At 43.3% G+C, this 72,089-nt stretch overlaps 1 protein-coding gene across 1 annotated transcript; it reads left to right on the forward strand.

Annotated features, from left to right (window-relative positions):
* The first annotated feature begins 12,687 nt into the window (after positions 1–12,687).
* Positions 12,688–42,462, forward strand: SH3GL2 (SH3 domain containing GRB2 like 2, endophilin A1). The gene is made up of 8 exons (XM_054987037.1): positions 12,688–12,711; positions 19,960–20,032; positions 26,721–26,864; positions 27,594–27,727; positions 27,916–28,074; positions 30,482–30,585; positions 34,391–34,521; positions 42,263–42,462. The coding sequence occupies exons 1-8, from the start codon at positions 12,703–12,705 to the stop codon at positions 42,460–42,462; spliced, it is 954 nt and encodes a 317-aa protein (XP_054843012.1). The 5' UTR covers positions 12,688–12,702.
* The last annotated feature ends 29,627 nt before the right edge of the window (positions 42,463–72,089 follow it).

Here is a 72,089-nt window from a genome sequence, read left to right on the forward strand (position 1 = left end):
GGGGCCGGGGCTGCACCAGACCAGGCCTGCACCAAGGCGGGGCGAGGGCATCACAGGCAGGGCGGGAAACAGGGAAGGGGAGGCCCAGGGCACCCTTCTGTGTGCTGGGCTTTCTCAGTCATGTGCTGGCATGGTAAAATTCGTGCGCCATTGCGCACAAGTGCACGTTCCCGGGAACGCTGCCCACCACCCAGAGAAAGGGCGTTTGGGCAGCTGCGACTGCAGGTGATGGGCAAGCTTGCAAGTGGGCAAAGGAAGTATGCATTGGCAGGTGGGGGCATGTGGATGGGTAAGAAGGGAAGCCTAGTAGTGGGCATAGAGGGTCTCTCTGCCCAGGGCCTCCCAGAACTTGGAACTGGCTAGTTACACTTTCTGGTTAAACAGAAACATAGACATGGGAAATTTAGGCCATGTGGCTTTGATGTTGTATGTTCTTCACCTTCTGGGATTTCTGTTAGAGTATGAGAAGCTGATCTGGCAATAGAATTCTATTGATTGATTATCTTGATGCTTCTTTTGGTGCTCTGCCTTTAAGGGCAGCCACAGGTCAAGTACAAAGGAAAATGCTGATGCGCCTTCCTGCTGGCAACCTCAAAATAGCTTATAGGGGCATTCATAATAATGTAATTATTAAGAGTGGGCATTAGGATCTCCCAACAAAGAAGAATGGGGAAGAGCTCATGATTGACATGAGGATAAAGATGTCATTCAGCTAAAGAGAGAAGGGGACCAGAGCACAAATATGTAATCAACTACATCATAAAAATCTTGTGGCATGTTGAAGAAGACTAACAAATCTGTTGTGACATACTCTTTTGGCTACAGGCCATTTTGTCTGATGGAAGCTCCCATAGTTCAGCAATCACTAAAGGCTGAGTGCCTGCCTTGCATACAGCAGGTCACAGGTTTAGTTTCAGGCACCTCTGGTTAAAATGATCTCAGGTGGTCATGCTGAGAAAGCTTGTGCCTGAGATTCCAGAAAACCGCTGCCTGCCATTATTAACCAGTGTTTCCTAGCCTTTTTTGGACTGGGGACCCACCTCTAGTCTCTGCTGTCTCCATGCCATAAAGTTTGAAAATATAAATATCATTGGCCTATATTTCAAACTAACAAAAATATTTGGCCATTTTCTTGAACTGTGTGCTAGCAGGGCAATTTCATACCCAAAATGTGCTGTGTCTTTATTTTATGCATACTGGTAATTAAATTATTGCGAAGATTACTGTAACAGCTGTATAAACAGAATTCCCCTCAGCTACTCCTTCATTTCTGCATTTATCCATTCTTTGGAAGTTTGGTAAAAGAATAGTTCCCTTGCCAGAGGAATCCAGACCATGGCCTGTGCTGCAACTTAACCTACTACTAAGGTTAGCAACAAACAGTTGCTAACTGATTAGTTGTGGCTAAACTATCTAAACTCCCCTCTCTAAGATGCAAGGTCCATGACGCTGGGTGATCTCTGATCAGATCAGCCACGCAGAGCCCCATTTTAGATTAATATAACCACCCTTAGTCCTGGATGATGGTGCAGCAGTGAGCTGCTCAGCAGGGGGGAGCTGCTACTGCTGCCACCATCAGTACTACCTGTTTGGTAGCAAAATACCTTGAGTTATTTGTCACTGAGCAAGTTCCATCAGCTCTGTTCTATAACCACTCTTGTGCCCCTTTCAATTTTTCACGTTTGTTTACCCTCTTTTTTTTAGTGATAAGTCCGTGGGACCAGTGGGGAAACTCTGAACAATATTAAGACTACAAATTGGAGAGCCAGTTTGGTGTGGTGGTTAAGAGTGGCAGGACTCTAATCTGGAGAACCGAGTTTGATTCCCCATTCCTCCACTTGAAGCCAGCTGGGTGACCTTGGGTCAGTCACACTTCTCAGAGCTCTCTTAGCTCCACCCACCTGACAAGGTGTTTGTTGTGAAGATGATAATAACACATTTTGTAAACCGCTCTGTGTGTTAAGTTGTCCTGAAAGGTAGTATATAAATCAAGTGTTATTATTATGTTATTATTTGTTTGGAATGTTAAATTTGTCACCAAAGTCATGATGAGGGGCAGGAGAGGTAGGGCCTATTCTCACTCAGCCTGATTTTGTTTTTCATTAAGTGCCAGCCACTTTCCTGCAAGTTGACTTTGTGAAAGAACTGGTGCCTTTGACCATGCGTTTGACTCACCAGTGAAAAGTCTCTGCCAAGTTCCCATCTTCACCTTCACTGAAACTTAGGCCGAATCCACACTTCCCTACCTTCCGGTTTTCCTGCTCATTTATTGCGCTGGATTCTATCCCGCAATGTCCCAGGCTGTGTTCACATTCCCTTTCTTACTGAGTCAGCGTCGCACTATGCTTCATTCACATCCCTGGGAGAAAAGCGGGATAAGGGGCGGGTCTAGATCCGCCGTTGCTGATGACGACATGACGGGTTTTTTTTAATTTAATGAGAGATTTCCGCTATATCAGTTTTCCACTGTATTGCAAATACATTTGATTCATAGACATCCGAGACCGAAGTAGCATTTTCTGTTGGTCAGAGAGCCCCAGGAGAGCACAATGGGTCACTGAAAGAGATTATGGACATTGGTGGGACACAGGTGTTTGCATGGCCAATTACCACTGACTACCGCTCAACTATATTTATAGGATAGCAATTTTTCGCTATACTGATAATTTTAAATTTAAAAAAAAACCTGGAAAGAGTCAACCTTTTCAGCCACAGTCCACTTATCCGAAATTACCTAGGCTGTCCTTCAGCAGTAAAACATTATTCACTGTAATAAAAATGACAGCCCCCCCCCCCCTTGATGCTTCCATGGGCTTTTTACAACGCCACTTCCCAAACTGCTTGGGAATTGAAATGGGATTGCACAATAGCACTAGGAAAGCACCCCTTTTAAAAATAAATAAATAAACTGGACGGGGGTGCAGGCATGCCTCAGACAGAGTTGGGACCATAAGAATTGCTTGGCAAACAGGGACGGTGTTCCGGAAAGGCAAGAAACAAGGAAGTGGGTGTGGTCTCTTTGTAAACCGCTTCTGTTTGTTCACATCCATGGTGAGAACTGCGCAAGAGAAGCGTTGGAAAGCATGACAAACTCGTCTGAGGCGCAGCGCAACGGATGCGAAAGAATTGCAGGATTGAGGTGAGAGTATGTGAACAGCTCTCTGAGAAGCGCATAAATGGCGGGAAAATAGCAGCAAACTTGAGACGTGTGGATTCGGCCCTAGGCTTAGAGCTAAAGGAACTGAGGACACTCAATGCTCAGGCCTCAGAAGTGAGTCCAGAAAACAGAAACATATGGGCGGGGGGTTCGAAGGACCTTTTTTCAATTTTTCCAGTGGAAAGCACTGAGGGGAAAAAATGCATAAGCTACCTAAGTTATATGCATTTTATGTTGTTAAATCCATAAAATGTTTAGGTTTGATAGGAAAGTCAATATTGCATTTCTTTCAATCTTCCCTGCCCCATGGCTCCATTTGTGAAGGACGTTGGGAGGACGACACATTTCTACTTTTATATCATCGTTATTCATCTAACGGTTTCCAGGCTTCGGATACCTACCACCTTGCTAGATGAAATATTATTACTGCCACTAATGAGGTTGTGGCTCTACGTTTGCAAAGTGCAGACATTATTTTGTCAGATAATGCTATCTTGGGCCGATGTAACTGTTCTTCTATGAATATAGTATCATTCAGTGGTTACCCTAGACTGTTGGGCCTTCTTGACTACCTGGCAGTTAATTCAAATTGATTTGGATTTTAATTAACTGCAAGCTTATTGGAATTACATTTAGAGGTTTTCTGTTGACCAATGATACTCTGCCTCCTGTTGGACCATTATGGTCCCTTGCCATAAAATATCTGGTTCAATTGTTGTCACTGCTGCCTGAAATCCCTTTCTGGAAAGCTTGGGGGTTCAGCTGAGTAGTAGGAGAGCAACGTTCTTCTCCAGTTGCTGGACTGTATTGATATGCGGGTGATCAGAGGGAGGCTGCTCTTTTTTTCGTTTCATTCAGTCCAGATTTGTGCATGTTTTGGATGACACGGAGGCATGGGCATCTCAGAACGGTAAGTTGAGCTTTTGAGCCTTTGCAGTGTCTTACTTTTAATACAAACTGAAACCTCGGTTTGCAAAACAAATTAATGAAATGGAAAATGACCAGCTGGTGAACACTTCTTCAGTTTTATGTGACATCAAGAAGTGAAATGTTAGTAAGAGCCAGTGTCTCATTAAAAATAATCAGAGAATAATGTCTAAACTGATTACGCTTTTGTGAGGGGTGGGGGGTGGCGATTGAATGGATGGAGTAGTGGCCCCAAACCTTTGTACTTTTAGGTCGTTGGAACCTGCACGCTAGTAAACAGTCTCCAGAGTAACAGCCGCTGACTTTTCTTTCTATAAACAGAAAAATATCTTGGGCCAAAAACATCATCAGAATTGTGCTGATTTTTTTCTGTTGTGAAAAATTCCATCCCAGGTTGCATGTTTTGGGCAATGCATAGAGAAATGGCTCTATAGTTTTGTTCTTTTAGGACATTGTTATCTGCACATTACTTTTAAACAATGTCATACGTTAGAGGTCCACAATCTTTTTAAGCTTGCAGGCAAATTTGAAATTCTGACATGGGTGGGCACAGCAACAAAATGGCTGCCACAAAATGGCTGCTGCAGGAGGTGGAGCCAGCCGCAAAAGAGCTGCTACATTTTACCTTCAGTCACACAGTGAAGATCTTTGTACCATGAAAGCAGTTTCTGTAGGGGTGCCATCCCCTGCTCCCACCCTTCCCCCCGTACCCACTTACTTGGCCAGTGGGGGTGCTCCCTGGGGTGCCCCTAGGTGGTGCAGCATGCCCCTGGGTGGCATGGTGCACTCTCATGCCCACAGCGGCATGATTTGTGCCAAAACACCCCCTGCAGTGGGCCTATGTCTGGCCGAATCATGCCCAATCCAACCCACAGTAGCCCTCCTAGCCACCCTTTGACCCCACGCAATGATGTCACTTCCTGGAGGTGACATCATCATGCAAGCCAGGAATGTGTGTGCACTGTGCACGCGTGTGAAAACCAGGAACCAGGGGCACAGCAAGGTAGGTGCCAGGCTCCCAATCTCCCGCTGGGGAAGTAAAAGGACCTGGCAACCTTAAATTTCTGCCAAAGCAATGTTTTTAAAAAGCTGTACAGCCAATCAAAGACGAATCTGAAGCCACAATTTGCAAAAGCCCCACCTGGCCTCACCCATTCTCTAAAAGCAGTTGGTGGGCACAATTGTGCCAGTGGGCACCGTCTTGGGAACCCTGGTCCTAAATACTAGCACCACTTGAAATTATCTTCCTGTAAACCCACAAACAAAAAAGAACCCAGGGAACAAAACACCCCATAATACATTAGTTTTATGTTTTTTCACTGAGCTTCCAAAGGGATTTAAACTCTAAAAAGTGAATTTTTTGTTTCACTGTGAAATGTAGTTATAATTTTTGTTTCTCTATAAAAATATTTTGGTCTGATATGCAAATATTTTTCTTCTTAATTCTTTTAAACCTATCCCATGCCCCCCAAGGAGTTCAGAACCTACTGAGGTAATCACTAATCTGACTCATGAACAGGAAGCTTGTTAAATTCTCACTAAGGTGAAGGGTAGGGTTGCCAGTACCCTGGTGGGGGCGGGGGACCCAAAGAGATCTGTTGAGACGGGAAGAACAGTGGATTCATTCCTTAGGCAGTTTCCAACCTAGAGGACTTAACTTGGAATGTAATCTCTCTTGTTTTTTATAATTTTCTGTAGTTGTCTCACTCAATGTTACTGAGGTTGCTGTTTCTTTAAATGTGACAGTGGCTAGCAGCGCATCTGTATTTATTACCTCAGTGAGGGTGGGGTTAGTTATCTTGACCGACCTCACAGTGCTGAGAATGAACTCCATGTAAGAGTTTGTTTGCTGTAAAAGGCTGGTGAGTGTATATTTTAGTTTACTGCATTGGAAATTATAATGGGGGGATATTAAAAACAGGTATTTTCTATGATATAAATTTTTACTTCTAGAAAGTTATTTGGTGGAGTCTTCTTTGGCCCCTGAGGAAGTTCTGGCAGGATGAAACAAGCTAAAAAATATTGCCGGCTGCTTGTAGGGCCAGTTTGGGGGATCCTTTGGGGTCCCTGGTTCCATCTGCTTCCATCCACCTGCAAAAGAACAAACAGAGAAGATTAAATTTGCATCATCTTTACTTACCTTCTTCAATACCCACTTATCCAATGAACTGACGGTTATGCGGGAGTCTTGGACGACTGGATTATATGAAAAGCAGAGAATAAATGAACACTTGTAGAAGAGACTACATCCAGCGCCGAGAGACCTTTTGGAGGTTCTGGTCTTATGATAGTGTTATACATTGTTCCCTGTATTCACTTTTTATGATGGACATATAAATGGTTGTATATAGTTGCTTATTTTTGTATTTAGAAAATCTATAACACTGAGCACTTTAGATATAAAAATATAATTTGATAATTTGGAACCTGGATACGTGTATTTACCCCTAAGTATTTTGTGTATGAAGTACCCTGGTGGAGGCAGGGGATCCCCCTGCTCCCACCTTCAGCCCCCCACCTGGGCAGTGGAGGGGGGAAGGCAGGGGGGATGGGCCTCCTGGGGCACCTTCCCAATGCAGCACAACAACATTTCCAAGAGTGATGTCCCTGTGCAGGCTCCCATGCTTTGCGCCAGGCTGGTTTGGGCTCCAAAGGGGCTGATTCTTTAAGATTCTCACAGCCTGCATGACGACGTCACTCCTGAAAGTGACTTCATCATGTAGGTGCAGGGAGGACTCTCTAAGGGTGAGTGCTGGGTCACTCCCCTCCCACTGAGAGGGTAGAGAGACTTGGCTACCCTAGTGAAGGGCCATAGCTCAGTTGTAGAGAAACAGGTTGGTACGCAGAAGTTCCTGGTATCTCAAGCAGGTAGCAGAGCTGCTAGCAACAGTAAGGTACTATGGCTAGATGGCTCCAAATATAGCTGCGCGATGTGGGCGGAAAGCCCTAGTTATCTAAACCAATGCAATATGGCTTGTTCTAAGGCATTCCCTTGATTTTGCCATACGATAGAAAACTTGGTTATCATGAGCCTTGGTTATGAAGCTGTACTAGCAGATATTTGTTATCTCACAGTGGGTTTTAGGACACTGTTGTAAGACCTGTCAGAGGAAAAAGCTACACTTTAAAAGGCTGATCTTGTTCAACTGGGAAATAATAGCAGAGGGAATAAAAGAATACTAGCACAGCTGCTTTATTGTCTTTATAGTCTAAATAAGAGTTTTAATGTGGGTGATAAAATAGATAAACGTACTGTTTTTAAAGGTCTTTCTTAGAAGAAGGTTTATTCTTTTTTTAATCTGTGTAGTGCATAAAACAAGGCAGATTTGGTCACACGATTAATGACACAGATCCTGCGTAAGCCTTAAATAGTGTCCAGCATCTTTGCCTTGTTACTTTTTCAACACCTTGTTCCCAGTGATTATTTGGAACCCCAGCACAGACCATGTGCCTGAGTGCATGTCTTCTTCAGAAGTGTAAGCTGAGGAGGGAGTAAGCAAGTAGGTGGCAAAACCTTAAAGGGCCAGGCCATTGTTGCTGCATCTCAAAAAGTTGGTGATTTTGCTCTCTCCTTAAATTGCTGTCAGGTGGGACCATGAGGGTCTTCCCTCCCACCACCCAAGACAAGAAGATAATGATAGAGGTAGAAACATCAAGTGGTGATCTCTTGGAAGGGAGGGAGCAAAGTACAAGAAGGGAGACTCCTTCCTACCCTCTGCCACACTTCTCAAGGGAGGAAGTCCACTGAAAGTATGGATGGGATAAGGGGAAAAATCATAGCCTTTCTCTTTTTGTTCCCCTTTCCTACGGGCATGTGTAGGGATTAGGTTAGCAAACTGTTGTATTCATATATATTTTTGTCCATCTGATGCTTTGGGAATGTGAGCTCCTCCACGTTGGGCTTCTTCCTCCATCAAAGCAGACTTCATCGTTCATGGAGAAGAGAGGGACTCCAGGAAGATTCCCGTTATTTTGGGGGTAATTTATTTGCTAAATATTCTTTAGAAATCTAGCTCTTAATTTAAGAATGCTTCAGTGTCTGCTCCTCCTTACTGTTAACTGGTAACATTTCCCTTCCACAATTACAGAATGTACTAAAGCAGGATAGAGGGAATTGCAACTTCATGTTCTATTCCCCCATTGAGTAGTGGTTTGAAAGGATCACTCCCCTGCACAATTGGTAAACTGTGGCTGGAGAACAAAGGCAGACTACAACAAGGCACAAAGCATAGGGGGAAATTTCTGGACCAAATTCAGAAATATTCTTAGATATATAGCTAAGATAATAAGAAAGGACTTCTTTAGTCCAAGGCAAGCCTCTGGCTTGGTGACACGTGCCTTGTGTAAGATAGTACATAATAAATGTTTTTGAGAATCTGTCTTAAGTCAACTCTCATCAGCACTGTCACTAAATCTTTGCATAATGAACTGTCCTTGTAAATAATGTTGTATGTATATGTATACACAGAAATGATCTTTGAAAACTGGGCTTAATTGGGACGAATAATGAGTCATATGAAGCTAAGCCGTGCAGTTCACAAAATTCTCTAACACATGCAAATCCATTGAGTTAAAAAAATGTCAGATAGGATACAACTTAGCCTTGCAGAAAAATGCTAAAGGGGACAGGTTCTGGTCTTCTAATGGATTGTCCCATGCATTCTTCTGAAGCATCACCTTTGAAGCAGAAGAAAGCCAGGGTTGGTTCTTTGCTTTGGAGAAGAAGCAGGTGGGTGCCAGGAAACACATCTGTGGACATCGTAGTGCTCATGGGCACCATATTAGGGACCACTGTGATAGAGACAAGGGCAAGGGATTGCAAATGGGAAGGGTAAAGTCAAATTGGGAACCGTTGCTAAAGCTGATTCTCCAACAAAAATACCTGTCTAATGATTGTGAATGGTTGACTTATTCAAACTTTAGGTACGTACGTGAAAACGTCTTAGGTGTACTATAAAAATTCATAACATTTGAATTGGTTGGGGAGGGGGCTTAAGAATCCTACCTTGATCATAATTCATAACAGCAAGCTTGCAGTCCAGATCTTTACAACACTTAGGCCGAAGTTCTGATAAATGAAACACAAATGTCCAATTAATTACTGTCCCAAAAACACTCTTAAAAGATGTGGAACAACCTTCTGAGCAGTATTATTACTAGGGTGCAATGCAATACTACAGTACTGGTCCATTTAATCTCCTCTTCTGTCATATGAGTAGTGATAGATTAATTACAGAGTCACCTTCATGTGTTAAGGACTCCTCTTTGGACACTTGTTTCCTTGATCAGTGTCCTAGGAAGTAATTGAAGTTCTATGCATGTTCTCTTATACAGCTTGATTAAACTATCTGGAATATACAACAGGAAGCAATAGCTGTACAATAAACCACACAGAGTGGTGTTTTTAGAGTATATTGACATTAATGTTATTTCAGAGTTTTTTCCATAGCTGCACCAATCTGAGCTGTCTAAAGGTTTTCTGGGTCCCAGAATATACACTTGGGTATCATTTCTTTCTTTTTCATCAAACCACATCTAAAGACCCACCCTTTTCGCTTTACCATTTAATCTTAATTCCTGTCTGAAATGAAGGACAGGTATATGCATGCATTAATGTTGCCATCCCCTTTTAAATGAAGCTTCTTTGTATACTTACTCCCTGGACCCAAAAGAGTTGAGAAAGAAGCTGCTAGCATTGAATTACCTTCCGTACTTGACTCAGATCTTAGTTGCATAGTTGTGCCACTAATTTGTATTGTCTTTATAGTATAGTAAATTTAGATTCCATTTTTTTTTCTTTCTACCCTGTAACAGGTAACAGTAACAAATAACCTCCGTCTCATCAGGATTTGATTTCAATTTGTTCATTCTTAGCCATTCAGTTTGTTCCATCTTGGTCTCTCTCAGGTTGTGTTGACTTTCACTCATAAAGGTAGCCACACACTAGATTTAATCCTTCATACAGGGTTAATCTGGAGTCATTTGTGAACCATTGCCATGGTCAAATTATTTCTTCATTAGGGTCAGATTGAAGATAACTGCTACCTCCCACTTGGGCAGCAAGCTGATTTACAGCAACCTGCGAAGATTTATGGATCCAATGGGATTCCCGAATGCTCTGTGGGATAGCTCTTGGCCTGCGGGCAGTTCCTTCAATCGGCTCATGCATCACCAGGAGCTGGGAATCATCAGTATATTGATGACAACCAACCATGAAACTATGAATGATTTGTTCTAAGGGCTGTACATAGAGATTGAAAAGCATGGGCGATAGGATTGTACCCTGTGGAACCACACAGGATACGTCCTACACTGAAGAGAACTGGTTTCAAACAGTAACCCTGTTAGTCTGATCCAAGAGGAATAATTTGGATGAATGCTTGTCAGAGATGCTTTAGGCTGATCCTGCACTGGGCAGGGGGTTGGACTAGATGGTCTGTATGGCCCCTTCCAACTCTATGATTCTATGAATTTGAACCAATTCTAATGCAGATCACCTGATACATACTTCTGTCTACAAATGTCTCAACAAGATGGCATGGTCCACGGTATGAAAATCTGGAGATAAATCCAATAGGATTAACAAAGAGGCATAGCTTTTGTCTACATTCAGATGGATGCTTTTTAAGCAGTCGATAGAGAACCACCTCTTTGAGTGGCTGAGAGAAGGTCTCCTGAATTAGTGATTTATGAAAGACACTAAATACTCATTGAAATTGGCCTTACCTGATTTTAGCAGCCAGAATGAGCAAGGATCAAGAATACAAATAGTAGCCATCACAGTTCCTAGGATCCTGTCAATATCCATCATGGCAGCTCTGTCAAAATGACCATACAACCTGGTGTTGTATTAGGCATTTTTTCTGATTGATTTACGCTATAACTGGTTTCAACATCACGCTATTTTATTAGCAAAAACCTTGGCAGAAGTATCACAACTAACTATCTGTTCCTCAGACAACAAAGACTCAGATTTAGAAGTCAGCAGATGCTGACCTAATGTAAACAATTGGGATGATCATGTACTAGCTAATGTGTGGTAGAGAAGTAACATTTCTTTGCTGTTGTCACCACCCCTTCATAGGTCTTCCAATTGCTCTATAGCACAATCTGTTAGATTCATTCTTCAAGTCACCCAGTTCTAGGGTTGCCAGGCCCCCTCAACCTCCCGGCGGGGGACAGGGGCCTGGCACTTACCTTTGGGGGGAGGGGAGACCGTGCGCAGAGCATGCGCACGCGCCCCCAGAGGCGCAATGACGTCACTTCAGGAGTGACGTCATTGCGTGGCCCCTGGGCAGGCCCGTTTTTGGGAGCTGTGGAGCACTCCTGCACTCCACAGCACTGGAAATGGGCCATTCTGCCACAGATTGGGCCCATTTTTGAGGCGCTGTGGAGTGCAGGAGCATTCCTGCACTCCGCAGCAGCTCAAAAACGGGCCAAATCTGTGCCCAAATGGGCCCATTTTGGGTGCTGCAGAGTGAAGGAGTGTTCCTACGCTCTGCAGCACCTCAAAATGAGCCCAATCCACAGCAGAATGGGCCCATTTTGGGGCACTGTGGAGCACAGGAGCATTCCTGCACTCTGCAGTGCCTCAAAATGGGCCCAAACCATGCCAAAACAGGCCCTGCGCTCTGCAGCTGCTGCACTTCTGCACTCTGCAGGAGTGCAACAGGCCAAAACGGGCCCTGCGCTCTGCAGCTGCTGCACTCCTGCGCTCTGCAGGAGTGCAACAGGCCAAAACGGGCCCTGCGCTCTGCAGCTGCTGCGCTCCTGCACTCTGCAGGTGCTGAAAACGGGCCCGGTTTGCCATGGATCGGGCCCGTTTTGAGCACTGCAGAGCACAGGAGCGCTCCCGCACTCCACAGCGGCCCCGATCTGGGCCAAAACGGGCCCAGTCCCAGTGGCTGTGGTGCACAGGAGCGCGCCACACCGTGGGGGAGCTCACAAGGAGAAGGCACGTCCCCCGCTGCTCATGTAAGTGGGGGTGGGGAGTGGGGGCAGGGATCCCCTGCCCCCACTGGGGGTCTGGGATCCCTACTCAGTTCCATGTTGAACCACATGGTAAAATTTTGTCATATTGATTTCAATGGAAGGTGTTATACCCTGCCTTTCTTTCCAGTGGAGAGGGAGACAATGCCACTGGAGGGCGGGGGGGGGGAGATGCACTAATGCACATTGCACACATTCTCTCTTCCTGCCAATGGAGTAAATTAGGTGGTGTAACATAACATAAGGGCTCTCTCCTCTTTGGATCAAATTGGTGAATGCTGTTAAGGAAATCAAGATGCTGCAGTGCTGGCCCACTGCTTGCTTGCCTACTGCTGCCACTTCACAGTAAGAACCAAAATAAAACACACAAACTTTTCAGTAGGATGGATCCATTATAACATCGTTCCCTGGATTTGGCTCACTGTTTCGGAAGCCTCTTTAATTTCCATGTGTGTTTTTGGCTCATTTGTTTCATTTTGCACACTCCTACTGGAAAACAAAAAGCTCGTAATTAAGCTGCTGATGGCTTATCACAATCAGCTGGATCTCTCTTTGTTTTTGTCTTGCAGAAAGTGAGTGAGAAGGTTGGTGGAGCAGAAGGAACCAAACTAGATGAGGACTTCAAAGAAATGGAAAGGGTGAGTCTAAAAACAATTAGTGTTTTATCTTAACAATAACCGTCCCTGACAATGTTATTTTTAATTAAGAAATCTGAATCCCAGGTAGCCCTGACATTAAGCCAATATAAAGCTCTTTATGTAACAAAGGGCTACATGATGGCTGAAAGTCTTAGCCTGACTGCAGCCACCACTCTTTAAAGGTCCAGCACAGAGCAAAGAGGAGCAGTCTTCTTTTCGCTTCCCCTTCCATGCCATACAGCAGTCAAAAGGGGGTGAGGCCATGGGACCTGTGCCCAAGAGCTGACCCAGGGCATGAACATTCAAAGTTCTGCCCCTTCCCAGCTCCACTTGAGGCAGAACAGGTGCTCCAGCTTATGGCAGGGAGTTGGATTTAATGGATTTAAGAGAGGAATGGCTGCATGGTCAAGAGAGTTGGTTTTCTATACAGATTTGGGCATCCTGCCTTATTTATTTATTGTAAACATTTATATCCCACATCTATTATGTGTGAGACGAATAGTCAAGATATATAAAATGCAATGATTAGACAGAACATTTTAACTATAGCCAAGTCGACAGTCCACACTCTGCACCCTATGGTTTGGATCTGAAATCCTGCCTCCATTTGCTATTGCGGAGGCAGTATTCCACTCTGTAGTACTTTCCTCTAATTTTGAGTACTTTTTCAGTTCATTGAAAGATCTGTTCTTATGTGAGCAGAAACTTTTAGCACAACACCACACAGCGAAAAGGGTGCAACACAAGTGGAAGCAAGGCTTAGGATCCAGGACAATGCTATAATCAAAAATGTAACAGACCAACTAAGCTTGCTGTGTGCAATGGATTCAGTCATTATTTGCATCAACAAAAAAAGTGCCACCCCAAGCCAAGTTACCTCCTAAATCCATTAAGTTTAGTAGTGATTCTGTTTAGGAAACTGGTCCCCAAAGAGAGCCAAATGCTCATATGTATAAACATAGTTGTTATGCCTAACTAGTCGCTTGGGTCAACAGTATAAACTTATTCATGAAAATCACATGATCTGTTTTTCTGCTACCACTAGAATTATGGAAACTTATAGCAATAGAGGTCAAAATGTAATCATTAACTTAATTTATTTTATTTTATTTTATTTATACCCCGCCCTCCCCACAGATGGGCTCAAGGCGGCTAACAACATTAAAAATACATTAAAAGTCACAAAACCATAAAATCAATAATAATTTTTAAAACGTCATTAAAATAGTCCAGGAGCAGGCTGTTTAAACAAATATTGGGAGTCTGTATATGAGCATAGCAGATGGCCAAGGGCAGCCCCAGAAAAACTGGTGGTCTTAGATGGAAGAAGGAGGACACCCGCTGGCACTCAGCCAAAGGCCTGGTGGAACATCTCCATTTTACAGGCCGTACGGAACTGTAACAGGTCCCGCAGGTCCCGGATCTCCAGCGGGAGAGCGTTCCACCAGGCCAGGGCCAGGGCAGAAAAAGCCCTGGCCCTGGTTGAGGCCAGTCGGATGGGGCCTCAACTTAAAGGTTGAAGACATTATAAAAAGAATACCCTGAACAAAGGAATATTTTGCTTCTGCCTTTTCCTCTTTGTTTGGCTATCTACATCTATTTTAATTGGTGGGTTGTCAAGTATTCCTACACTGAAATGTCATGATTACTAGGTATAAGTAGACATGGGCACAAACAGCATTACGAATGGAAACAAGCCGTTCATGAGGCTCCATTCTAAACGAACAAGTGGTCATTGCAAGCCTTGTTCATTGCCTTCGTCAGCCATTCGTCAAGCCAGACAGTCTGGGGCCTTTCAATCAATTCCCCTGGCAACAGCAGGGACTGAACTCTGTCTGAACTCTTTCTGGCTTTCCTTCTGGATTTAACCCTTCAAAGTACTTCAAGCAGAGTCCCATTTTTGCCACTGTGAAGAGAAAATGTCAACAAAGGGGGAGACCCATGCATCATGCCTTTCCCAGCATGCAATCTCTCTGAAACTTGGGAGGTCTTCGGAGGACAATGAGGACTATGTCCCCTGCAAATTTGGTGTGTATTGGACATTGGGAAGGTCAGTTTGTAACCCCTCAAAGTAGCTTCCAGCAGAGAGTCCCGTTTTTGCCACTGTGAAGAGAAAATGACAACAAAGGGGGAGATCCATGCATCATGCCTTTCCCAGCATGTAATCTCTCTGAAACCTGGGGGGGTCTTCGGAGGACAATGAGGACTATGTCCCCTGCAAATTTGGTACATATTGGACATTGGGAAGGTCAGTTTGTAACCCCTCAAAGTGGCTGCCTTCCAACAGGCAGTTCCGTTTTTGCCACTGTAAAGAGAAAATGACAGCAAAGGGGGGGACCCATGGATCATACTTTTCCGGGGGTGCAATCTCTCTGAAACTTGGGGGGTCTTTGAAGAACAGTGAGGACTATGTCCCCTGCAAATTTGGTGGGTATTGGACATTGGGAAGGTCAGTTTGTGGGGTGTTTAAAGGGCCCTGCCCCTTGCATGTGGCAGGAAAGGACCCTTTAAACTATCAGCTGGCAGGCGGCAGGGGGGAATCCCCCATGCCACCTGCCAGCTGATAGTTTAAAGGGATCTTTAAAGGGCCACGAACAATGAACATGTTTGTGAACAGGGTCATGTTAGTTACTGTTCGTTGTTCGTTGTTCGTGGATGGCAGTGGACAATGAACAGCTTGTTTGGGTTTTTTTTCCGTTCGTGCCCATGTCTAGGTATAAGTTTGCTTGTGCTGATGTACAGATGTGCCAGGAGGGCAATGACAAGGAGGCTTAAACCTTCTCTCTGCCAGAGGCACAAAAAGGCCAAGTGTACATTAGGCTGTATAATGTGGCCTTTCTCCCAGTCTAGTGTACGCTCATGAACTGATCCTAATAAAAAGGTTGTTCATTTTCAGTGATCATTCAGCAGTGGCCAGTTGGCCACCATATTTTACAGTGATCTGAGGCTTGTTACTCTTCTTTGGACATCTTTGTTTGTGCTCTTCTGGAAACACTGATTACATGTTGCACCTTATTCCAAACTCCTAGCAAAAGCATTATACCTGATTTAACTGTTACACTTCCCACCTGAAAAGACAGCTCCAACCAGTAAATGGTGGAGTGTAAAAGCACTTCCAGATTGCTGTTTTTATTTGCCTGACCTTATGAAGTCCATCAAAGCTTTCTGGTGTTCTATAATCCCACATGTTGTTCTTGCACAGCCTTTTTCAGACAGAAGCCTATCAACTGTGTGTATAGGGATTGAACACGACCTGCAATCTTCCTGATACATGTGGTTGCTATGATGTGTGAACTGGGCAATGTATTTATCATGCATGTACAGCCTCATTATGTATGAACATGATCCCTGATAAATTCAGTGGTTCATTTGTGAGTCCAGAGCAGTACTGTTACCCAAACAGGTCTCCTTAATTAATTGGGGTAATTAGCATTACAGGAGATAAGTGAGAGGAAGTAACTAGGAATCTCCACCGATGTTTACAAAGATTATTCCCTTGGAGAACTCTCAAATAAATCAGGCAGATGTTCAACAGGAAAGGTTTTTATTAAAGAAAAGTAAAAGGCAAATGAACAGAAAATCACATGCAGCGAGTATATAAGGCTAACTATGAAAGTCAGGGAGGAAAGTGGGAGAAAGAAGTTTCAGGGAGGGCAATAATTACCAGTCTCAAAAAGAAGAATTCCTCAGAGGCAGCAAAATGACCAGCATTTCACAGAAAAGATAAGAGTCTCAAGCAAGCTTGAGGGTGGGTATATGAATCCAGAACAACTGGGGAGCCCAATTATAGAGCAAAATGTTCCCTGGGGCAAGGTTGACATCTTGCTCTCAAAACAATGGCTTGATGGTTTGTCCGGAGGTAGAACAATACATTGGGAGAGGCATCAAGTGACTATCTGGGATAGGCTATGGGTGAAAATATTACTTGATGACCTGTTAAGTATCGGATGGGAAAAGTTCTCAGGTTTGCTGAATAGCTTTGATTAGGATATGTGGGTGGAGGGGAAGTATAGCAGGGCATTGATGGGATTAGACATGGGTTTTCTTAGGAACCCTCTATCTTTGTGTCTCTCCAGGGCATGGAGGGGCCATCAGTCAGCCAACTGCTTCTGACTCATGTTCTGGTAGTTTTGCAGGCTCCTGCCCAGATGGCATCTGCTATGGGCCAGGCGGTACCTTGGACTTATGAGAGGCATTTATGATGTTCCATCCATAAACTGCCCTCTTAGGGCCAAACTACAAGTGACGAATGACACAGGTTGGACACTTGTCAGCTTCCCTCAAGTTTTGATGGGAAATGTAGGCAGCTTGGTGGAATGTTGGACAAGTGACAGTTGAAAGGTCCATTGGACAGCAGTCAGAGAGCCAAGCTGCAAGACCAGGATGCCTACATTTCCCATCAAAACTTGAGGGAAGCTGACAAGTGTCCAACCTGTGTCATTCGTCACTTGTAGCTTGGCCGTTAGAGTGAGGAAGGAGTCTGACTGCTGACAGTATGTGCATGGTAAATACGTGTGCTGCCTTTGTTCACACAGTTTAGTAACAATGCATATCAGGATGATCTATGCACAACTAGTAGACTCCTGATAATGTGCAAAGGTATGAAAAGGACTCCTATAAAAATCAGTTCAAGTGGCAAAGGGGCCTTGCAAATTTTAAGTCCTCCCAGCAAACAAGCTGTATTGATGTACTATAGATCACTCCCTCTTTATGGCTATTCTCAGAGGGGAGAGAAATCCTTAATCCAATTTAAAGTTCAAAATATCCCCAAGCTGTTTCTCTGAGAGAGAAGAATCTTTTAAAAATGCATTGCCTTACTTTATTCTCATTTCTCATTTCTTCAGATTAATCTTGAATTGAAAATCTGCCACCTTTATAAAGCCTTTCTTACAACCAAGTACTGTCTGGATGGGGGAGCGCCTCCCTCAGGCAATGATTGGCAAGGCAAGGAGAAAGTTCAAACTGAGAAACCACAGGAAAGCCCATATCCATTTAAAAGAGCCAACTCTCGACAAGATTAGATGAGGAATGAAGACATGATGGGTATATGAGGAATGAGAATAATTGCCACGTATAAAAATGCAAGTTTAAATTGCCCTTGTTGCAAGCATATACTTGACAAGGTTGATCTGTGAGGCTGAGCTGAATGGAAATGGTTGGTTATGTGCCAAAAATTGGCAAAAAAGCTACTTTTTTACAAGTCACTTAGACCTAGAAAATCTAAACAAGCTTCCTGATAAACAATGCAGATCCAATTATACACCTAGATAGATACACGACAAGTTTATAAAACTTTGGGACTGACCAATTGCCATGGTTCATATAGATAAAAAAGACATGCAAAGCAATACATAATTTTGAAAAAAAATGTATTTGGTCTAAACATTACTGGAATTGAAAACTTTCCATTATTAATGGAACTTCCTTTGCTGTAGTATGAAGAATTGTTCTGATGAGTTGTGAAGTGCTCCAGTTCTTTTATAATTAATCTGACATTTGTGTACACTGTTTGAACTTTTTATATTTTTATTGATAGTAATTTAAAGCAGAGGCTTCTCTGAAAGTCATGCTGCAGTTTTATGGTGACTTATTTTAATAAAGTGTATAAATTTTGGAAGCACAGTTTAATAAACTGTGTAAAGGAAGCATCTTCATCTACTTCAATGGGGCAGGTCATGTATGAGTGATATTTCATAGTCCAAGCCTTGTGCCTCTTAAATGAGGGATAGTTCTTGCCAGGGCTTTTTGTCTGGGAAAAGAGGTGGTGGAACTCAGTGGTGGAACTCAAGACCGCACAATGACATCACTTTGGGTCAGCTGGAACAAGGGAGGAGTTTTTTAAAGTTTAAATTGCCCTCAGCGGAAACGGTCACATGGCCGGGGGCCCCGCCCCCTGATCTCTAGACAGAGTTTAGATTGCCCTCCGCGCCACTTGGTGATGCAGAGGGCGATCTAAACTCCCCTCTGTCTGGAGATCAGGGGGCAGCCCCCCTGGCCATGTGACCATTTTTAAGAGGTGCTGGAACTCTGTTCCACCACGTTCCCGCTGAAAAAAAGCCCTGGTTCTTGCTTTGATTTAACATTTCCTTCTCCTGATTTAACTAGATGAGCACCTATGCTACCAATGCACAGCAACCCTACTATTTTCTTTAAGGGAGTATTTGTCTGCATTTGAAGAACGAGCAAAAACTGATGAATCTACAGTTTGGAATTATATTAACTTCTACAGCACATTCTTACCTTAAAATTTTATGTTGATACTTAAAAGACTTCACTCAGGGCACTGCTTTGCTAAGCCCTTGCTAAGCATTGTAATGACTCATAATAAACACTAATTATTCCCAAGTCCCTGAAGAGCTTACTGTTGTCAGGCCTTAAAGCAGGTGGGCAAGCATTATAAAAAGAGGACATGGAGAGGAGATTATTAAGACCCAGGCATATAAGAAAATGTGTATGCATACAGAACAGTGCAGGCATGCATGGATAAAAGCAAGTAGACAACAGTGTTACCTAAGCAAGTGCTTTAGCATTATTGTCAGGTTTCTGTACAAGCGATTAGCAAGTTGGCCCTGTTCTTGTTGCTTTTGCACTAGTACAGTCGGACAAAGGATCTGAAGTGGCTGCGGCGTGAATTTTGTATGAGCATGTGTGGGTTGTTGCACAAAAGGCAGAAGCTCAACAAGATGCTGGGGGGGGGCATACGCTGTTGCTAGAAGAGAAAAGATCAGAATGCAGGTCTGATATTGATCCTTATAGAATTTTATTTATTTAGTGATTTGTTATTTCTACTCTCTTCTAAGGAGCTCAGAGCTCAGAGCAATGTACTTGGTTCTCCCCTCTTCTACTTTATCATCAAAACTACCCTGTGAGGTAGGTTATGCTGACAGCAAATGACTCTCCCAAGGTCACCTAGTAAATTTTTTATAGCAAGCTGAGATTTGAACTCATATTTTCCTGATTCTACTCCATCCAGTGGCTACTATAGGGTCTTGGATGCTTCTGTGCATTAAAAGACTAACGTGTGAAGCTACAGCATTATAAATCTTCCATTGCAGCACAGGATTCTGCCAGATAACTCATTAGTGACATGCAGCAAGTAATTAGTTGTGTTCATTGTAATTATTGACATTGTCATTGTTTTTGTGTCACATATCATATCAGGCAGAGAATAATGGAAGAACAAGCACGAAAAGAATGGGAGAGTATTGAATTGGTTTCTCTTTTTTATATTTCATGTTGTAATTGCAGAAAGTTGATGTCACCAGTAGAGCTGTGATGGAAATAATGGCCAAGACAATAGAATATCTTCAACCAAATCCAGGTAAGGATGCTTCTCTATGAATCAGAGGACATTTGCATCTAGAGCTTACCCTATCTGAAGGCCACTTCAGATAGGTTTTTTTAAAGAGAAGAGAAATATATTTATCTCTGCCTTACAAACAAAACATAAATCATTGCTCATATTTTTTTTGCAGAAGACTCCTCTCTGTTATTTTCTTTGTCTGTGTTTGCCTGTTTATGATGATTCAGTTTCATAATGAAATTCTAAAGCAGAGGAAGATGTTCCTCCTTGAAGTATATCGTACTCTGTAAAGTTTTCTGGAGCATTACCACTATTTTGTTCCACGATAAGACATGGGAAGCTAGGCTATAAAACAAAACTGGGAAATCTACTTGGGTAGACCTAATCTTGTTAGCATACACCTGAAATGTTCTTTATCCTAAGAGACATCTTTTAATTGTTTTTAATACTCTTTCTGAACTACCTTTCCTTAAAAACTTCACTTTATATTACGTTTTGTATTATCTAGTACATTTTTTCTCCTACTTCTAACAAGCTCGGGGTGGCAGAATAATTCTCCTCTCCTCCAGTTTTTCCTCACAGGAATTCCATGAGGTAGGTTAGGATGAGAGAGGGATACAGAGAATGGTCATCCACTGAGTTTTATAGGTGAATGGAAATTTGGACCAAGATTTCTTCAGTCCTAGTCCACACACTAACCACTATACCACACTGTCTCCCATAAGTGGCTTGGCCTCAGATCTCAGTTTTAGGCCAGCATTCTAACCACCATACCAAACTGCCTCCTTAGTTATATTATCAGTACCTGTCAGGACTACTTTGAACTTTACACAACAACAACAAAAGAACATGTTTGGAACGTATTACGTTGTTTTATGTTGTTAGGTTGGTTAGTCTTGTCCAGTATTTTGTACTCTGACTGGCAACTATTTTCCATGTCCAGAAACTAGACATCAAATCTGGGAGCATGTGTATGCTGAGCATGTACTGAGCTGTGGGCCCTCCCATGCTTATCACCACATTCTTATCACTGCATGCAAATTGGGCCTGGAATCGTTGCTGGTTCTGGCTCCTCGTATGTTTACTTATATGACACATATTGTGAAAAGTGCATAATGTGTATTTGATTCACAAATGCATAATAATTTTACATGTGCATATACACTGTGGCTCTCAGATAACAGGTGGTAGTACAGGATGTTCTTCATAGCAGAAGCTTGAAAAAGTATGATCAGTGGCTGCTGGGTGGTTCCCAGGCCCTTAAGGATCCTCAATACACCAGCTTATGTTTCCATCAGTGCCCTTGATTTGTACTTCATTTGTCTTCAAGGTGCTTGCTGCTGAATTAGGCTAGCAATTGTGACATTAGCTGAATTTACTTAGAATTTAGGGGGGGGGAGGAGGAGTAAACTTCAGGTTGAAAATGTAAATAATATAGGCTGCTCACAATCCAGTATTGACTCAGTCTCTCTTGTGAGTAGAGTCAAAACACTGTTTATTTGTAAGGTGCTGACTCATGAGTTGCGTCTATCTTTGAACAAAAAGAAATGGGGCCTCACAATGTTTCTTGGATGTTGAAATGCTGTTGTTTCCCCTTTAGGGTGTACCTGGGCATTCACAGACTTTTTTTAATAATGGAGGTCACCTATAGGACAAGCCACAACTGAGTTCTGCAAGGGAACTCTATAATAGCTCTTGCCTAGATCTAGTGTTTGCTGTTACAGGAAGGTTTGAGGATTATATGAGAACTGGTGTTCCTAGACAGGATTTACAGTGGCATAAACAGGCTGCTTGATGCTTGGGGATTTCGTAGAAAATAATTCTTATTATTGTGCATTGTGTTGGGGTGGATCCATTGGATACTATGCAGTCATCTCTTCCACAGAGGCCAAGTCAAGAGCCTACTGATGTAATCAGAGCTGTTGTTTATTAAATGTTTTGCATTCAGGTATCTGTACCCAGTTACAATAGTAATAAAGGATGCTTTTGTATTTAAATTGCCTCTTTTCACTTTGAAATATGTAAGAGTACTGGTTCTCCTTGCACTGCCTTTTTGTATACTTATGCAGAGTGGAGGGGGAAAGAGTTTGGTGTATCCTCTGAGTTCATGCTGGGTTCTAAAATAACAAAGAGGTGCTATTGGTGGGGGGAAGGTTGACTCATGAAATGAGATATCTCCTGTTCTGGCATTGCATTTCCTCTGAAGGAGCAAGTTCATAGCTTGGGGGTGCTCCTGTACACAGGCCTTCTCTTGGATAAACAGCTGGCAGTGGTGGCCAGGGGTGCCTTTTGCCATCTTAAGCTGATGATTCAGCTGCAGATCTTCTTGGGCTGGGGGAGGTGGGGGGCTATTGGCCTTCTTTCCTGGTTTTGGTATTATGTGTGTTTATGGTTTTATTGAATTATTTTATGTATAATGTATTGTCGAAGGCTTTCACGGCCGGAGAACGATGGTTGTTGTGGGTTTTCCGGGCTGTATTGCCGTGGTCTTGGCATTGTAGTTCCTGACGTTTTGCCAGCAGCTGTGGCTGGCATCTTCAGAGGTGTAGCACCAAAAGACAGAGATCTCTCAGTGTCACAGTGTGGAAAAGGTGTTGGCAGGTCATTTATATCTACTCAGGAGGGGTGGGGTTGAGCTGAGTCATCCTGTAAGAGTTTCCCAGGGTGTGGAATGCTAATGGCGGGAGGCTTCACTGTATCCTGAGGAGGTTCTTTTGCATATGGATTGGTGCTTGATGTGCTAATCTTCTCTGCAGGGCTATTGTCGGGTGTAGAGTGTTTTGTTAGCCTGGTGTTTTTCAGAACTGGAAACCATGCTCTGTTCATTCTTAAGGTTTCTTCTTTCCTGTTGAAGTTTTGCTTATGCTTGTGAATTTCAATGGCTTCCCTGTGCAGTCTGACAAAGTAGTTGGAAGTGTTGTCCAGTATTTTGGTGTCCTGGAATAAGATACTGTGCCCTGTTTGTGTTAGGCTATGTTCAGGCACTGCTGATTTTTCAGGTTGTCCAAGCCTGCAGTGTCTTTCATGTTCTTTTATTCTTGTCTGGATGCGACGCTTTGTGGTCTCGATGTAAACTTGTCCACAGCTGCAGGGTATACGGTATACTCCTGCAGAGGTGAGGGGGTCTCTACTGTCTTTTGCTGATCGTAGCATCTGTTGTATTTTTCGGGTGGGTCTGAATACTGCTTGAAGGTTATGCTTTTTCATAAGCTTTCCCATCTGATCAGTAATTCCTTTGATATATGGCAAAAACACTTTTCCTGTAGGAGACTGTTTTTCCTTGGTTGTTTGATTCATCCTGGGTTTGATTGCTCTTCGGATTTCATTTCTGGAGTAGCCATTTGCCTGAAGTGCGTGGTTTAGATGATTAATTTCCTCATTGAGAAAGTGCGGCTCACATATCCGTCTTGCATGATCCACTAATGTTTTCATTATGCCTCTTTTCTGTCGGGGGTGGTGATTGGAGTTTTTGTGTAAGTACCGATCAGTGTGAGTTGGTTTCCTGTAGCCCTTGTGACCTAACTGAAAGTTTGCTTTGCGGATGACCAAGGTATCCAGGAATGGGAGTTTTCCCTCGATTTCTTTCTCCATTGTGAATTGTATGTTAAGGTGGATGTTGTTGAGATGATTCAAAAACCCCATCAATTCTTCCTCCCCATGGCTCCAAATGATAAATGTATCATCCACAAACCGAAACCATATGCTAGGTTTGTGGGGTGCTGATTCTAGAGCTGTTTTTTCAAAATGTTCCATGGCGAAACGTCAGGAACTACAATGCCAAGACCATGGCAATACAGCCTGGAAAACCCACAACAACCATAGGCAAAATAAAACAAAAGTTGAGCGGCACCTTAAAGTCTAATGATATTTTATTTATTTATTTATTTTATTCAATTTATATTCCGCCCTCCCCGCATCAGCAGGCTCAGGGCGGATTCCAATTAATACAATAATATAAAATACAATACCTTTAAAACCGATAAAACATCTTAAAATATTTTTAAGACACAAACAACAGACAATATAGCAGCAGGTTTTTTTAAAAACATATGGCAGCAGATTTCACCAGCAACCCCCACCCAACCACCTACAGAAATATATGACAAAGGCAGGTGGTAGATACCCTTTGTAGGGGCAACTATCTCTAGGTGGCTGGCAGGGAAGCCTAAAACGTCAACCATATGCCTGGTGGAACAGCTCTGTCTTACATGCCCAGCAGAAGGATAGCAAATCTGGCCAGGCCCTGATCTCTTTAGACAGAATGTTCCACCAGATTGGAGCCAGGACCGAGAAGGCCCTGGCTCTGGTCGATGCTAAACAGGCCTCCCTGGGGCCAGGGGCCAGTAGCAGCTGTTTATCATTAGAGCAAAGCGTCCTCCGGGGCTCATAGGGGGAGAGACGGTCCTGTAGATATGCTGGACCCTATCCGCATAGGGCTTTATAAGTTAATACCAAAACCTAGAATCTGATCCGGTGCTCCACCGGTAACCAATGCAGCTGACACAATAACGGTGTTATATGTGCAATGCAAGGCACTCTGGTGATGACCTGCACTGCCGCATTTTGGACCAGTTGTAACTGCCAGATCAGGTTCAGGGGAAGCCCTGCATAGAGTGCATTACAGTAGTCTAACCTAGAGTTGACTATTTCCTGGACCACTATAGTTAAGTTGTGAGTGGAGAGATAGGGAGCGAGTTGCCTGGTCTGTCGAAGATGGAAAAATGACGACTTGGCAACTGCTATGATCTGGGCCTCCATATTCAAGGAGGCATCCAGAATCACCCCCAGGCTCCTAACTCTTGGGGCCAGTGTAAGCACCACCCCATCGAGTGCAGGGAGCCGGAGTCCCGAATCCACATTCCCATGACTCAAGTACAGGATCTCCATCTTCGAGGGGTTTAACTTCAGCTGACTGTGCCGCAACCATCCAGCCATGGCTTCAAAAGCATGCTCCAAGACATCTGGGGCCAATCAGGCTGGCCGTCCAGCAACAGATATAGCTGGGTGTCATCAGCGTACTGATGACACCCAAGCATGAAACTACGCACCAGCTGGGTGAGGGGGCGCATATAGATGTTGAACAATAGTGGGGAGAGCATTGCCCCCTGCAGTACACCACATACTAGTGGGTGGTGGAATGACAATTCCTCCCCAAGTGCCACCTTCTGCCCCCGACCATGGAGAAAGGAGACAAGCCACTGTAGTGCCATCCCCTGTATTCCCGTGTCAGCAAGGCAGTGGGTCAAAAGATTGTAGTCAACCGTATCGAACGCTGCCAAGAGATCTAGTAAAATCAGCAGCGCCGATCCACCTCAATCCAGGTGTCTGCGAAGATTGTCCATGAGGGCGACCAGCAATGTCTCGGCTCCATGGCCCAGGTGGAAGCCGGACTGGAAGGGGTCCAGGGACAAGGTCTCCTTCAGGAAGCTCTGCAGCTGTTTCTCCGCCGCCCTCTCAATCACCTTGCCTATAAACAGGAGATTCGAGACTGGGCGGTAACTGAGTGGGTCAACGGGATCCAAAGATGGCTTCTTTAAAAGGGGCCTCCCCACTGCCTCCTTAAGCACCCTGGGGAAAACCCTGGAGCCCAAGGACTTGTTAATGATAGCCTCCAAAGAATCCCGTAGTCCATCCACACTAGCTTTCACTAACCATGATGGACACGGGTCCAGGAGACAAGTGATAGGCCTCACCACTTGCAGAATCTTGTCCACCTCCTCCCCTGAGAGAGGGCTGAAGTGATCGAATATTAACCCCAAAGACAGCCAAGGGGCCTCTAGTTCACATACTGTATCAACTGTGACTGGCAAATCGCAGTGGAGGGACAGGACTTTGTCAGCAAAAAAAACTCGCAAATGCCTCGCAGCTAATGGCTGAATTCAAATGTTGATGGTCTCCATAGGATAAGGAGTATTTCAGTATGAATCTACCTTTTCAGAAAGGTATATGAAGCTTCACATATCTATCTGACAAAGGGGGCTGTGACTCAGAAAAGCTTGTACTGAAAATGTTGTTAGTCTTTAAGGACTTGTGTTTTATTTTGCTGCAACAGAGACAGACTTAACACAGCTACCCATTTGCAATCTAAAGGAATACATCCAGGGCTTTTTTTCAGTGGGAACGCAGTGGAACGGAGTTCTGGCACCTCTTGAAAATGGTTACATGGCTGGTGGCCCCAGCCCCTGATCTCCAGACACCTCTGCACGGGCAATCTAAACACCCCTCTGTCTGGAGATCTGGGGGTGGGACCACCGGCCATGTGACCATTTTCGCCAAGGGCGATTTAAACTTTAAAAAACTCCCCCCTTGTTCCAGCTGGCCCAAAGTGATGTCATTTTGTGGTCCTGAGTTCCACCACCTCTTTTCCCAGAAAAAAAGCCCTGAATATACCCATACAAAGTAATAGGAGGAGCCGGGGGTCACATGGCGGTTCTTTAGAGGAGGTGTGGAGGCATCAGCAGTCAGGCTACTGGCTGGGCAGCTTTCCTGAAACTTGGGAAGAAGGTGAGAAAAGTGAAAGCTGAACCAGCATTGAATTAGTTGGTATGCATGTCTTTTTCAGCTGTGAAGCTAGGAGAAAGCCAGGCATATATCACAGGTGAAGAACCCTCTGTGGAGCGCTCTGTCTTCAGCCTTACATTTGCATCTCTTCTCCTCTCCCCCACTCTACTCTCTCTTGCTGATTCGGCTGTTTATCTGTTTGCAGCTTCCAGAGCTAAACTCAGCATGCTCAACACCATGTCCAAAATTAGAGGCCAGGAAAAGGGACCTGGTTATCCTCAAGCTGAAGCGCTGCTAGCAGATGCAATGCTGAAGTTTGGCAAAGAACTTGGAGACGAATGCAACTTTGGTAACTTGGGTTTTTTCCCCATTTAAATCTGTTCAGTACCATAGACTTCCATGATGACATTGAATTGGATCTTGCTGGTGTTTAGCATCATGTACCGGAGAATAGAATCTGAATCTTCCGGTTGGCATGCTTGCTAGGAAAAAGTTTATTCCTCTATCCAGAAGTCAGATGGGGCATGAGTTGGCATATCTCTGAACATGTGAAGAAGGCACTTTCAAGAAAGAGTCACTACAGCTAACCATTGTTTGGATTTCTGTTTGGATTTCTATCTCTTCCTCAACTGTTTTCTGAGTGGAATCTAGCACTTTGTAAATTAAATATTTACACCAAGATTTCAGTTCGAAGTAAATGCCATATCTAAATTAATCTAGATCAAATTAATCAGTATAGCACTATATTATACTAGATTCACAAATGTAAGGTTTTCTCAAACTTCCTAAATAGATAACAATTCTTTAAGACTTAGGACTGGTTAACATAAAAAGACATTTCCACATCCCTGCACTGTATGGATGAGCTATTAGAATTTGGAATATGTATGTACAGTGGTTTTTGTCTGTGATTTTAAAAGTATAGATTTCTCAAAGCACGTAACAACTAGTATTGTTGCTTCCAGAGAAATTAAGAATAGAACATTAGTTCTGTAGTGAGTTTTGTATGACCATATTTATGTGGGGACATGTACTTTTTGTAGTTACCTCAAGTTAAAAAAAAGTCCTTGTTTTTCAGGCCCAGCTCTTGGAGATGTTGGGGAAGCTATGAAAGAACTTTCTGAGGTGAAAGATTCATTGGACATTGATGTAAAACAAAATTTTATTGATCCCCTTCAAAATCTTCATGACAAAGACCTGCGGGAAATCCAGGTATGGGTATAAATGGAGGTTTGTTAAATAATTAACAAGACATTGCAAGAGGTGGAGAATTGTAAGGGCTCAATTATCTTTAGTCAGGTAGTCCAAGCGCAGCATCCCACAGACGTTGGAAATTATAACCTATAATTGGTCAGCAGTGCAGTGTGCTTGTGGAAACACTCCCTGCCTCCTTTTTTCAGCACCACCTGAAAAAACTGGAGGGCCGACGCCTGGACTTTGATTACAAGAAGAAAAGGCATGGCAAGATCCCCGATGAAGAGCTCCGTCAAGCTCTGGAGAAGTTTGATGAGTCCAAGGAAATTGCTGAATCGAGCATGTTTAACCTGCTAGAGATGGATGTGAGCAAATGCTTTTGATTGCCTTTTCACATTGACAGTTTTTGTTGGCAGTTAAATGAGATTTTGAAAACCTAAGATCTGATTTTTTTTGTTTGTGTTTCCTAGACTCTGCTCCAGTATGCAGTTCTAGTTTTCAAACATCAGTTCTTTTGAATATCCTACTGGAAAAGTGAGCTATATGCCTGTGATCTCAAAACCAAGACTAAGAGGAGTTAGCCGTGTTAGTCTGTAGTTGCAAAATAGTAAAGCTGCAAAATAGTAAAGAGTCCAGTAGCACCTTTAAGACTAACCGAGAACTTTCGAGAACTACAGCTCTCTTCATCAGATGCCTGCATAATGTTGGTCAGTCTTAAATAAAGTTGGTTAGTCTTAAAGGTGCTACTGGACTCTTCACTAAAGCCAAGACTGCAGCTTCAGTCACTAAATGATTTTATTTGCGATCAAATTTTGTGCAAATGGGGAGAAAGTTCACTAGTAATCCATTTGACCAAGAGTTGGACATAAATCCTGGAGATGGGAATTAAAATAATAGTTCTTATCTGGTTATACATTCAATGGATAGGAGGTATTGTTACATACCCTGCACCTTCTGATCAGGATGTATTTTATAAATCAAGCTCAAACTAAACCAACACTATATACGGATATAATAAGAACAATGTAATAAGAAAAATATTTTGTATAATTTGTTCTGGTTAATTAATAAAATTTTAATTAAAAAAAAATAAAAATGTCAAATCAGTGGTGAAATAGGATCAAAGTCATTCTTGGAACTTTCCTGCATTCCACTGAAACTGAATTCAGTTTCTGTCTAACCTCTTTGACTCAGATCTCAGCTACAACTGACGGTAGACGTGTTTTTTTTTAACATGTCGGGGATGCAAATTTACCTGGGAATTGTAGCTGAAAACAGCATTATATCCCTAGTGCAGAGAGGCAGGAGAGAAGAGCTTTTCAAAGACAGAGCTGCACGAGATTGCTGGGGGAGAAGAACTTTGCAACTGTTTTCATGCAGTCTCAATGGAGAGATGAACTACCAGCTCTTCCCCTCCCTTGCCTCCCTGCACTAGGGACAGGGTCCTGTATTCCTCTCTCTATTGAGATTGCAAATAAACAATTTTAAAGTTCCTCTCCCCCAGCGATCTCTCACGGCTCTGTCTTTGAAAACTGTCTTTGCAAAGCTCTTCCCCTCCTCTGCCTCCCTACACTAGGGACATAACACTGTTTTCAGCTTCAATTCTCAGGTAACATTGCGTCCCAAAACATTAAAAAACATGTCTGGCGTCACTTGTAGCTTAGCTCTAAGAGGCTGACTAAAGATCGAGGTTCGCGTTTCTTTCTGAGATGAAGAGGGACAACTTTCTCTTCCTTGTTCCAAAACGTTGTTCCACTGTTGTTTGTACCTCACAGACCGACATAAACATTCAAAGTGCAACTTGAGGAGTAAAGGGTTCCAGTTTACAGCATCCAAGGTTCTTACTCCTGAAGTAAGGAGTCCTGTTGCTTGAAAGGCCAGGCTAGGGCAACCGCCTGCAAGTGGGGTTTCCTCTGAACAAGCATCAAACCCTGCTGTTTTAAGCAACAAGCTTGCAAAAGACGACACTCCATTGAGGAGAGGCAAAAGATGACACACTGTTGAGATCAATAGGGACTCTTGAATAAGCTCCTGGACTGTGTGTGACAAGACCTGGAGCTGCAATCAGTGATACCCCTAAGGATGAGGGGCTGCACCAGCTGTTTCTGGGATACATTCTAGATAAAACAGCAGATGTGGATGTATCAAACCAGTTCATCGTAAAACAATGCAGAAATCCATGTTGAACGCATGTGCTGCAGTAGTTGCAAAAAGTAAGGAAAACTTCTTCAATTAAACAGGCGAAGTCTGTGGAATACGTGAGAATGATTTTAAATTTCACTCTCCCCTTTGGCATTCTACAAAGGACTTCAGTCCTGTGTGTTATACTTAGAAATATCTCATTAGTCCATCGATTTGTATTTTAAATTTACAGCGCAAGAGTGAACTTTCAGGCTGTCCTCAAGGGTGAAATGTAACTGCTCTTATGTTAAGTGGTTCTGCATATGCGCTCAAGCTTAGGGAGATAAGGAAACCCTGGCGGGATTGGATCCAGATCCATTTAGTCCTGTATTCTTTAGAAAAATGACACATAGTAAAAGGCACTAGCCGGTCCGCCAGCAAATGGCCAGTGGTCGAACAGCAGACTGCCGGCTGCCTTCTGCTGGCTGTTCTGTAGAGGGGCCCTTAGCACATATCCAACTCTGATGTTCAGTCCTGGGTGAGGACCTTGTTCACTTCTTCAGCACCAGATGGTTGGTCCCAGAAGGAAGCAGTGTAAATAAGTTGAATGATGATATTGAAATAAGGCTTTATCTTCATGTCCTTCCTCAGATTGAACAAGTGAGCCAGCTTTCTGCACTTGTACAAGCACAGCTGGAGTACCACAAGCAAGCAGCCCAGATCTTACAGCGAGTTAGTTCCAAGCTGGAGGAGAGGTAATACGCATGTGCTCACTAGGTGTCAGTGCTGAACCGGAAAAACTAGCATTCAGTTATATTGTATTTAGCCTTCAACGTTCAGTGAAATCCTAAGCAAGGTTACTCCAGTCTAAGCCAAGTAAACATACTCTAGAAAAACAGTTTTTGAAGTGCAGCTTAAGGCACTTTCACATGTGCTGAATAATACACTTTTAATGCACTTTTCTGTTCATTCTCTGATACCGTGCAGGGGATCAAAGCTCCTTGTTGACTCCTCTCAATTTCCTGATTGGACAAAGGAACTGAATGCCTTGATTTTCCCATTTGTAGCTTGTACAACATAGAGAGTTTTGTGTGCTGGAATTGGGGATGGGGGAGCCGATCCTTAACTGCATCATGCCTTGAACCCACAAAGTCCTAGAGCGGAACTACAAGTGACAAAAGGCACAGGTTGGACACTTGTCAGCTTCCCTCAAGTTTTTTTTTTGAATTTTTTTTTACTTTTTTATTATCTACATTAACTAACAATACAGAGGGAAAGAAGGGGGGCAGGGAAAGGAAAGAAAAAGAAACAGCAACATATAACAACACTACACTACAAATAATGCTTTCCCTTCATACTGCCATTATTAAAAAATTAAAACTTTGTAAGATATTGATGGAGTGGTTGAGCTTGCAAAATACAGATTACAATCCAAATTAAGTCTTCCTCCCCCCCCCCCGGGCCTCGGACGCAGTTCTCTCTGAGCAACTGCAACCGCAGTGCTCATTCCCTCCCCCCCTTCAGACTTCAAATCCTTTTCTTCTTGCTTGGTGTCTTGCTGAAATTCTTGATTTTTGTCCTCAAAATCCCTTAGTTGATCTTCTGATGTTATCTTGTAAGCTTGATCTTTATAACTAAACCAGATACCTTCCGGAAATAGCCATTTATACTTTATTCCACGTTCCCTCAGAAGAGCTGCAAACTTTTTATACTTAAATCTTCTTTTCCGAACTAAAAATGGAATGTCCTTCAGTATCTTAACTTTATTACCCAGAAAGTCCAGATACGCATTGTATGAGTTGTATAGGATAGAGTCTCGGATCCTCTTAGGTGAAAAATCGATGATGATCTCACGAGGCAGCTGACGCTTCGTTGCATATTTTGAAGAAGCCCGACAGACTTCCAAAATGGCGCTTTTTACCTCTTCTTTAGTTGCCCTCACGGGTGTCACCAATAGTTCCGAGGCCAGACCCCATAAATCCTCATTTTCCTCCTCTTTCACATTCTGGAGGCGCAAAATTGTCTGTGTTCGTTCCACTTGTAGCCCGATCGGCTGGTTCTCCACCAGCTTTAACTCTTTGTTCATTGCCCTCACGAGTGACGCATTTTCCCGAGCAGACTTCTCCGCCCCCCCGCTACTTCCTTAATGGTTTTTACTTCGCTCTCAAATAAGCCCACCCTTTGATCTGTTTCATTCAGCTTGTCAACAAAGGGCTTTATGGCTTCGATAACCGACCTCTTCACCAAGTCCTTGAGCGACTCTCCTTTCCCCTGCAGGGCAGCCGAGATTGACTTGCCCAAAGCGGGACTCTGCTTTTTCGCTGCCATTTTAGGGGGGGGGACCGCCGACCAAATTCTGAAACTCAGCGAGGGGGAAGAATGAGCCTTCTTAGCTTCAGATCCCACCACTCCTTCGCGTGCGCTTGTAATAACAGAAGGGATTAGCTTACTTACAGGCTTCCGCCTAGTTCTGCTCTTTGCCGTTTTCCATGGCCCGGCAGCATTCAAGGTGCCGCGCACGTCTGCTGGCCTCCATAGGAACAAACGGGCAATTTACCCCCTGCATCGATTTCAGGGGGCTCTTCCCGCCGTGTTCCGGACCCTACCTCCCTCACTGGGAGTTCTGGGGGCTAATCTTTGCAGATCAGCCGCCCAGTCAGGCTGCTCGGGCGCTTCCTCCCGGACCTGCAGAGAGGAGCGTCCAACATGGCCGAGAAAACGAAAACGAATCCAGCTTCCCTCAAGTTTTGATGGGAAATGTAGGCAGCTTGGCGGAATGTTGGACAAGTGACAGTTGAAAAGTCCATTGGACAGCAGTCGGAGAGCCAAGCTGCAGGACCAGGATGCCTACATTTCCCATCAAAACTTGAGGGAAGCTGACAAGTGTCCAACCTGTGCCTTTTGTCACCTGTAGTTCCGCTCCTACTCTCTCTTTGCTTTTACTTTCCTTCTTCTTGGCAATTGCTGGACCTAGACAAGGTCTAAGTTTAAAAGAAAAACACTTAAAACATGTTTGAAAATCTTTTGATTTTTTTTTAACTAATCTTGGCAAAGCTGCTTCAGCTTCTTTGAATTTTCTAGCGTTTTGCCTGCAGAGGACTTCTCAAATTTACACCAGCTGGTGTTCTTGGCAAAATATGATACAAATGTGAATGCCTATGCAACTCATCTGGCAAACAGGTTGAATATTGGCTTACTCCTGTACAGATTTCCACAGGTGGGTCCTAGTTCACATTCAGTGGGAGAGTGACGTAAGTCTGAGTCTCACTCTTGTGCCCCACTACAACCTACAACTATGACCGCATGACAACTAGTTCCTACATGCTAGTTATGTATGAAACAAATTACATTTAAAGGATAGCAACCAACGGTTTGTTATCATATCGGAAGCAGATATCCAGTATATTTCTGCAAAAGTCGTTGCCAGCCTGTTATTATTTGATATCTTTAATTTGATGATCAAATGATGCGCTTTAAGACATTTATTGGTTTCTGACAGTTTCTGATGGTGGGTTGCACCTGTGGTACCAGTTCCTTTAATTTTTGTTTGTTTGTTTAGGTATTTCTTTAGAAGGAGAAACAAAATTGAGAGTATAGTCTGAAAGAGAGTAGGAAAAGAAAATCGAAGGGGAAGAACAGAGGAAGGCAGGAGTGGTTAAATACTAACAATCAGTTGTATTTTTAGTTTTCCAGGCTGAAAACTGATGGCTATTGCCTTCATAATAATTCAAGCTACAGTTTATATACTTACTTTAATGATACTGCTTATTTGGCCAAGAGGTCTTGAGAAATACCATACTAAATACCAGGGCTTTTCCCCAGCTGGAACTTGGTGGAACGGAGTTCCGGAACCTCCTGAAAATGGTCACATGGCTGGTGGCCCAACCCCCTGATCTCCAGACAGAGGGGAGTTTATATCGCCCTTTGCGCCACTCCCCTTTGTCCGGAGATCAGGGGGCAGGGCCACCAGCCATGTGACCATTTTCACTGAGGGTGATTTAAACTTTTAAAAACTCCCCCCTTGTTTCAGCGGACCCAAAGTGATGTCATTGGCCCTGGGAGCATGCGTGCACTTTGCGCTTGCACATGTGGTACCAGGGGCACCACCTCCTGCCAAGAGTTGCCCCCTGTGCTGTCAACCCACTGAGTTCCACCACCTCTTTTCTCAGAAAAAAGCTCTATTAAATACAACAACAAGCAAGTGATTTTAAAATAACCTAACATTCACCACACTTTCTTGCCTTGCCTCTCCCATGGTAGCTTTAAATGCCTCCTGAGATCCTGTTCCTAAAAGTCTGGATACTTACTAGATATCCACTTCCAATATGATGATAAGCCATTTGTTACTATAAATTAAATGTGACATGTTTCATGCAATATTACTTACATCCACCAGGATTTAAGGGCAGGAGGGGGGAAATGCGCAAATTGTGCTCTTGGGGCAGAAATCCTTGTGCCAGTGGAAAAAACTCTGGTGGATCCAAGCCAACATCTTGGTGCTTAGGCTTGAGTGATACATGTATAATATGCTATAATAGCTCTTTTCTCATGTCCCAGCAGAATAAAAGAAGCAGCAATACAGCCCAGAAGAGAATATCAGCCAAAACCTCGCATGAGCTTGGACTTCGGAAACAATGAAAGCTCTCAGCACAATGGAGGGATATCTAATGCCACCACCCCTAAGCCATCAGGTAAGTGGAACAGGACAAGGGAGGCTGAGGAAAATACAGTAGCTGGCCTGAGGGTAGCTTGGATAGTGTGTGAAAGGGGAGACAAACAGTTCCATGAATGACTTACATATTGGTGGTAAGGTTGAATTCATACAAGGTTGAATTCATACATCTCTTCTGCAGTATGATACATATCATGGGGTAAAAAAGGCACAGAAGGTGAGAGCTGTTTAGTGAAAGACAATCTTTATTTGTAACTACTAAAGGAAGGTAAGCTAATAGGTAATTAAAATTATACATACAACAAGTAGCCAGCTAATAAGCGACAAAAGGAACAAACCTATACAATAGCAAGGCTAGGCGTCTGCGTGCCACATGGACTTGCTAGTAATGAACCATTTTATAGTTTCTTAACAGGATTGACTCTGGGCCAAGTTATACTTCCGGATTAGGTCTCTTAGAATCAAAACAAATATATTAATGCTATAATGACCAGAATTTAGATCTTGCCAGATCCCAACACTCCCCTATGTTTTGGGTAGAGAACAGGCCAGGTCTCATGCAAGCTTTCATTGAAACACCCTTATACTGATACAAGCAAAGCACATAAGCACCCTGGCATGGGGGGGGGGTAATAGGAAGTCTCACCTAGTCATATGTCACAATGACCTGTCTACCCAGGCAGGCAGGATCTGGAAGGACAATTATTGGCTGCCTATTAATATGCTTAAAATCTCCAGATGGTGGTAGAATCTGTTGACAGGGTACCTGGAGCCCAAGCATTCACTCATTCATTTATTTCATTTATACCCCGCCCTCCCCACAAATGGACTCAGGGCGGCTAACAACCTTCATAAAACACAGTGAATCAATCAAAACCATAAAATCAATAATAATCTTTAAAAGTCATTAAAATAGTCCAGATGCAGGCTATTTAAATAAATATTTGGGAGTCCGTATATGGACATAGCAGATGGCCGAGGGCAGCCCCAGAAAAGGTGGTGGTCTTTGATGGAAGAAGGGGGACACTGTTCCATCTAATACATGCACACTCAGCAGATCCAGAAAAATGGATAGCTGCAACAACTTCATGGGGACTTACAAAAACGTTAACTCCTGTGTATGTGCAGAACTTCATTCATGACTTAGAACCAGGAGTGTTGCTATTCCAGCCACTCTGTTCTACAGTGGCAAGTGAGATTACTGCAGGACTGAAACAGCCCGCAGCCAATAGGAGGGCTGGCTGGGATACCTTAAAAGCAGGCTTCATGTTTCCTGCATGTTGCTAACCCCATCCATCCTCTCATGTGGACAAAATGGGACTTCCTAGTCATCTTTGGAGCCAAGTGGAAATGTTTGCCTTCTCTGCATTTAGCTGCTTCGTGTTGCTCTGGGGAGGTGGTATAAATAGGCCTGATCCTTTTGCATAAGTAGGGATGGCAGAAAGAGTGCAGGTTGCTCAACACAGGTAAGGCTATTGGCAAGCACATTGAGGCATTGAAGGATGAATGACTGTTTATGAGGCAACTCATCATTTGCTGGTGCGGAAACAGTCTCATTTGTCATTGTGAACCAATGGAATGTCTCCCGATATGAACCTGTGCATTCATTGCACTCCTCCCAAAAGAGTCTCTTGTACTCTCCCTGCTCGTGTGCATACTGTCCATTATGGAATGGGACTAGGCCTATCCTGTTGCTGTCCAGTGTCCTAGAATGTTTGAGGCAGACATCTCCCTTTGGGACCTTCTGATAAGGCTGTAAAATAGAACTATTTAAAAGAGCTTACCAGGCAGCTTGACTGAGCGCCGGTTGATTTGTTTTAATTACTTGTTTCAATTATGCATTGTTATTATTTTAATAAATTATTATTTTTGTATCAGACTTATTGTTGTTACCTGTCTTAGATCCTATGTCAGGAGAAAGGAAAGAAATACTCTCGTCAGGCTTCAACTTCCAGTGGTTGGAGTCCGGGGCTGCGGCACCCTCCATTATAATTTCAGAACAGGTTCCAAAGTATGCCTCAGTCGATGGAGAGGAGGGGAGTTCAGCTACACATAGAACCCTCTCTCTCCTGCCACAAATACCTCTCCTCTGGCAATGTGAGAGAGGCCTACCTCATCCTTCCTGGCCTTCCCTGGGCTAGCCTATTAAAGGAGCCTTTGGCAGCAGGGCTTGCTCAATGTCCCTTGATCTGGGGCAGAACTATGTGGGGCATGGGAACCCTGTACCAATGGGCTCCCGTCTTGAGCTTCCTCCCCTGGTGCCCTGGCCTCCCTCAATAATTCAAAGGGCTGGTTCCCCAAGCCACACAGGCCTAAAAAGGCCAGGGCTGCCACCAGCCTCAGCTGTTGAGTTTACAACAGGTGCAACATGATGACGGATCTCCCCCGCCCTCTGTCACATTGTGCAGCAGGACCCATCTTGCCCCGGGGTCAGCCAAGTCATGCCTCCCAGTATGACTACTTGCCTGGCCCTCCTTCCATCACTAAATGACAAAAGGGGTAGGAAATCTCTGAATGACAGAAAAAAAGAAGGTACAGCATACCAGAGTATGAAGAGAAATATTAAAGGTACATATAATACAAAATTGTGAAAAGGATTATTATAATCACAAAATTGCCAAAAACATCATTACTGCAATTAGACATGTGATATAAGGAACGGACAAGCTACAAACAATACACATGACAAAGACAGGATGCCGGCTACATTACTGTTTTGATGAATGAATCTTCATCAGTTGTGACTGGGAGTGACCTTGTGGAAGTAATTTTGAAGACAAAAAGTCAGAAGCTGATAAGTTGTATGCTGTACGATGCAACTTCAAAGAATAAATATCACAGTCTCAGTCTTCATCATTCATGAACAACCTTTCACTTGTAAATTTGGAAGCCTGTTATAAACTGTTTTGGATAGATAATAAATTCTAACATAATTAAAGCAATTCATAAATTTTAAACATATATGAAATTAATTGATATACTAGAGACTCATAACACAATTCGTAGTTTCCAAGACCAACCTATAATAAAATTTATATATCACATCAGTTCAATGAAATCATTATATAACAAGATAAAAGTGTAAAAAAAGAGGAAACAAAGCCATAATAACTTACAATGTAGCTCATATCCAAAGGACAACTTTTGTAAGTATTGTATGCATGTAAAAGAGAATAGTGCTTCAGAGGAAACAACAACAACGACATTCGATTTATATACTGCCCTTCAGGACAACTTAACACCCACTCCAAGCAATTTACAAAGTATGTTATTACTATCCTCATGACAATCACTCTGTGAGGTGGGTGGGGCTGAGAGCTCCAAGAAGCTGTGACTGACCCAAGGTCAGTCAGCTGGCTTCAAGCAGAGGAGTGGGGAATCAAACCTGGCTCTTCAGATTAGAGTCCTGCCACTCTTAACCACTACACTAAACTGGGGAAGAAGGGAAGGGCACAGCTGTCATAAATTAGCAAGACTACAGAGGATTGTTTAAAGAGATAAGTGATAATGTAAGAGACCAAAAACATTAAAGAAAAAAGTCATTCAATAGAAAAGATTAACTATAGATTCCCCCCCCCCAAAATTGCATTAGACTCTGCAATTTATATGCTAACAAAAGTCATCGTATCAGTTAGATATAAGCTATATCAGTTAGATATAAGCTATATCAGTTATATCTAACCTGTCATTGAGACCTAAAGGATGTGTTGATCCTAATGTGTAGATCAAAAAAGCAACTCCATTGAGTCTTGAACCATCCTCAGGACTATGGATAGAAAGAGGTCTAAGAACAGATCTCACTGGATGATTCAGTCATGATGAACCAGATTCCGTAATGCAGTCCTCAAATTTTGAATAAAGCACTCAACCAAACTATCCAATGGGGATAGTAAACTGTGGTGAAAATCTGCTGGATGCTAAAGGTCTGGCAGAGGTGGGTACATTAGGGTGGCCCAGAAAGGGGTCCCTGGGCTATCAGGGTCTTGGGGAGGAGTCCTATCATTGGAAAAAAGTAAGGGGGCCCTTGCAATCTTCAAGGTCTGCATGGTTCAGATGGGTTTGCCTCCAAGAACCTGGTGGGATAGTCCAGTATCACCAATACATAGTGGAACTCCTCAACTACTGGGATAAACAGTCCTATAAGATTCATGGCATTCCAATGAAACAGTGTCGGGATCCCGGAACCCCTTGACAAGGTTTGGACAGATGACTTCCGGCACACCGGACAGAATTGGCAATGGTCCTTGACATTTGGAAATATGGATGGCCCAAAGAATCTGTCCAATACCTGGGCCAGGGTTTTTGCCAGTGCATGATGTCATATTCATGCATATTTATGTGTGAAATGCAGCACTCTTTCAGTAGGCTTCCAAGATTAGGGCTTCCCCACTTCCACGAGGGTCTTTGGCCACGCAGGCCCACACTCCCATCTTCTTCACTCTGAGGAGCCTTCCAGCATGCCAGGAGAGTTCCTCACTTGTCCTTCACTTACTGCCACATTCTCCCACAGTCATCAAAGCTGCATGAAGAATTGGAGAATGCAATGGCTCCTCATCTTCTGCATTGGGACCCGCCCCCTGTGCTTTCCCACTTCCACTGAGGAGGACCTCTGGCCAACTGGTGATTTTGTGTAGTATTTCCAGGAAAACAGGGGAGTCCCTACCAAGGAGCACTGAGTAGAGTAGGTCTGCCATCTGTGTTGTGAGTGGTCCTCCAAATGTGACAGGAACTTGCATGTTAAACCCAGATTAAGCATGTTTGTAAATGCAGGCGCCCTGGGTCCAATGTTGTACTGGGAGATTGTCAGTCAGAAGGTGTGAACAAACCATCCAAAGGGTGGTGCTTGAGTTCAACATTGCTGTCATTTCCTTCTCATATATAGTGATGGTTATAGTGAAGACCGGGCAACAGGGTTGCCAAACAGTGACTGGCATTGCCATTTCCCAATCAGTGTTGCGTTCTGTCATGGAACACTCCCATTGCAAATGTCCCATCTGGCCTCATGTGACCATGGGTTGTGAGTAGTGGCAAGGCTATGCCCTGGCAGGATCCGCCTTCCTCTGATGCCACTGAGTTGGTAGGCAGCATGTTTTGAGGGGAGGGCAGCCAACCCAATGGGACCCAGTGAAGAAGCTGCTCCAGGGGCTAAGTTCTAGATTAGAAGTGTGCCTGGCCTTCCAGGAGGTCCTCAGCACACTGGTGGTGTCAACCACTCTAGTTCTCCAGTAACATCATCAGGTCTTTTAGAGAGGCCAACTTACTCCAGAAGACTCAGGAACAGACTTTGACAGGCACAATCTGCAACAACATTTTCTACAAGGGCTGTGTCTGCAAGGGTCTTTGGACCCAGCCAATGGGCAGCCAGTTCCTTGAACTCAGTGACCACCATCCACAAATCCCCCTTCCAAAAGGGGCAGGCCCTAAAGCACTGCCAGAACATCTCTTCTGTGATCTTGTAACGGTCAAGAATTGTCTCCTTGATTGTATCGTACTTGGTGGCCCAGTCCTTTGATAAACCCTATAAGGCAGCCTGGCCTCCCCCAGCAAGGTTAGAGTGTAGGATGTAAGACCACTGGGCCTTTGGCCACTGGACCATCTTGGCAATCTGTCCAAAGACCTCAAAGGAGGCCTCCATGTCCTTGTCAGGGCTCTGCTTGGCAAGGTGAAACAGATGGAATTGAGCTGTGACCCCAAGATTCTCTGGGGGGATGGCAGGACAGCATAGATGGAGGCTTTGTCTTTTTGCTGCTGCATCCAAAGCCCTCTTCTCCTGCCACCCACCTCCACTATGTTGCCACAAGAGAGGTTACCATCCCCAGCCTTCCCTGGGCTGGCCTATTAAAGGAGATACTGGTGGCGGGGTGGCCCTTGCATCACCCCATGTCCCTTGATTGGTGATGATGTAGCCTCACCTCTTTGCTGCATTGAATGGTTGGCCTGTCTGGCTCTGGGATCAACAAAGTTGATCCTCCTAGTGTGGCTGTGTGCCTGGTCCTCCCTCCATTGTTCCCAGTTGGGGCTGAGCTTTCAGATATGTCTGGGCAGTCCCATCCATTGAAGCAGCCCACACCAACCATCCTGGAGACCTCTTCTAAGCTGGTAGGTGTGGAGGCAGGGCTGCTAACCCCGGACAACTCTGAATAAATACATTTAAAACTCTTGATTAAAAAGTTAGCTTTTCCCCAGTGTTCAGCGATAGCAATTGCTAACTATGATGTGAGTTTTGATTTGATATGCTGATCCCTAATTTATTTATGCCCTGACCTGGTTAGCCCAGACTAGCCCGATCTCATCCAATTTCAGAAGCAGGGACAGTCCGGATTAGTACTTGGACAAGAGACCACAAAGGAGTTCTAGAGTTGCTACACAGTGGCAAGCAATGACAAGCCACCTGTGGGCATCTCTTGCCTTGAAACCTTACGGGGATCACTGTAAGTTGTTTGCAACTTGATGGGAAAAATTAGTTATCTCTTACATATTTCCCATCCTTATTCCAGTTGGTTCAGTGTGGCATAACTGGAGTTTACTGGTGCAGAATAAGTAGAGAGGGAGTTTTTTCTCCCTCTACTATAATACCCAAACTTGGGGGCAGCCAATGAAGCTGATGGGTAATAGGTACAGGACAGAAGGAAATAATGCTTTATTCAATGCCACCACGGGCCAAGTGCTGAGGGACAGGGCCAGCCTCCCAGACCAGGGGCCTGCACCATCTGTGCTTGGGTGTGCCCCTGGTCATTCCCCACCCCTCCACAACATGGTGGCTGCCATGCCGTCTACCCACCTGCATCACCAGAAATCTAGTCCCCAGGTAAGTCTGGGAGTCATTGTTTATAAACTACCATTTGCTCAGTGGTGCAACATGTTTTTCAAAACTTGGGAAGGTTAAAAAAAAGTCCTTTAGCACGAGAGACATCATTCTGTGAAAGGACTACATAAGGGAAGTGACTCCAGTAAACTTTTCCTGGCAGTTCTGGGGGGGGGGGGGAGTTCTCCTCTCCCATTTCTTTCTCTGCCACATTTGGCAGCCAGAGAGAGAGAGAGAGAGAGAGAGAGATCTAGTTAATTAGTTACTATGGAGATTGTTATCACACCTTTCTTCTAGGTGCTTAGGGTGCCATACATCCATTTCCCCTCTTCCATTTTACCCTCACAACAACCCTGCAGGATGGGTTGGGCTCAGAGAGACTAACTAGCCCAGGACCAGGACCACCCAGCAAGCTTCCATGGCACATTGCCAAAACCCTATTCCAATACTTTAACCACTGAATCAAGCTAGAAGCAAGACAGGCAAACAGACCTGCTTCTTTCTTCCGCAGCAATCCAGGTACCAGCCACCAGGCTCAACATTTCAGCTGACAAAAGCTATACAATGATTTTGCACTCTTGCATTATCTAATGTTTATCTTATGTTATCACTTAGAGCTATGGCTTCTATTTAAGATACCTGAGTTCTAACCAGAAGTTTTTTTTTTTTAAAGACCTGCCTTCTCTATCAGACCCATCTTGATCTAGCATGCTATCACCAACAGTGGGCTTACTTTATCTAGTACTGTAGGAAGTTCACAGTACTAGATAAGAAGTTCACAGGCATCATTGTTTTCCTTAGCAGGGTACACTGTTTCTAATCATGGTTGTTCCATTTTGGTTCTTCACTGTCAATATCCAGTGACAAGCCAATCTACAAAAAAGCATAAGAATATTGTTAACATTGCCTTTCCTAAATCCATTTGTTGGTCCTTTCCCCCCTTTTTTCTGCATAGGTGCTGCAATGGACCAACCATGCTGTCGAGCTCTCTACGACTTCGATCCAGAAAATGAAGGGGAACTGGGCTTTAAAGAGGGTGATATCATTACCCTTACTAACCAGATTGATGAAAACTGGTATGAAGGTATGCTTCATGGCCAGTCAGGCTTTTTCCCCATCAATTATGTGGAAATTCTCGTTCCTTTGCCTCATTAGGATGGATGAGTCACTCTGGCTTGAGTTCCCCACAAAAAAAAGTCATCTATTGATACCACTGCTTATAAAAATCAATAAATGAATACGTAAAATGGCTGTTTACTCCACATCACAAGTCCAAGCTGCAGTGGTTAAAAAAAAAGTCATCAGGCCCCACAGACAATCTTTGGTTTTCGTGTTGTTGTGCCACATAGTGGTGATGCGTGGTATCTTCTCAAAGCGACACAGTGGGGCACACGGGATTTTCACACGTTGCCTGTGGTTCCCATGGAGATTTCGTTTGCACAGTGATGGGGAGGGAAGATGGTGGCAAGAGGTGAGACTCAGTCATACTGTTGCAGAGGGACAAGTAGTTGGATTATCAAGGAAGATAAAGCCTATCACCACTCTATTGTAATTTTAGTTCTCTGTAGAAGAGGGGGGAAGGTCCTTGGTCATTCCATCTTTTTCTTCCCAAAGGACAAGGTTTATCAAGACCTAATGTTGCTAACCAGCTTTTCCCTTGGAGAAACAGCATAGCATATTACTCTGGTTTCCCCAAATATTAGCTACCACCATCTTGTACATTTGCTGGTGTGGAACCAGGTTTTATATACTAGGGTGTTTAATAAAAGGCCTGTTCAATATCCAGGTTAATTTTTTAAAAATATCCAAAGGATAGGCCAGTAAAACAATGTGTAGGACTACAAGCCAAATATGGCTGTTCAGAAATTCTGAATATAACCATAATGCCAGCAGCAAATACATGTTGCTATGAGGAAAATAAATGTAAAAGTTGTTCACTTCATTAAAAAGATCTGGGCACAAATACTGCTTACAATGTTTAACACCAAGAGCCCTTATTCTATAGATTCCCTAAAAAATTAATGAAAAGTAACTCACGCTGTGTAGTTTTATGTTCATCTACCCTTTGTTCTTTGAACATCATTTATGTATATTCTGCCCTCAATGAGGACTAATAAAAAAGAATCTTTGTGCTGAGCAATTAAAGCTACGTGGCTATATATGCAAAAATGTTCAGGTTTTTTCCCTCTACTTGTTCCTGTTTTTTTTCCAGTCCTACTCACTGCATTTTTGTGTGAATATGTGTCGAGATAATTCTTTGTTCTTTTGGTCATTGTTGTAAGACTTTGTTTAACTTGGATTATCCAGAGTTCTATTTATCTATAGATACCTGTACAGACTCTTCCTGCACTGCTTCGGATGTGCCACTTCAGTATTGGATCATGTGAAATGAAGCAATCCTCCAGCTTTAAATGTACAAACTATATCATGGAAAGCATTGATATTTCAAATAAAAAATGCTGATTGACTAGCCAGAACAAAACTGTGTACTTTTTCCTTTTCATTCATGTTGCCGTCATAATGGCTATTGCAAAACTAGCACACTCTCAGCCAGTAGGTGGTAAGAGTCATCGAGCGGCTAGTAGCTAATCTGCTCTGTCATCATGACAAGAAGGCTGGCCACTGGCTGCCACGGTTTAGCTGCTCTAATGTCACGGAGGAGCAGGATGGCTTTGGGCCTAACAATTCAGTGTTCGGGACTCGGGAGCATTGGGAAAGACTTGAATTAACATTTTTGGGCAGATAAAACTGCACACACATTACTTGCAGACCCTTGGCTTTCCAACAACACCTTAGTGTCAGTGGAGCAGGTTTTGTTTTGGCCCCTTTAATGAAAATAAATAGCACTTGTTGCTTATTTAACTGATGGTCCACTGTATACTCCGAGTAACTGGTCTAACTTTACTCTGAAACAAAAACTCTGTTCCTTTTCAGACCATCTGTAAGATTATGTCCTCTTGTCTCAAAACAGCAGTGAGCTTTTAAGACCAATATAATATTGATGCTAATGTAAGCACAATAAAACTTAGTGGAAGCAATGGCCACAGAGCTCAAAGCACTAAGATGAGTCACGAAACAGTTTCACTCTCCAGCCCATGAACTACTACTAAATATTTATTTACAATACAATACAGCAGAGTTGTACCCTTATAAGGCCATTGATTTCAATGACCTTAGAAAGGTGAAAGTTTAGGGTTATTGTTTGTTTGTTCATTCGTTCATGGGGATCTTTACTTCAAAACGAAACACAACATCTAAATCCTATATTTAGATATAGATCTAGGATATCCTATATCCTAGATAATCAGCTCTCACAGTAAACATCTAGTTACCCTGAAGTCCTATAAAGTCCTATAAACACACACATGCTAGCTTCACTCATTCTTTCCACTGTTACAGTAGCTGTTCTTCCATCACTGCACCTTCTATGTAGACATAAGAGTGCTCCTTCATTCCTCTCAGTAATCACTACAAAGTTTATTTACTTGTTTTAAATATGTAAATACTGCTTTCCTGTTATAAACTCAAGGCAGCTCTTCCCAAAGTAGCTCTAGCCTCTCAAAGCCATTACCTTCTGACACAAATCACTAGAGCACAGAAGACCAATTGCATAACTCATTCTAGAGGCTTCTAGAAAGAATCACTCATGTGGAAAATTTGTCTTTTACTCATTCTCTAATGTCATGAGCTCAATGATTCTCCCAAATTTTACAATTTCTTGTTTGGATCCACTGTGTGTTCAAAAATATTCTTCTCCCTATTTAATGCTTTGGTTGGTTGGTTGGTTGGTTGGTTGGTTGGTTGGTTGGTTGGTTGGTTGGTTGGTTGGTTGGTTGGTTGGTTGGTTGGTTGGTTCATTCATTTGTTCGTTCGTTCGTTCATTTGTTCGCAGGAATCTTTATTTCAAAATGAAATATATGAATCTAAACACATCTAAATCCTATATGACAGAAACATAATGCATAAACTACTATAAATTAAATCACATTGTCAGTAATTGAATCATAAACCTATGTAGAACTTGCCAATATAGTCCTAATTTTCTACTATTTAACTATCTTTCCATCTATCATCATATTTAATAATAGTTGTTGTTAATTGTTCTTAGTTTTCAGCTACATAATTAAAAATATTTTCCATTTTTCCTGGAATTCTCAGATTGGCCTGTTGTGTATGTTAATTTTGCCATTGATACATATTCATATAGCTTGTTCTTCCATTCCGTCAGATTCGGACATTGTTCTGCCTTCCGTTGCTGCAAATATTACTCTTGCGCAGTCATCAAATATTTAAATAATTTGCTATGTATTTTTGTAATATTACTTGGTAAAATATTTAATAACATATTTTGGGGGTTCATCACAAACTGAAACTTTAATACCTTTTGCATTTCTTCATATATTTCTATTCAATAGTTCCTTGCTTTCTTGCATGTCCACCACATATGGTAAAATAGCGCACCCATATTTTGGCATTTCCAACACTTTCGAACACATTTTAATCCGTGTTAGCTTTTGCAATGGGAGTAAGATACCATCTAACCTATTTCATGCTTTACAAACATTGGAAGAGTGACTTTTCAGCCTAACTCCAAGCCCTTAAACAACCCTTCAGTTGCCTCAGAAGTCTGACGAGTCTCAAATGTGAAAAAAGGGTAGACATCACGTATCAGAAAAGACTTTCTAACTATAACCACTAGACCCACCCATAACTTTTAAAGATGAGAATAGATAGACACATGTCACACATTGTTTAAATGCCATCTCTAATCCCAAACAACTTGCTAGTAATGTCTGTTCATTTGGATGGAGCATGCTTCCAAGTACGGCTCATCATATGCACCCACAGAAGCACAGGAGCCTCATCCCATGGTTCAATCCCAGATTGCTGTCACTTGTGTGTGAGAATCCTAGAATCGTGGGGGTGGGCCACCTGAATGGTTATCACCTTCCTTCCCTTTTGGACATTAGATAGAAACCTAATATCCAAAAGGGAAGGAAGGTGATAATCAGGCAGGAAAAACTTGTGTTATTGGCCTTGCTGGTTTGATTGCAGTATTCATGCACATACGGCAGCACTTTGAGATGGTACCATGGGAAAATGGCTCCCACTTTAATATAGGTGCTTCATTGTCACAGCAGTCAGAAGCAGTTTGGCATATAAATATGTCAAAGAAGGTAAAAGCAAAATCCAACTCTGAAATATCAGTAGAGAATATATAAGCTGGACCAAGCACCTTGATTCTCTTCATCTTGGTAGAAAAGGTTACACAGGGAATCATAGGTCTTCCCCAGAACTAGAACTAGAACTCCCCTGAAGCACTGTGATAATGTTCATGCTTGAATTTGTCCCCAATAAAGGTAATGCCAAGCAAAGAGGCTCTCTGTGGATTCAGCTGGACCACCTCAGAGCTCCCTAGTCACACAGCAGCCCTTGACCTCACCCTTTTCAGCAGCGCAACCCCCAACCCCGATGGAACAACTTCCCCCAGGGAGGCCTGCCTGAGCCTTCCGCTCCCACCAGCCGCACCTTCGGGGCAAGGCTTCTTGCTCTGGGTGCATTCCAGAGGCCCTCCAACTGATCCCGGATCAGACGAGCTGGCAGCCCTCCATCTCCCCCCGACAGATGTTTCGCTGGCCAAGGACGGAGAACAAAGGCTCGGGTGGTGCCTCTTCAGGTGCCGAGTCAGGGCCGAAGATGACAGGTGCTGCGGGTCGTTGCCCCTGAGCACCAGGCCCTCACACACACAGCACCACACCATGCAGGGGTCATTAGCAAGAGCCCGAAAGTGCCTCCAAACATTGCTGAACCGTGGCTCACTTATGCTTCCAGGAGAGGGAGGATGAAGGGTTGCTGCTGGTCAAGGTACCCACCGAGCTTGGCAACAGGGCCTGGCAGCAGCCCTGGCACCAGAGGAAAGGAGGGACTAGAGCCCTAGCCCACCGCTCCCACAGACCTGACCAGATCAGGCACTAATGTGAGCCCTCAGCTGAGGTACCCACCGAGCTTGGCAACAGGGCCTGGCAGCAGCCCTGGCACCAGATGGAGGGAGGGACTAGAGCCCTAGCCCACCATTCCCACAGACCTGACCAGATCAGGCACTAATGTGAGCCCTCAGCCGAGGTAGCCATCGAGCTTGGCCCCAGGGCCTGGCAGCAGCCCTAGCACCAGAGGGAGGGAGGGACTAGAACTGTAGCCCACCACTCCCAGAGACCTGAACAGATCAGGCACTAATGTGGCCAGCCGCAGGGTGGCCTATTGATTTTATTAATAATTATACCAAGGGATCATTTTCATATTGGCCGCAAGCCGCAGGCCGCAAGCTGTCCTATCGATTTTATTAATGCTTCTACCAAGGGATCATTTTCATATTGGCTGCAGGCCACAGACTGGCCTTTCGATTTTGTTAATGCTTATACCAAGGGATCATTTTCATATTGGCCGCAGGCTGGCCTATCGATTGTATTGATGCTTATACCAAGGGATCTTTTCACATTGGCTGCAGGCCGCAGGACGGCCTGTCGATTTTATTAATGCTTTTACCAAGGGATCATTTTCATATTGGCCGCAGGCCGCAGGCTGTCCTATAGATTTTATTAATGCTTATACCAAGGGATCATTTTCATTTTCATATTTCAAATTTTCATGTCATATTTCATATTCAAAGTATCATATTCAAGGGATCATTTTCATATTGGCCGGAGGCCGCACGCCGCAGGCTGGCCTATCGATTTTAGTAATGCTTATACCAAGGGATCATTTTATATTCATTTTTCTAATTTTGATTTCATATTTCATATTCAAGGGATCATATTCAAGGGATCGTTTTTGTATTGGCCGCAGGCCGCAGGCTGGCCTATTGATTTTATTAATGCTTATACCAAGGGATCAATTTCATATTCATATTTCAAATTATCATTTCATATTTATTTTTTCATATTTCACATTCAAGGGAACATACTCAAGGGATCATTTTCATATTGGCCGGAGGCCACACACCGCAGGCCGGCCTATCGATTTTAGTAATGCTTATACCAAGGGATCATTTTCATATTCATATTTCAAATTTTCATTTCAGATTTCATATTTCTGATTGATTAATAAAAATTTTAAATTTAATATTTTAATATTGTCCGCAGGTTGCCATATTGATCTTAATAATGCTTATACCAAGGGATATTTATATTTAATATTTCATATTTCATATTCAAGGGATCATATTCCAGGGATCATTTTCATATTGGCTGCAGGCCACAGGCCACAGGCTGTCCTACTGATTTTATTAATGCTTATACCAAGGGATCATTTTCATATTCACATTTCAAATTTTCATGTCAGATTTCATATTCAAGGGATAATATTCAAGGGATCATTTTCAAATTGGCCGCCGGCCGCACTTCACAGGTTGATCTATCGATTTTAGTAATGCTTATACCAAGGGATCATTTTCATATTCATATTTCAAATTTTCATTTCATATTTCATATTTGAGGAATCATTTTCATATTGGCCGCAGGCTGACCTATCGATTATATTAATGTTTATACCAAGGGATCATTTTCATATTGGCCGCAGGCTGGCCTATTGATGTTTATACCAAGGGATCTTTTCATATTGGCTGCAGGCCGCAGGATGGCCTGTTGATTTTATTAATGCTTATACCAAAGGATCATTTTCATCTCGGCCACAGGCTGCAGGCTGTCCTATTGATTTTATTAATGCTTATACCAAGGGATCATTTTCATATTGGCCGCAGGCCGCAGGCTGTCCTATAGATTTTATTAATGCTTATACCAAGCGATCATTTTCATATTCATATTTCAAATTTTCATTTCATATTTCATATTTCATATTTCATATTTCATATTTCATATTTCATATTTCATATTTCATATTTCATATTTCATATTCAAGGCCACCACACCTATCTGTAAACAGACAAAGATAAGTGAGTTTTTCCCCTTGAGGGACAAGACAGTATATAATATCCCAGTAACAAATCGCTTTACTGTATTGGGTAAAGAGGGTGCGAAGGGAAAAGATCAGGAGATTGGAGGAGAGAGTGAGAATGGAAGAATTGCAATTGGAAACAATGAAGAGGGAAGAGAAAGCAATTGCAATCCAAGTACATCCAACAAAGGTGAGGATGACTCAACAATTAAGATGATGATTGAATTGATTGCTCGAACTGTACTTTCTATATTTAACACCCTGTCTGCTATGGAAACCCACCTCGAGAAATTAAGCAGAGCAACCACAGAAATTAAGGAGGGAAACCGATTAAGATCAAGGCCGGAATGGAGGGTTAACTGGAGGAGATGCTGCGAAGAAAAGAACACTCATGGCAGGCACTGGCAGGCTGCAGACATTCAGGACCAACACCTGCTTCTACATTCTAACAAGATTGCTCTGACAGTCGGCAGGTACAGGGGAAGGATTCACCTATGGAATCACAGGCACAAAGTGGTGGAGCACTTAAGTTATCTCCTGAGGATGAGGAGAATGAATATAGAATATAGAATGAATATATAGAATATATATGAATATAGATGGAAGGGGTAGAGGATATCACCAATGACAATCAAGCACATAGGATAATCCTTACGTTTAAGAGTGCAAAGATCCCACATAAGATGTTGGTCCTCAGAAATACCCTGAGGCATAAAGGTATTTTCCCTACCCGTGTGTTTGGTGACACTATTAAAAGATCTTTAATCACCAAACAGCCAAATAAATGTGCCTATGATACCCAAGAGATGACAACGGATAACAAGGAATCCTCCCAGGAACCTGCAATAAAAGGAGATAATAATTCAACCCAGAGGCCAGATACAACAAGGCCATACATCAAAGAAGGGAATGATTGGCTTGAGAATCCTGAGGAGAAAGAACTGCTTCATAATTTTGCAACTCTCCCACTTGAAGATCAAACAGCTATAATCTCCAGAATGGGAAAAGCTGGTGGAAATCCATCAAACGCCTGCAAAGGAGGAGATGGAAATAGCAATGGATGCCAGTATGACTGTGGGGGCTACTCAGAGCAAAGCCAACATCGATATGGATCATCTTCTGCTTGACTGTGCAAGCTCAAACCAGAAACAGAAGAAGCTAGAGGAAGAAACTGGCGATAATACGTCTCAAAGGAAGGGGCCAGACACCAGAAGTCATGTTCCCAGTCAGGATGATCATAAGGATGCCAGCTATAAGAGTTATAAAGGACAGCAGATCCTCACTCAAAACGGATGTGTCTATCAAGATGTAATAGAAACAGATTGACTAGCAGAGAGACAGCTTCGAAAGCGGAAGGATGCTAGGGGTTTTTTAAGGAGTTTTGCTTTTTGGTTTTTAAGGGGGAAGGGGGAGGGTGTGGTTTATACGACCGGGGTGGGTTTGGGGGGCAACCCATCAGGGTCAGAACCAGGTCTGGCAGGGGGCCGCGGCACTGCAGGTGTGGGTCTGGAGATCAGGGCGGGGGTTGGATCCCAGACTGATGAGGGTGGTTCCATCAGTACTGTAGGTGGGAGGGGCAGATATGGTGGCGGCAGGGGGCCATATCATGTCTTGGGAGCGCGTGGCTGCTGTCTGCGAGAGGTTGCGCGCTCCGGCCCCCAATGTTGATACCCCTAGGCTGGTGGTCATGGGGGATTTCAACCTTCCATCTGTTGGCGAAGCATCGGAGGCGGCTCGGGAGTTCATGGCCTCTATGACGGCCATGGACCTGACCCAATTAGTTCAGGGCCCTACGCACACTGGGGGGCACACTCTGGATTTGATATTTGTCTCTGGCCAGTGGTTGAATGACCTAGGAACAGGGGAGTTAGTCATTGAACTCTTGTCATGGTCAGATCATTCACTCCTTCGACTGGACTGCCGTTTAGCTACCCCCCACCGCAGGGAGGCAGAGCCGACCAAGTGGTTCCGCCCCAGGCGCCTGATGGACCCAAATAGGTTCCTGACGGAGCTTGGGCCATTACCCGAGGCGCTGGCTCACGCCCCGGCTGAAGAGCTGGTGGCTGCCTGGGATAGGGTGGCCGCTGGGGCTTTGGACCGTATCGTGCCTTTGCGGCCTCTGACCCGGTGCCGATCCCGAGTGGCCCCTTGGTTCTCTGAGGAGCTGAGGGAGATGAAACGCCGGAAAAGACGCCTAGAGAGTGGTTGGAGGGCCAGCCGTTCCGATTCTGACTGGACACTGGTACGGTCTTATATGAAGACCTACCTAGGGGCGATAAAGCAAGTGAAATCCAATTATTTTTCCGCTTTGATCGCGTCTGCAGATAATCGCCCGGCCACCCTGTTTAGGGTGACCCGCTCCCTACTTCACCAGGGAATGCGGGAAGACCCTTTGCAGGGCAGGGCTGAGGATTTTGTCCAATATCTGCACAACAAGATTGCTCAGATTCGGGAGGGTCTGGACTCTGACTGGATGGGTATAGATGGGGGGACAGAGGTGGGTCTTGTGAATGTCATCTGGGAAGAGTTTGACCCTGTGACTCCCGAGGACATGGATAGGATACTGGGTAGGCTTAGCGCTGCTACTTGTTTATTGGACCCGTGTCCCTCCTGGCTGGTGGTGGACTCCCGGGAGGTCACACGAGGATGGCTTCAGGGAATTATTAACGCTTCTTTGTGAGAGGGTTTCTTCCCAATGGCCCTAAAAGGCCCCTCCTCAAGAAGCCTTCCCTGGATCCGGCTGTATTAGCAAACTATCATCCAGTCTCCAACCTTCGTTTTGTGGCGAAGGTTGTTGAGAGTGTGGTGGCACAACAACTTCCCCAGCACCTGGAGGAAGATGTCTATCTGGATCCGTATCAGTCGGGCTTCAGGCCTGGGCACAGTAAGGAAACGGCATTGGTTGCATTGGTTGATGATCTCTGGAGGGCTCGGGACAGGGGTTGCTCTTCTGTCCTGGTCCTATTAGACCTCTCAGCAGCTTTTGACACCATTGACCATGGTATCATGCTGCGGCGGTTGGAGGAACTGGGAGTGGGGGGCACTGTGTTGCGATGGTTCTCCTCCTTCCTCTCCGACCGCTTGCAGTTTGTGCTGACAGCGGGGCAGAGGTCGACCCGGAGGCACCTCACTTGTGGGGTGCCACAGGGGTCGGTCGTCTCGCCCCTTCTGTTTAACATCTATGTTGGGTGAGATCATCCATGGTTTTGGGGTAAAGTACCATCAGTATGCTGATGATACTCAGTTGTACATCTCTACCCTGGATCACCCCAGTGATGCCCTTAATGTGATGTCCTGGTGCCTGGAGGCCGTGAGGATCTGGATGGGGAGAAGCAGGCTCAGACTCAACCCTTCCAAGACTGAGTGGCTGTGGTTTCCGGCGCCCTGTTATAGCCAGCTGGTTCCATCGCTGACTATTGGGGGGGAGATTTTGGCCTCCACAGAGAGAGTTCGCAACTTGGGTGTCCTCCTGGATGCGCAGCTGTCGTTAGAAGATCATGTGTCGGCCGTGGCCAGGGGGGCTTTTTATCAGGTTCGCCTGGTTTACCAGTTGCGTCCCTTTCTGGATCAGGACACCTTGCGCACAGTCACCCATGCCCTCGTTTCCTCCCGTCTGGACTACTGTAACGCTCTCTATATGGGGCTCCCCTTGAGGACCTCCCGGAGGCTGCAATTAGTGCAGAATGCGGCCGCGTGGGTGATTATGGGAGCAACACGGCGCGCCCATTTAACACCTCTCCTGTGCGAGCTACACTGGTTTCCGGTGGTCTTCCGGGTGCGCTTCAAGTTGCTGGTTACCATCTTTAGAGCATTCCATGGCTTAGGGCCTAGTTATTTACGAGATCACCTGCTGCTACCAATAGCCTCCCACAGGCCGGTACGCTCCCACAGAGAGGGCCTCCTCAGGGTGCCGTCGGTCAAACAATGTCGGCTGGTGACCCCCAGGGGGACAGCCTTCTCTGTCGGGGCACCTGCCCTCTGGAATGAATTGCCCCCGGAGATACGTTTGGTCCCTGACCTACACACCTTTCGCCGTGCCCTTAAGACGTTATTATTCCAACAAGCGGGGCTGGCCTAAATGTGTTTTAATTGAGTTGTCCTGTTTCTGAGTTAAATTATTTAATATGTTTATATTTTATATTCTTATTGTTTTATATTTGTATGTTTTATTTTTGCTGTACACCGCCCTGAGTCCTTCGAGAGATGGGCGGTATAAAAATTCAATTAAAGTTAAAGTTAAAGTTAAGTTAAAGGGATCATATTCATGGGATCATTTTCTAATTGGCCACAGGCCGCAGGCCGACCTATCGATTTTATTAATGCATATACCAAGGTATCATTTTCATATTCATATTTCAAATTTTCATGTCATATTTCATATTCAAAGTATCATATTCAAGGGAGCATTTTCATATTGGCTGGAGGCCGCACGCCACAGGCTGGCCTATCAATTTTAGTAATGCTTATACCAAGGGATCATTTTATATTCATATTTCAAATTTTCATGTCATATTTCATATTCAAGGGATCATATTCCAGGGATCATTTTCATATTGGCCGCAGGCCGCAGGCTGGTCTATTGATTTTATTAATGCTTATACCAAGGGATCAATTTCATATTCATATTTCAAATTTTCATTTCATATTTATTATTTCATATTTCACATTCTACGGATCATACTCAAGGGATCATTCTCATATGGGCCGGAGGCCGCACGCCGCAGGCCGGCCTATCGATTTTAGTAATGCTTATACCAAGGGATCATTTTCATATTCATATTTCAAATTTTCATTTCAGATTTCATATTTCCGATTGATTAATAAAAATTTTAAAAAATAATATAATCAATAGGCCAGCCTATCAATTTTAGGAATGATTATACCACAGTATCATTTTCATATTCATATTTCAAATTTTAATGTCATATTTCATATTCCAGGGATCATATTCAAGGGATCATTTTCATATTGGCCGCAAGCCACCCGCCGCAGGCAGGACTATCGATTTTAGTAATGCTTATACCAAGGGATCATTTTCATATTGGCCGCAGGCCACAGGCCGCAGGCCGCAGGCCGCAGGCTTGCTTATACCAAGGGATCATTTTCATATTTGTATTTCAAATTTTCATTTCATTTCATACTTCCGATCAATTAATAAAAATTTTAAATTTAATATTTTAATATTGTCCGCAGGCCGCAGGCTGCCCTATCGATCTTAATAATGCTTATACCAAGGGATATTTATATTTAATATTATCATATTTAACATTTCATATCTCATATTTCATATTCAAGGGATCATATTCCAGGGATCATTTTCATATTGGCCGAAGGCCGCAGGCCACAGGCTGTCCTACTGATTTTATTAATGCTTATACCAAGGGATCATTTTCATATTCACATTTCAAATTTTCATGTCATATTTCATATTCAAGGGATCATATTCTAGGAAACATTTTCATATTGGCCGCTGGCTGCACTTCACAGGTTGACCTATCGATTTTAGTAATGCTTATACCAAGGGATCATTTTCATATTCATATTTCAAATTTTCATGTCATATTTCATATTTCATATTTGAGGAATCATTTTCATATTGGCCGCAGACTGGCCTATCGATTATATTAATCTTTATACCAAGGGATCATATTCATATTGTCTGCAGGCTGCAGGCTGCCCTATCGATGTTAATAATGCTTATACCAAGGGATAGTTTTCATATTCATATTTCAAATTTTCATTTCATATTTCATATTTCATATTCAAAGGATCATATTCAAGGGATCATTTTCATATTGGCCACAGGCCGCAGGCGGGCCCATTGATTTTATTAATGCTTATACCAAGGTATCATTTTCATATTGATATTTCAGATTTTCGTGTCATATTTCATATTCAAGGGATCATATTCAAGGGATCATTTTCATATTGGCCGCAGGCTGCCACGGGCCGGCCTATCGATTTTAGTAATGCTTATACTTTAGTAATGCTCAGATTTCAGATTTCATATTCAAGGGATCATATTCAAGGGATCATTTTCATATTGGCCGCAGGCCACAGGCTGGCCTATTGATTTTATTAATGCTTATACCAAGGGATCATTTTCATATTCACATTTCAAATTTTCATGTCAGATTTCATATTCAAGGGATCATATTCAAGGGATCATTTTCATATTGGCCGCAGGCTGCACGCCGCAGGTGGGCCTATTGATTTTAGTAATGGTTATACCAAGGGATCATTTTTATATTCTTATTTGTAATTTTAATTTCATATTTCATATATCATATTCAAGGGATCATATTCAAGCGATCATTTCATATTGGCCGCATGCTGGCCTATCGATTTTATTAATGTTTATACAAAGGGATCATTTTCATTTTGAAAAGGTGAAATATGAAATATGAAATTAAAATTTGAAATATGAATATCAAAACTATCCCTTTGTATAAGCATTATTAACATCGATAGGCTGGCCTGTCAATTATATTAATGTTTTAAGTTTTTATTAATCGACCGGAAATATGAAATATGAAATGAAAATTTGAAATATGAATATGAAATTGATCCCTTGATATAAACTTTAATAAAATCAATAGGACAGCCTACGGCCTGCGGCCAATATGAAAATGATCCCTTGAATATGATCCCTTGAGTATGAAATATCAAATGTGAAATGAAAATTTGAAATATAAATATGAAATTGATCCCTTAGTATATACATTAATAAAATCGATAGGCCAGCCTGCGGCCTGCGGCCAATATGAAAATTATCCCTTGAATGATCCCTTGAATAGGAAATAATAAATATGAAATGAAAATTTGAAATATGAATATGAAATTGATCCCTTGGTATAAGCATTAATAAAATTGGTAGGACAGCCTGCGGCCTGCGGCCAATACGAAAATGATCCCTTGAATATGATCCCTTGAATATGAAATATGAAATGAAAATTAGAAATATAAATATAAAAATGATCCCTTGGTATAAACATTACTAAAATCGATAGTCCGGCCTGTGGCCTGCGGCAAATATGAAAATGATCCCTTGAGTATGATCCCTTGAATATTAAATATGAAATCTGAAATGAAAATTTGAAATATGAATGTGAAAATGATCCCTTGGTATAAGCATTACTAAAATCAACAGGCCAGCCTCCGGCGTGCGGCCTCCGGCCAATATGAAAATGATCCCTTGAATATGATCCCTTGAATAGGAAATATGAAATATGAAATAAAAATTTGAAATATGATTATGAAAATGAACCCTTGGTATAAGCATTAATAAAATCAATTTGACAGCCTGCGGCCTGTGGCGAATATCAAAATGATCCCTTTGTATAAGCATTAATAAAATGGATAGGCCATCCTGCGGTCTGTGGCCAATATGAAAATGATCCCTTGAATGTGATCCCTTGAATATGAAATAAGCAATATGAAATGAAAATTTGAAATATGAATATGAAAATGATCCCTTGGTATAAGCATTAATAAAATCGGAAGGACAGCCTGCGGCCTACGGCCAATATGAAAATAAAACCTTGGTATAAGCATGAATAAAATCGACAGGTTGGACTGCGGCCTGCGGCCAATATGAAAATGATCTCTTTGTATAAGCATTATTAAAATCGAAAGGCTGACCTGCGACACACGGCCTGTAGCAAAAATATTAAAATGATCCCTTCAATATGATCCCTTGAATATGAAATACGACATGAAAATTTGAAATATGAATATGAAAATGATACCTTGGCATAAGCATTCCTAAAATCAATAGGCCAGCCTATCGATTTTATTAATTGTTTAAATTTTTATTAATCGGCCGGAAATATGACATATGAAATGAAAATTTGAAATATGAATATGAAATTGATCCCTTGGTATAAGCATTAATATAATCGATAGCGCGGCACGCGGCCTGTAGACAATATTAAAATGATTTCTTGAATATGATCCCTTGAATATGAAATATGACATGAAAAATTGAAATATGAATATGAAAATGATACCTTGGTAGAAGCATTACTAAAATCGATAGGCCGACCTGTGACGTGCGGCCTCCGGCCAATATGAAAATGATCCCTTCAATATGATCCCTTGAATGTGAAATATGAAATAATAAATGTGAAATGAAAAATTGAAATATGAATATGAAATTGATCCCTTGGTATAAGCATTAATAAAATTGATAGTCCGGCCTGCGGTGTGCGGCCTGCGGCCAATATGAAAATGATCCCTTGAATATGATCCCTTGAATATGAAATAGGACATGAAAATCTGAAATATGAATATGAAAACGATACCTTGGTATAAGCATTAAGAAAATCGATAGGCCGGCCTGCGGCCTGTGGCCTGCGACCAATATGAAAATGATCCCTTGAATGATCCCTTGAATATAAAATATGAAATATGAAATGAAAATTTGAAATATGAATATGAAAACAATCCCTTGGTATAAGCATTATTAAAATCGATAGCGAAGCCTGCGGCCGGCGGCCAATATGAAAATGATAGCTTGAATATGAGCCCTTGAATATTAAATATGAAATGAAAATTTCAAATATAAATATGAAAATGATCCCTTGGTATAAGCATTAATATAATCGATAGGCCAGCCTGCGGCCAATATGAAAATGATTCCTTGAATATGATCCCTTGAATATGAAATACAAAATATGAAATGAAAATTTGAAATATGAATATGAATATGATTTCTTGAATATTCAAGAATGCAAAGGCACACTGTTTCGGCAACCGCTAAATCCGAAACGGCAAGCCGTTTCGGGTTTAGCAATTTGGGTATCGTTTCGGATTATTTCGGGTTGTTTCGGGTTGTTTTCAATGGTAAAATGCCTCCGTCTTCCCGGACGCCTGGGGGAGGCATTTTCCCACTGAATCAAGCCAAAATTGGTGGAGACCTTCCTCTAACCCCTCTCTAACAACTCCCCAAGATTCAGACCGATTAGACTTTGGGGGGGCATAACATGGCCCCCCAAACCAGGTCCCCCTATCCTCGCCTAATAAAGGGAAAGTGAACGTCTTTTTAGCTTGCTGCTGCTAGTCTTCATTATTTCCTATGGGGAAAAAATGAAGAGGCAGACTTGTCTTGCCAGGGGTGGCATTTTGCATGCAAAACGCCCCCCAACCCTCACGGCCTGCGGCCTGCGGCCAATAAAGATATATTGGTTCAATAAAAAGAACCAATGTACAGTTTGGGTCATTGTACAATATCTTGTAATGTGTACCGTATGGTTAAAACACTTGGGCAGCCTGCGGCCTGCGGCCTGCGGCCTGCGGCCAATAAATATATATTGGTTCAATAAAAAGAACTAGTGTACAGTTTTGTCATTGTACAGTACAGTATCTTGTACTGTGCACTGTATCTTGGAAACACTTGGCCAGCCTGCGGCCTGCACTGTATCTTGGAAATACTTGGCCGGCCTGCGGTTTGCGGCCTGCGCCCGCGTCCTGCGGCCAGTAAAGATATATTGGTTCAATAAAAAGAACTAGTGTACAGTTTGGGTCATTGTACAATACAGTATCTTGTACTGTGTAATGTATCTTGGAAACACTTGGCCAGCCTGCGGATCATCCAGATCGCCCCGGGTCATGAGCTTGGTCCGCGCCTTTACCTTAAGGTGCTTGCACCTTAATATATTGTTTTCAGCCAGGCATATACCTGGTGTAAACAATGAGGTGGCAGACGCCTTGTCTCGTCTGCAGATGGACCGGTTTCGACAGCTTGCCCCCAAGGCCGATTTGGTGCTGGCTCTGGTTCCTCAGGAGCTGTGGAGGATTGGCAGGTCGAAGCCTCCAGGGCCATCCAATTAGCCATTGCCCCTAGCACCGGGAGGGCATACGACAAGGCGGTAAGGCATTTCGATACTTTCAGGCAGGAAGTAGGCCTCTGCCGGGCGTGGCCTCTTCCAGTTGAGCATGTGGCGCAATTTTGCGTGGCTCGAAGAGGCAAGGGGCACAATGTAAAATACATTCGCAGCCAACTTGCAGCACTAGCTTTCGCAGCTAAGGCCCGTGGGTTTTCAGATACCATGGGGGATTTCTGCATTCGGAAAATGCTGGAAGGTTGGGCACGGGAGTCAGCCACTCACTGGGACAATAGGCAACCCATCTCTCCAGACATCCTCCAAGGTTTGCAGGCTGCGTGATCGCGGGTATGCAGCTCTCCTTTTGAAGAGCTGCTGTTTCACGCCGCGTCTTTAATTGCGTTCTTTGGCGCTCTCAGAGTAAGTGAGCTGGTCCAGCAGTCCCTTAAGGACAACTCTGGCCAGGCCCTCACTGCAGCAGACGTTAAATTTGTAGGTGAACTGATGATCCTTCGGATTAGAAGGTCCAAGACGGACCAACGTCAAAAAGGGGTGGACCTGGCCTTAGGCCGGTGTTCCATCGCCAAGTTTTGTCCAGTGGCAGCCTTGAGGTGCTATTTGGAGGCCCATGGTGATCAACCCGGTGTTCTCTTTTGCCACAGTGAGGGTGCCCCGTTGACTAGGTACAAATTTTGGGCAGTCATGGGTAAGGTTCTTCATAAGTTAGGTTTGGATGGGGTCAAATTTTGGACCTATTCATTTCACATTGGGGTGGTGTCAACTGCCACTGCCATGGGTTTCTCTGGGCCTGACATCCAGAGGGTAGGACGTTGGCATTCAGGGGCTTATGCATCATACATTAGGCTGCTAGGACGTGGTAAATCCTGTTGAATTGTTTTTTTGCAGGCGCTGTGGTTCGGCAGGAGAGGGTACGGATCCTCATCTGTGGCCACAGTATGATCTTCTGGGCTGCACACCAAGCAAGAAGGTCCTGGATCGGGTCCCAGCTTGGACTCAGCCGGTGGGCTACCATCGAGTGGCAGGGCAGAAGAGGCCTACATTGGGTGGGGCTGCTGCCACTCTTGTTTGAGGGGAGGTCCGCTCCTCTTCCTCATATTTTGGTAGCACACTTGAGAGGCAATGACCTTGGGTTGATGAAAGGGGTGGCCCTTTCTTGGCAGGCGCGGGACGACTTCCTGGAGATCAGGAAGAGATGGCCTGGTGTTCTGATTTTCTGGTCAGCTATGCTTCCACGCTGTGTGTGGCGGGAGGCATTGGACCGCAAAGCTATTGAAAGGGCTAGGCGGATGGCCAACAGAGCCCTATTTAAGATAATGATGGGTGGGTTGGGGATTTATTTGCCCCATCCGCAGATTCAGGCCGAGTCTGTTGCCCTCTACAGAGGGGATGGTGTGCACCTCTCTAACAGAGGTAACAGCATCTTTCTTGATGACTTATGGCAGGGGCTCAGGTTGGCTTTAAGCCATTTGTGGGGCACTGAGGCCTAAGCAGAGGCTTGGCCTCTGTGGTGGCAGGATTTAGCTAGGGATATATCTGTGGCGGGCCGGTGAGCACCCTTGGCACCTCCCCATTGGTGGGGAACTGGGGTCTTTCAGGAGCAGCAGGCTGCCGCATGGCCCAGCTGCGAGGTCAGATGCTCTGGGTGGGGAACCCCTGGATAAGCCGGTCTCCCCCCGCTGCCGTTCGGCCGGATGGGGGAGCTTTTCAGGGGTGAACCACTCCGCCTGGCCAGGCCAGGTCCAAGTCATTTGTGGGATGGCTCGCACCCGGGGCAGCGGGTGCTCGCCCAGACAGGTCAGGGCGGGGTCCAAGGAATGACCCCAGGGCCTGACCTGTACCGCTAGTTAGGCCCCTTGCCATAATTGTTGTTTTGCTGTTTCATTTAATAAAGCGGCCCATTTTATCCAAGCCTTTGTGTCTGACTCTCATTCCAACTAGGGGGGCAAAGTAATTTTATGTTTAGAGGGTGAGTTCAATCCATTAACATTCCAAGATATTATTTTACATTCCATGGTCAAATTCTAGATCTTTTAGGTAAGTCTTTTTCATTATCCAACAAAAACATTTCCATCTCATATCCAGATCTGATTGTTTTCCTGACTGTTTGAAATTCAAAGCTCAAACCCTCTGGTATCTCCCATCTGAATCTGATGTTCAACTCTTTCAACATTTGCACCAGTTCTCTATATTTCTTCGTCTCCAACAAAACTCCCTTAGGTAATTCTTTCATTATTCTCACTCTTTTCCCATCAATTTCCAGAGGGTCTTGAAATTGCTTACTCACAATATCTTCTCTTATTCTTTTTGTAGTAAATTGCACTATCATATCTCTTGGTAGGTTTTTTTGAGCTGCATATCTCGAGTTAATTCTGTACGCCACATCCAGAAAAGCCACAACCTCTTCCTCTTCTTTATCTAAAAACTCTGCAAGTATTTCTGATATCTGCTCTTGGGCTGATTTCCACTCTGTCTCCAGGACTCCACGAAATCTGAGTGGTTTTCCATATGTTTACATTCCATCACGGCGATCCTTCCTTTCATTTCCTTAGTTTCTATCTTAAAGGAAGACGACAACTTATCAGTTACATCTTCCACTTCTTTAACCTTCTGCTGTGTCGTTTGTAATTCTTTCTTAACCTCATCCATACTCTTTGTTAGTTCCGCCACCTCCGATTTAAATGTTTCTTTAAGATCTTTCACCAGCTCTTTTTTCATGTCTTTAATCTCTTTATTTCCCTCCCCCACTTTCTTATCAAGGCTGTCCAGCACAGACTGCCATTCCTTCTTAGACATCGTGGGGCTTGCTTTGCCTCGCTCCCACGAGTCAGCTCTCTTCCGTAACTCCGCGGCGCAGATATTTTATTTTCACAATTTAAACGTTTAATTTCAACAAATTCTTCACAAATTTAAAGTTCCGATATCCAAAATGGCGGGCGTCTTTTCTCTATGGTTTTTAGTCAAAAATTCTGCCCTTACCCTTACCCTTATTCACTTCCGCGATGGCCCACTTCCGCTTACAGTGAGGTCTTGCCCTTTCCCTTTTCCAAGATGGCGCACTTCCTCTTCCGCTCTATGCTTTAACGGCCGCTCCAGCCTGTCACTCTGTTGCTTTGATGCACTTCCTGTTCCGTCTTCCCCACACAGCATTCTCGCGATCTTTCTGGTTTCCCACACTTCACTATCTCTCTTAGACCGCAGGTATGTAAACAGTAATCCTTTTTCTGCTCTAATTCTTTTATAAAAAATTCTTCTCACTCAGTTCATTTGCCGAAATAAAGCCAATAAGTCTTTAAAGCTTTCCCGTTTTTTATATTCCTCTTAAATTAAGTTCCTTTTATCAAATTTTGTCTCCAAAAGAGAGATAGCAATCTTTACCTTAATAGTCCTTTCTGCAGGTTGTAATCACTGTTTCAACATTCAAATTAGTCCAAATTAGTTGCTGAAGCTTGGGTACGGTGCCCTTATGTCAAGTCAATAACTTCAGGGTCGCTGCAGAGATCTCTGCCACCCTTCTTAGAGTAGGACCTCAAGGCTGGGTGGGAGATCGTTGCGAAGATCCCTCCCCTCAGCCGAGATCAACACACTCTCGGGGTCTTGAGCATTCTTGCCTGTTCCCTGCCTGGGAACAGGGGGCTGCAGGCGATTGTGCACCCCATAAGCCCTTACAAACAGCAGCTCGGACAGCTCAGCTCCCTGAGCTGCGTCACACCACCATGATCCCAAATCAGAAGTCTCCTTATCAGTGCTTATATCCAAGGGATCATTTTCATATTGGCAGAAGGTGGCAGGTGGCAGGTTACAAGCCACAGGCCGCAGGCTGGCCTTTGGATTATATCAGTGCTTATACCAAGGGATCGTTTTCATATTGGCCGCAGGCGGCAGGTAGTTTGTGGCATGTGGCTTGTGGCAGGCCGCAGGCCACAGGCTGGCCTTTGGATTTTATCAGTGCTTATTCCATGGGATCATTTTTATATTGGCTGCAGGTAGCCGGCGGCATGCCGCAGGCTAGCCTTTCAATTTTATTAATTCTTATACCAAGGGATCATTTTCATATTGGCCCCAGGACGCAGGCCGTAGGCTGGCCTTTCGATTTTATCAGTGCTTATACCAAGGGATCATTTTCATATTGGCCGCAGGCTGCAATCCACATCATATTGGCTGCAGGCCGCAGGCTGCAGGCTGGCCTTTCGATCTGATCAGTGCTTATACCAAGGAATCATTTTCATATTGGCTTCAGGCCGCAGCCCACAGGCTGGCCTTTCGATTTTATCAGTGTTTCTACCAAGGGATCATTTTCATATTGGCCACAGGCTGCAGGCCACAGGACACAGGCTGGCCTTTCGATTTTATCAGTGCTTATACCAAGGGATCATTTTCATATTCGCTGCAGGCTGCAGGCTGGCCTTTCAATTTTTTCAGTGCTTATACAAATGGATCATTTTCATATTGGCCGCAGACCAGCCTTTCGATTTTATCAGTTCTTATACCAAGCGATCATTTCCATATTGGCTGCAGGACACAGGATGCATGCCACAGGCTGGCCTTTCAATTTTATTAATGCTTATACCAAGGGATCATTTTCATATTGGCTACAGGACGCAGGACACAGGACGCAGGCTGACCTATCGATTTTATTAATGCTTATACCAAGAGATCATTTTCATATTGGCTACAGGACGTAGGATGCAGGCCGTAGGCTGGACTTTCGATTTTATCAGTGATTATACCAAGGGATCATTTTCATATTGGCCACAGGCCGCAGGCTGCAGGCTGGCCTTTCGATTTTATCAGTGCTTATACCAAGGGATCATTTTCATATTGGCCGCAGGCTGCAATCCACATCATATTGGCTGCAGGCCGCAGGCTGCAGGCTGGCCTTTCGATCTGATCAGTGCTTATACCAAGGAATCATTTTCATATTGGCTTCAGGCCGCAGCCCACAGGCTGGCCTTTCGATTTGATCAGTGCTTATACCAAGGGATCATTTTCATATTGGCTTCAGGCCGCAGGCCACAGGCTGGCCTGTCGATTTTATTAATGCTTATACCAAGAGATCATTTTCATATTGGCCACAGGACACAGGATGCAGGATGCAGGCCGGCCTTTCTTTTTTTAAAAAAAAAAATTTTTTATTGGATTAGAAATCATTAATTTGTACATTACAGTCAATTTCCTTTAATTTCCCCAGTTCTAACCCCCTCCCTTTCCCCCCCTTTTGTTGACTTCCAACAGTTTTCCAACCCCTTGTCCCTTTTCCCTTACTCATTTCAAATTTATTCTATCTGTCAAACATTAACTTTCACTTTCTTCTAAGCTTATCTATATAACACAGTGCTTCCTCTGTCTTCTTACTTACTTTAACAACTAAATAATGCATAACTAAATAATACATTCTTGGCATATATTCTTTTAATAATAGTCATTTAACTAATTTTGGTACTCTATACTCTATCTTATAATCTCATCTTCAATATGGGACAAACAATTTATCCCTCATTTTAGGTACTTCTATAAACAATACATTCAATATAAGTCAACCAATTTAACTTATATTCTATATATTACTTTTCCTGCACATCTTGTCTTCATACTGTTTTAATTATATAATTCCTCCATTATGCAGCTATCCACCAAAAATAGTCAACCAATTTGACCCATATATACCTCAGTCAATCAAATTAACATATAGTCTATACATTACTATGTATTTTTCCCACCTTACTTAGGTTTCTTCATTTTAATTATAAAATATCTCCATACAATTGTTGCCAGAAATGAAATTAATTAGTTTCTATCCTTATAATTAGTTAATTTCTATCATTATAATTCTTATAATAACACCTATGATACTTAATACTATATATAATAGTCAAATAAAATAGTTGCTTAGAAATTCTCGTTTAACTCTCCACCCCCCGGTAAAGTCACCTCCCTCTACTTTTATTGTATTTCAGTAATTTTCAAACTGCCACAGTTCTCCTCCCACCTCCCATTTTTTCACCAAATATTGTTTCAGCTTCTCCCAATCCGTGTTAAACTGTCCTGGATCAAGGTCTCTCAGTTTCCTTGTCATTTTGTCCATTTCCGCAATGTACAGCAATTTGTAAATCCAGTCCTCAATAGTTGGCACTTCTTGCACTTTCCATTTTTGCACATACAAAAGTCTAGCCGCTGCTGTCATATAAAATAACAATGTCCTATATTGTGCTGGAATGCTCTCCATTCCCAAGTTCAGCAGCAGGAGTTCTGGGTTCTTATTTATTTGAAATTGTAAAATCTCGCTTATCTCTTTTATTATTTCCCCCCAGTACTTCTTAGCTATCTCACAAGTCCACCACATGTGATACAAAGATCCTTCATGTTTCTTGCATTTCCAGCATTTGTTAGACATATTCAAGTTCCCTAGCGCAATTTTCTTTGGTGTCAAGTACCAACGATAAATCATTTTATAAACATTCTCTTTAATATTGGTACATGTCGTAATTTTCAGCGTATTTTTCCACAAGTATTCCCACGCCTCCATTGTTATTTCTTTGTTAAAATTAATAGCCCATTTCACCATTTGCACTTTAACTGTCTCATCTTCAGTATACCATTTCAGCAGCACTTTATATACCTTAGAAATTTCCTTTTTGTCCTCTTGTAAGAGTGCCTGTTCTAGTTTCAAATTCTCCATTCTTATCCCTCCCTTCACACAGTCCGAGTTATAAAGATCTCTGATCTGTCTATACTGAAACCAATCGTAACTTGGAGATAACTCATCTTGTGTCTTTATCTTAGGTTTAGAAAATTCCATTCGGGTTATCTCCTTGTATGTTAAACACTGTTGTTCATTATCGACAGTTCTCGGATCTATTACTTCATATGGAACCACCCATGAGGGGATTCCATCTTGTAGGTAATTCCTGTACTTCTTCCATATTGTGAATAGGCTTCTCCGAATATAATGATGTAAGAACATAGAGTCCGCTTTTACTTTCTCATACCATAAGTATGCATGCCATCCGAAAATTTTTTTATATCCTTCTAAGGCCAGTAATTTCCGGTTTTTCAACGTCATCCAATCTTTCAACCACACTAAACAGATTGCATCATAATAGAGTCTTAGGTTGGGCATTTGCATTCCGCCTCTTTCTTTTGCATCTTGTAACACTTTCATTTTCACTTGAGGCTTTTTGCCTGCCCAAACAAAGTCTGATATTTTCTTCTGCCATTTTTCAAACTGCTTAGAATCTTGAATAATTGGTATTGTCTGTAACAGAAACATCACTCTTGGCAACACATTCATCTTAATTACTGCAATTCTTCCCAACCATGACAAGTTCAATCTGTTCCATTTAATCAAGTCTTGCTCTATCTGAGTCCACAATTTTTCATAGTTGTTTTTAAATAAATCTATATTCTTTGCAGTCAATTCAATTCCCAGATATTTCACCTTGCTTGTTACTTCACAGTCTGTTATTTCCGTTAATAGTTGTTGTTTTTGTTTAGTCATATTCTTACATAGTATCTTTGACTTCTTTTTGTTTACATAAAATCCTGCCAAATCTCCAAATTCCTTTATTTTCTCTATTACCTTTGGCATATTTTCCATTGGATCTTCCACGATTAACATTATATCGTCCGCAAAAACTCTGACCTTATAGGAAAAGTCCTTTATTTTTATTCCACGGATTGCATTATCTTCTCGTATCTGTATCATCAATATTTCCAAAACCAAAATAAACAACAATGGCGACAATGGGCAACCTTGTCTTGTACCTTTACCTATAGTCAATTTCTTGGTTACCTCATCATTCACCACAATTGCTGCACTCTGGTCTCTGTAAATTTCCTTTACTGCTCTTATGAATCTTTCTCCCATTTGTAGCTTCTCCATGGTGGCAAACATAAAGTCCCAGTTCAAATTGTCAAACGCTTTTTCAGCATCCACAAAGAAGAAACCGACCTCCTTGTCACAACGTTTGTCATAGTATTCAATAGCATTTATAACTGTCCTTAAATTGTCTTTGATTTGTTTGTTTGGTAAAAAACCAGCTTGCTCCTCCTCAATAACTTCAGAAAGCCATCCCTTCACTCTTTCCGCCAATATTTTCGCAAAAATTTTGTAATCATTATTAAGTAACGATATAGGTCTGTAATTTTTCACATTGGTCAAATCTTGCCCTTCTTTGGGGATCAATGATATATTAGCTTCACTCCAAGTGTCTGGGATCCGCTGATCCTTTAAAACACCATTGATCACTTCTTTTAGGAATGGTGCCAGTTCATTAGCCATTGCCTTATAAAATTTAGCTGTAAGTCCATCCGGTCCTGGCGCCTTTCCCAAATTTGTTGACTGTATTGCCTTTCTTATTTCTTCCTCCGTTACTTCATTATTCAGTTTGTCTCTCCAAGCTTCCAAGATTACTGGGAGCTTCATTTTCCCCAAATATGTCACTATTGAGTCTTTGTTCACCTCTTTTTTATTATACAATTTGGCATAAAATTTATAAAAGGCTCTGCTGATAGCTGTCTGCTCCAGGTACACTTTATTATCCTCACAGATTTTATTTATTATCTTCTTCTCCTTTCTCTTCTTCAATTGCCATGCCAAATATTTCCCAGGTTTATTCGCGCCTTCAAACGCCTTTTGATTCATTCTCTTAAGGTTCCATTCCAATTCTTTGTTATTCATTGCTGTCAACTGTTCTCGAAGAATTTTAATATCCTGGTAAATTTTCTTTTTCCCTGCTCTTTTTTTTAACTGTATTTCTTTGGCTTTTATTTTCTCCATGATCTCCTGTCTCTTCTCCTCTTTTTTTCCTGGCTCTTCCATTTAAGTCCATTAATATGCCTCTAATTACTGCCTTGTAGGTATCCCATACCTTATTGGTTGGTACTTCTCTGTTCATGTTATATTGTATGAAAAACTTTGTTTCTCTTCTCAACATCTCCATATTTTCTCCCTCTTGCAGCAAATCCTCATTTATTCTCCATCCTCTCCTTTTGCTCCTTTTCCCCAGCTTCCACATAATTGGATTATGATCTGAGCCTACCATAGGCATTATTTCCACATCCTTAGTCCAAAGCGCTAAGTCTTTTGAGGCCCAGATCATATCAATTCTTGATAACGTAGAGTGTCTCGCTGAGAAAAACTTATATTGTCTGCCTTTGGGATTTTGTCTTCTCCATACATCTTCTAAAGTTTCCTGTTGCGTCAATACGAAAAACGTCTTTGGTAATAGTCCTCTTTTCTTTTGTGCAGTTGCTGACTTTTTATCCAATTCCAAGTTTGTCACTCCATTGAAGTCTCCTGCAAGAATTATCTGGTCATAGGAAAGTTCATCTAGTTGCTTCCTCAAGTCCTCAAAGAAGCTTTCTTTTGCTCCATTAGGTGCATAAATTCCAATCACCAATACTCTCTTTAAATTCCATATACATTCCACTGCTATAAATCTGGCTTCCGCATCTCTCATCACTAACTTTGGCTGTAGCTCCTCTTTTATATACAATACCACTCCCCTTTTTTTCTTATTGGAGGCCGCTACAAAGTCACTACCCAATTTATTCAATTTTAAATACTTTACATCCTGCTTTCTAATATGAGTCTCTTGCAGGCACACAATATCACATTTTTGTTTTAATAGCCAGTGGAAAATACTTTTTCTCTTATTCGGTGAATTAAGTCCATTTACATTCCAAGATAAAACTTTGCACTCCATATTCATAATCTTGTTGCTGGTAAGTCCTTTTCATTGTCCCTTATAAACTGTTCCATCTCTGATTCAGATCTAATGCGTTTTTTCACTCCTCCAAATTCAAACGACACTCCTTCTGGTAATTCCCATCTGTACCTTATTTTCATGTCCTTCAGAATCTGAATTAGAGCTTTATATTTTTTCCGATCTAACAACACCGATCTGGGTAGTTCCTTCATGATAATAATCGTCTTGCCATCAATCTCCAATGGATCTTGAAATTGTTTAGTCACGATCTTCTCTTATGTTTCTGGTTGTAAATTGCACAATCACATCTCTTGGTAATTTCCTCTGGGTCGCAAATCTTGAATTTACACGGTATACCACATCTAGGATAGCCACCACTTCCTCCTCCTCCTTCCCCAGGTATTCAGCTAATACCTCAGCAATCTGTTCTTGAGCTGTCTTTCCTTCCACTTCCGGCAAACCGCGAAACCTCAGCTGCTTCTCCATATGTTTACTCTCCGCAACCGCCATTCTCCCCCTCATCGCCTTCATCTCTGTTCGTTGCGTGTCTGCTAAGTTCTCCACCGCACTTTCCACTACCTTGACTCTTTGCTGTGTTCCCTGCAAATCGTTTTGCATTGTTTCCATACCTTTCTTCACTTCTGCCAGCTCATTTTTTACTGTCTCTTTAACCTCTTTAACCTCTTTCACCAACTCCGGTTTCATGTCCTTGAGCTCCTTAATCACTTCTAAAAGTTTTTTATCCAAATTCTCTTTCGATTCTATCCTTTCGATTCTATCAGTGCTTATACCAAGGGATCATTTTCATATTGGCCGCAGACCGCAGGCCGCAGGCCACAAACTGGCCTTTGGATTTTATCAGTGCTTATATCAAGGGATTATTTTCATATTGGCTGCAGGCTGCAATCCGATGGATATTGGCTGCAGGCCGTAGGCCACAGGCTGGCCTTTTGATTTTATCAGTGCTTATACCAAGGGATCATTTTCATATTGGCCACAGGGCGCAAGCCACAGGCTGGCCTTTTGATTTCATCAGTGCTTATACCAAGGAATCATTTTCATATTGGCCGCAGGCCGCAGGCCTCAGGCAGCAGCTTCTCTCTGTGGAAATGTTAACTTCTCTTGCTTGTTTAATGAGGGCTCCAGCTTATGAAGCAGATAATGTTTAGAGCAGCCCTGCAGGCATCAGTATAGGAAATTAAAGTAAGAAAATATCTGACATGAAATTGGCTAAAAGCCTTAATGCTCTTTAATCTGCAGCCCCAGTTGAGCACACAGAGTGCTCAAATGCCACTGATGCTCACTTCATCAAAAGTGACAGAAATAGATACTATGTACTGTTTAAAATTTTGTCACTACAGTCCAGGTAAGCCCAGTCACATCATTTCTCAGCAGCTAAGCAAGATCAGCCTTGGTTAGTAATTGGACGGGAGACATCCAAAGAAGATCAGGGTCACTATGCACAGGCAGGCAATGGCGAACCACCTCTGTTAAGTCTCTTGCCATGAAAACTCCACCAGGGATCACCATAAGTCAGCTATGACTTGACAGCACTCTCCACCACCACCAGCTGCTATTGACAGTCAATATTATTGTTATAAACATTTTCAAATAAAAATGATCCTTCTGAATAGATGTTCTTTTCTTCCCTACACACATCTAGAACCTGTGCTTGTGTTTGTGTATGCACACACATGTTTAATCATTTGCAGCGTGTTATAAATGACTTGCAGCCACAATCTCATGTTAACTGCTAAGTTCCGCAGGTCATGGAAGAGTTGGAAAAACATTCTAGGTCATTGCAGTGCAAACAGCCAGTAGAGGGCACTCTGGCATTTTAAGATAGTTAACAGTCTCCAAAGGCAACTTAATCTAGTAAACCACTAACAAAGGAACAGGATTGCACTGACATTTTTGCTCTTCTCTGAAACTATTCCTCATATTTTGCCGGCAGCTATTTAAAACCTGAGGAGAGTGGGAGATTCTAAATAGGCAACATAATCCTGCTTGTAGTGTGTAAGGGTTACTCGCAATGTTATATTTTTAGCAGGTACACTTTACAGACTTATAATGTGGTGTCCACTGTTGTGACAGAGGTAGAAGTTTCTGGTTGTTAATTGGCTACTGTGATTTTAATATATTTATTATTTATTGTATTTTGTTACTTATTTTGGTAATTACATGCCTTGGGTCCTGATTTACCAAGGGAAAGGCTGGTTTATAAATATTTTAAAATAAATATATATGCTTCTGTTATTGTTAGGTGCATTGACCTTCACTGTAGTGTGTCTGAATTGCATGACTAAATAATTTGTTCATGATATTTGTCCTAGGGGTGACCCCCTTCCCTTGGACTGGGCTACCCCCTCCCCAGTCAACTCCCCGGCCGAGACCCCTCCAGCCGCCAGCACTTACTGGGACCCGAGGCCAGACAGCAGGGAGAGGAGGAGGAGGAGTGCTGCACTGCTGCCCGACCCAGCAACGAGCACCCGGAACCAGCCAGGGCTGATGGCCACCGCTGCCGCACTGCGCCCGGAAGCCGGCAGCCAGGGGCGGGACGAGGCGGTGGGGCCTCGGCCGCACCCGCATCTCGGCCCGCTGCCGCACCAACAAGGCCGCGGCAGAAGAAGGCCCCAAGGCCGCGGGCGGCGCAGGAGAAGGCCGCAGGGCGCGGCCCAGCATGGCAAGACACCGGCGCAGGTGCAGGCGGCTGGCGGGGATGGCGGCTGCAGAGGGGCGGGGCCAGGGCAGCCGAGCCGGGGCCCCGTCCAGCAGCCAACCTGAACCCTCCAGGCCATGAGAGGCCCGTGCATCTGCCCTTCAGAGGGAGGGGGCGGGCCTGAGGGAGAAAGGGAGGGAACACTGGCCAGCAGACCAATGGGGTGCGGGCAGGTGGGGCCAACGAGTGTGGCCACACCTGGCACAGGTAGTGGAGTTAGCCTTGGGGGTGGGCCCCGGTGGAGAGGGTGGAGGTGGACTTAATGGGGGACGGTACTTAAGGAGGGCTGAATCCCAGGCCAATGAGGAAGGTGTTGCCAGCCGCCCTGACGTTGAAGGCGCGGCTGGCCGGGGTGGCTGAATGCTGACTGGACAGCCAGCTCAGACGATGGCTGCCCTATCTGAGGCCCAAGGGAAGGCACTCTGTGAGGCCCCTCTTCCCCGCCCCCGTCCGGCATCACCGACCTGACCACCGGCTAGGCCTACCAGGGGCAGCACGGACCCGCCACAGGCACCCCACATTGACCCGCCGCCACCCCTGCCTCTAGGGGGCGCCCTCACG

The sequence above is a fragment of the Eublepharis macularius genome, chromosome 8, assembly GCF_028583425.1.
Source record: "Eublepharis macularius isolate TG4126 chromosome 8, MPM_Emac_v1.0, whole genome shotgun sequence".
Lineage (NCBI taxonomy): Eukaryota > Metazoa > Chordata > Lepidosauria > Squamata > Eublepharidae > Eublepharis > Eublepharis macularius.

What these genes read in the sequence shown, in the direction of transcription:
- SH3GL2 (XM_054987037.1), top strand. An exon ending in TTAACCTGCTAGAGATGGAT is followed by an intron (nt 28,075 to 30,481) that starts GTGAGCAAATGC and finishes GTCCTTCCTCAG; the next exon opens with ATTGAACAAGTGAGCCAGCT. An exon ending in CACCACCCCTAAGCCATCAG is followed by an intron (nt 34,522 to 42,262) that starts GTAAGTGGAACA and finishes TTTTCTGCATAG; the next exon opens with GTGCTGCAATGGACCAACCA.